This window comes from Bos mutus, chromosome 22 (genome assembly GCF_027580195.1).
Source record: "Bos mutus isolate GX-2022 chromosome 22, NWIPB_WYAK_1.1, whole genome shotgun sequence".
NCBI classification, from domain to species: domain Eukaryota; kingdom Metazoa; phylum Chordata; class Mammalia; order Artiodactyla; family Bovidae; genus Bos; species Bos mutus.
Window position 1 is genome coordinate 296,041 of NC_091638.1, and position 72,089 is coordinate 368,129.

The window sequence follows — 72,089 nt, forward strand, 5'->3', positions numbered from 1 at the left end:
AGCACAGGTCTTACTGCCTTTTAGTTCACTACTGAAGAGCAGGTTTCCAAAGTCCAATCAAAAGTAACCAGGTTACCAGATTCATCCTTCCTCTTGGGAGACCATGGAACCTCTGTCCCTTTGAGCCTGCCCACACTGCAGCAAAAGGATGAAGACCTCTAAACCTTGGGTAGCCTGTCTGACTTCACTCTCTCCCTGCGTCCTGACTCAGTGGTTACTGACTTACTAGGTCTCTGATGCACCTTGGCGGTATCTTGCCACATTCTCTAGTTGCTTTGAGTGGATGAAATGGCCCAAATTACTTACCCATCCATATCACACAAACAAAATCATCTTTTAAACAAAGGTCATGAACCAATAAACCACAACATAAATTACAAATGGTTCAGTTCAATTCAGTTCAGTTCAGTCACTCAGTCGTGTCCGACTCTTTGCGACCCCATGAATCACCACACGCCAAGACTCCCTGTCCATCACCAACTCCCGGAGTTCACTCAGACTCACGTCCATTGAGTCAGTGATGCCATCCAGCCATCTCATCCTCTGTCGTCCCCTTTTCCTCCTGCCCCCAATCCCTCCCAGCATCAGAGTCTTTTCCAATGAGTCAACTCCTTGCATGAGGTGGCCAAAGTATTAGAGCTTCAGCTTTAGCATCATTCCCTCCAAAGAACACCCAGGGCTGATCTCCTTCAGAATGGACTGGTTGGATCTCCTTGCATTTAAAAGACACTGGGATGACCCAGAGGGATGGTATGGGGAGGGAAGTGGGAGGGGGGGTCAGGATGGGAACACGTGTACAAACCAACACAATATTGTAAAGTAATTAGCCTCTAATTAAAATAAATAAATTTATATTAAAATAAATAAATAAATGGAGATTAAAAAGACATCAGCTTCCTAATTATAAAAACTTTTCCATTAAAAATGATATGATTTCAAATGTTAAGGTACAAAGATGAAATAAACAGATGGAAGTTATTGGGGAAGCTATTTAGAAACTTTTCTGAAAGTTTCTGCTTGACTCTCACTAGTGGTATCTGAGGGGACCGAATAACTTCTATCAGTGTATTTTGGCAATTAATAGAATTTTGGCAGTATTAACAAGAATGGTGTTATTCTCATACATATTGACACATTAACTCCACTTCTAAGTAACTTATTTACTCTAATGAAATAATCTAAAATGTCGACAGGCATTTAACCCAAATATATTTAACTTAGGGTTAATTTTAATGAAGAAGATATTTAAAATTCTCTATAATATGTGTGCTTGTTAGTCGCTCAGTCATGTCCAGTTCTTTGCAATCTCATGGACTGTAGCCCGCCAGGCTCTTCTGTCCATGGGAATTTCCAGGCAAGAATACTGGAGTGGGTTGCCATTTCCTTCTCCAGGACATCCTCAAGATCCAGGGATCAATAATGAAATCATAATATGTCAAAGAAATAAAATGCAATCTTAAAAATTACATTCAATTTAATTTCCCTCTGCAGGGAAAAATGCCTTTAAATACCACTAAGCCAAAGCAAAAATTTAATCATATACAATATGAATTCAATTAGGATAAAAAATGCATAAGGATAGCTCTTGAAAAAATATTCCAGATGTTAAAATTGGTTTCTTGGGCATGGAGTTATAGATATTTTCTTCTCCACATTTTTATAGCTTAAATTGTGTCTCAAATTTTCTACTGAGTGGACAATTCTTTTACAGTCAGAAATAACAAGGGAAAATAAAGAGAAAGTAGCTTCTATATTAGAATTAATAAAAGTAAATTATTTATCCAGAATAAGATAGAGAATGATGATTGATTTAATTTTCAGATAATTAAATATTTATGATATGTCTACTCCAAATAGAGTGTCTTTCAGGAATACATAATAAAATAAATCTAATATCAAAACTGCAAAACAAATCAGCTTTTCTCTTACAATTCATAAGGAACTTCAGCAGTTACACTCTTTGAAGTCACAATTAGGAACCTCGATTGTCATTCCATCAAAGTGTCTTAATCTCTTAAACTGTGTCTTGTTTCCCTAAAGGGGTGCTGGCTTGTTCTTTAAGCCCCCAGCAATTTACATCTGATATTTTCATTAATTTTCTCCACACTTCATTTAAGATAAACATTATTTCATGTGCAAATAAATTAGCACTGTCTTTTGCCAAATACTGCATCAAATCTTAGAGGTGGGACTTAAACACCAGTCTTGCCCCTTGCCCAGGCCGACCCTCTGGCTCCCGGCTGGAAATACTGGGGACCGGTAATTATTTGTTGGTTTTATATAATTTGGACTGATTTGCATTTTCTCTCTTTTTATATTGATCTGTAACCAGCCCTGTCTTCTACCTAGTGGGTATTTGGGCACGAACTGGCCAGTGTCATTTTCCTGTCCTTTCAGGCGGGGTTTTGCCCCCGGGCTTCTCTGGCAGCCGCCTCCGTCGCTATGGTGACCCCATGTCAGCTCTGACATCGAAGCATCAGCAGCTGTGCGGGGTCTCCCTGGCTCAATGCAGAGCTCAGCGCACTTGGCACCGCGGGCGGCAGGGTCTGGGCGGCGCTGCACGGGGCCTCTGTTCCTCCCCAGACAGGAGCCCACTTCCAAAGACAGACAGCCTGGCTACGATCCCAGCCATGAATGCCTTGAACTCAGCCCTGGACTTGATTTCTCCTTTAACCAAGAGAGAGAAACAAAACAAAACAAAACACCCAACAGTACACACTGGTGTAGTGCTGTCTTCTGAATCTTGGAAACATCTCAGCAGAATTTACAATCTTTCATTTCCAGGGTGCAGGCTAGGGGGCCTATTGTGATTAACACCCAGGGAACTTCCCATAACCCCATCAGATCAATATAATATGGAATGCAGCACTGCAGTATATAGTTTTAAAATTATATAAGAACATATAAATAGGAGCTTATAATGTACTGTTAACTTTAAAAACTAAGATGTAAAATCATTTGCAAACTCAAAATACCACTAAATGAAAATACTCATATGCAAGTAAAGATAAAAATATATACCAACAGGATTCATAGAGGCTGGATATTCCATGATAGAAATTGGCAGATACCTTGTTTGGTATTGCACTTAAATTGAATGTAATTTAAAAATATGTCATAACATTTTATCAAACTGCAGTGGGCTCTCTATAGCAAAAGAGAATAACTTTCAATGCAATAAACAAATGAGATAAGAAAAACTTTCATTCTATTGCATTATAAAGCACAAAATCACATTTCAAAAAGAAAGCTACCTTTACATTTTTTCTTTCAAGAAAAGTGTAAGATATGTCCTTTATAGAACATCCTGAAAGAAGCCTTACGGCCAGAGAGTAAATGCTCCCAGCTGAGCTCCCCTCTGCCTCTCATGGGGCAGCTCACAGATGACCCAACCCAGTCCTGGAATATACCAGGTCCTTAATTACAGCTGGTAGTATTACTTCCTTGGGAACACTACTTTTCATTTATTTTATCTTACAAAAAATTCCCGCAGCTAAAAATTTATATCTAATTGCATAGAAAGAATAAGGAAATATCAATATACCTTTATAGAGCATTGACATCTATCTGCTGAGTATCCTCCAATGAGCTTTACAGATAGTCTTTCATTTAATCAGCACAGCAATCCCATAGGGTAGACACTGTTATCCTCATTGTACGGTTGCAGACACTGAGGCCAGAGAGGTTGAGTATCGTGCCCAAGGTCACACAGCTACAGCGGGTTGGGTCCATCCCTTGACAGAACTGGTTTCCTCACCCTCCCTTTCCTCCTCTTCCCTCTTTCTCCTTCCTCACACCTCGATAGGCACAGATAGACAAACAGACACACACACATGAGAGTTTTTTTGTTCTAAATAAATGTGATTATACAATAAATACTTATCATTTTTATTCCTTTTAAGATTTTCTTCTTTTAAATCTTTTTCTTTTTTAAACTTAGGAGGTATACCTGGGCCTAGAAAAACCCTGACTTTATTCAACTGGCCACACAAATCCCCATTTCTCAGCTGATCCTGAGAAAACTGAGGCTTCAAAGCAGCCTTACCCTAGTGACTCTCTTGACCTGAGTGGACCCAGTCATTCAAAGGGGAAAACAGGTTCTACGGTCAAGGAAGAGTTTATCTCTTCCCACACTGGACCATTTTATAATTGAAAGACTTAAAGTGAAGCAAATTCTATGAGCAACAGAATAGAGCAATGAAGGGAACCTGTCACTGATGACACCGTCGAGCCACTGAGTCAACCAGCTAGTGCTTGACTTCTGAACTCCCGCCTTGCCAGATCACAAGTGTCGTTATGATGTAATTCAGTTTGACTTGGTTACTCTTTTACTTTCTGCTGAACTGATCCAACATGGAGAGGGTTTCTACAGGGCTTATTGTTACAAGTAGAATTGTTTGTTCAAAGGATGTATGCTGTGCTCAGAGAAGGCAATGGCAACCCACGCCAGTACTCTTGCCTGGAAAATCCCATTGACGGAGGAGCCTGGTAGGCTGAAGTCCATGGGGTCATGAAGAGTCAGACACGACTGAGCAACTTCACTTTCACTTTTCACTTTCCTGCATTGGAGAAGGAAATGGCAACCCACTCCATTGTTCTAGCCTGGAGAATCCCATGGACTGGGGAGCCTGGTGGGCTGCCGTCTGTGGGGTTGCACAGAGTTAGACACAGCTGAAACGACTTAGCAGCAGCAGTAGCAGCAGCGGCAGCTAGTAAATACTTGACACATTCATGGAAGTAGAGGTGGGGAGCACAGAAAAGCCTTGAGGGGAAATCCCTCATTTGCAACATTTGTGAATTTCTGTAAGTACTCCCACCACAGCTACCAACATAGCGTCAGTGAAGGCAGTTGGGTAAAGATGTGCACACTTAGCTCTTGGCCTCCTATGACACTTCACTGATTTATCTACCAACTGCCACTATAAGATAGTATCCACTTGAGGTTATCTATCAGGGGTTTCCAAACTCCAGGATCTAATGCCTCATGATCTGAGGTGGAGCTGAGGTAATAATAATAGAAATAAAGTACACAATAAATGTAATACACTTGAATCCCAGAACCATCTGCTACCACCTTCATCAGTGAGAAAATTGTCTTCCATGAAATCAGTCCCAGTGCCAAAAGATTGGGGACCCCTGCTCTCATAACACTGATTTAAAATGTTGCATTTACTGAATATTAAAAATTCTGTATTCACACGGGTATATGCTACTGATCTGTTTTCAATTCTTACATAATCCTGCAGTTTTAGTTCCCTTGGTTGCATTGTATGTTTGATTTCTGGTGGGATAAACTTCAACAGTACATGATTCAAGATCTTCCAAATGGTCAAGCTGGGTTTAGAAAAGGCAGAGGAACCAGAGACTGGTAATGGACAGGGAAGCCTGGCTTGCTGCAGTCCATGGGGTCGGGTTGCAAAGAATCGGACACAACTGAGCGACTGAACTGAACTGAAACTGTGATGAGTGGACATTGCTCCACTGCTAATCTTCTTCAAACTTTCCCTTGACTAATCCTGCACGTGACTATTCCAGATTAACTGCAAAATCAGTTTGTCAATTTCTTTGAAAAGTATCTCAAGATTTTTATTTTACAAGCTGTTCCAGATTAATTGACATGCTTATTATAATAAATCTTCCTTACTGCGAACATGGTTTCTATTTATTTTTATTTTTTTCACAAATTGTATGTTTTTCACACATATCTTATGTAACCCACATTTATTCTAAAAATTTTATAGTTTAAATTGTTATTATAAATTGAATTATTTTGTATTATTTATAATTTTGCATTGTTACTATATAGGAGAACAAGTGATATTATATTTTGATCCTTTCTCTATCTCTTTTTGGTTATGTCTTGGGAATGTCTGCATAAGCACAGCATCTGCCATTTCATTTTTTTAACCTCATGATTTTGCTATTATATTACAAAAGTGAAAGTGAAAGTGAGAGTCTCTCAGTCGTGTCCAACTCTTTGTGACCCCGTGGACTGTATAGTCCATGGAATTCTCCAGGCCAGAATATTGAAGTGGGTAGCCTTTCCTTTCTCCAGGACATCTTCCCAACCCACGGATCGAACCAGGTCTCCCGCATTGCAAGCGGATTCTTTACCAGCTGAGCCACAAGGGAAGCCCTACATTGTCTTAAACCTCCAGAACACAGATGAATAGTAGCATTAAGATTCACATTTTTGTATTCTCTGACTTCACAGAATCAGTTCTAAAGTTTTACCATTAAGAATGATGGTGCAAAAATTAAACAAATTGATGCTCCTGTAATTTTCCAGTAGGTCCATTTGCTTTTTAGGTTATGGATTTTCTTTCTATTGAAAAGTTATTTATAATTTTGTTAGAAATGAGTCTTGCAGTTTTATGTACTATTGGCATCTGACAACATATGAACATTTTTTATTCATCTCTTGGCCTAGTATTTTAAAGTTCAGTTTTCAGGGTACCTTATTAATGCAAAGCAATACTCTATATTTTTGTTTCATTTCTTTTAAACTTAATTATTTATTTATGTTAATAAAAATATGTATCTTTAAATTAAACATTTCTTCTCTATTTATTAATTTGCCAAGCAGTGTTCTAAATTTTCCACATATATTTACTCATTTACCCAAACAAAACTTAATGAGGTAGCTGCAACTATAATAACTGCTTTACAAACAAAGACCCAAAAGAGCAGAGAGTTTGAGTAACTTATCCAAGGTCGTAAGGGTAAAACCTGGCAGACCTACGATTCAAACTGAGGCAGTCTGGTTCCAGGGCCCACAAATTAACCATACTATTTAGCCTCTTATTAATATAAATTACACAAATATATTTCTTAGTATTGAGCAATCCTTGCATCCTTGAGATACACTTCTTGGTCTTCAGATACACTTCTTGGTCTTCAGATAGTCCCAAGGATAATTTTTAATAATATATTTGGGATTTTTATATTGCTTATTATTAAAATAAATTATAATTTTTAGTATTATTACTTTCATTGCAATCTTATAGAGTAAATTTAAAAGTTTTCCATTTTTCCTAAATACATGGGTAACTTTAACAATGGTATGGGTTTTTTTGTTTTTTTGTTTTGGTTTTGATAAAAGTCATTCCCAAAACTCCAAAGGCCATGTTACATTTCTGTCTATCTCTGTCTCCCTCTCTCGCTCACTGTAGATTTTCTTCCTTTGGCTATTAGTTTTCTTTGGTTTTCATTGTCCTCAAATGTCATATTAGGAAATTAATATTTATCTAGAAAAATTAATACAAAAATTTGTCTACAGAATCACCTAGATTTTCTTATCTACTGTGTTAAATATTCTTTAATTTTTAATCTCCCTTATATTTATATTTTTTTTATTCCTAATACTTTTGGTAATGTTTTTCTCTAATTTTCCTGATCAAACCTTTCTAATGTTTGATCTTTATGAATAAACTGCTTTTGATTTGATTTATCAGGCTAACTTTTTGAGATTGGTTTATTTGCTATTTATTTTCTCTTTTGTTTAGTTTGATTATGTCATCTTACTTCCTCATGGTTATTTCTGCTATTCCCTTTGTAGCTTGGGAAGATCCCCTGGAGAAGGGAAAGGCTACCCACTCCAGTATTCTGGCCTGGAGAATTCCAGGGACTCTATAGTCCATGGGGTCATAAAGAGTCGGACACAACTGAGCAACTTTCACTTTGTAGCCACTTATTTTCTAACCTATTGTTTTCTAGAAACTGTATATATGGCTATACATTTTCCTCTTAGTACAGTTTAGAACATGTATTACAAGTTTTGGTTATAAAGTTCCAGCTTTGTTTATTCTTAGTTTTCAGTTTCTGTTAGATTTCCTCTTGAGTTATTTAATGCATCATATTTTAATCTTCAGTTAAACAGATTTTTGTTCCTATTCTCTTCTTAGTATATATACACTGTTCAGTTTAGATAATATGGTCTGTATTGTTTATAAATCTTTATCTATATGGATGTTATTTGTAGCCTAATACCAGATCAATATTAAGTGATCCACTGGCATTTGAAAAAGAAAAATACTGTTTTTAGAGAGAGCTAATTTGTTATAACTAGGCTTCCCTGGTGGCTCAGAGGTTAAAGCGTCTGCCTGGAATGCGGGAGACGGGGATTCGATCCCTGGGTTGGGAAGATGCCCTGGAGAAGGAAATGGCAGCCCACTCCAGTACTCTTGCCTGGAGAATCCCATGGAGGGAGGAGCCTGGTAGGCTACTGTCCATGGGGTCGCAAAGAGTCGGACACGACTGAGCAACTTCACTTTTACTTTCAATTTGTTGTAAGTCTATAAAACTTGAGCTTGTTAGTGATGTTGCTTAAATATTTTTTAGAATTTTTTTTTTCTGAATAGTCTGTTTCTGAATTTTTCTCTCTGACTGTGGATTTATTAATAATTCCTTGTGTTATTAATAGTATTTATTTATAATATCATCATAATATAATACTATAATATAATCTTTGACAATATTAATCTTACACTGAGGGCACAAAGATTGATTACTATCATCTCTATGAATTGATTTTTATTTATAAACAACATTCCATTTCTTCACATTTTATGATTTTAGTCTTGGTTCCATTCATCTTGTTAAATTTGACCTTCACTTCATTTCTGTTACACTTTACTTTGTATATCATTCATCATTTCTAGATAGGTCTTTTTGTTTTTTAAATATGCACTCCCTATAAAAAGTTTGTGTTTCTGTCTTTAGCTTCCTTAATTTTTTTCAACTCATTCTTAGAGCCTGTATTTTAGGTTCAGTTCAGTCACTCAGTCATGTTCAACTCTTTGTGACCCCATGGACTGCAGCATACCAGGCTTCTCTGCCCATCACCAGCTCCTGGAGCTTGTTCAAATTCATGGCCATTGAGTCAGTGATGCCATCCAACCATCACATCCTCTGTCATCCCCTTCTCCTCCTGCATTCAATCTTTCCCAGCATCAGGGTCTTTTCAAATGAGTCAGTTCTTTGCATCAGGTGGCCAAAGTATTGGAGCTTCAGCTTCAGCATCAGTCCTTCCAATGAATATTCAGGACTGATTTCCTTTAGGATTGACTGGTTTGATCTCCTTGCAGTCCAAGGGACTCTCAAGAGACTTCTCCAACACAACAATTTATTTATTTATTTTTTTAAATTTTATTTTATTTTTAAACTTTACATAATTGTATTAGTTTTGCCAAACATCAAAATGAACCCACCACAGGTATACATGTGTTCCCCATCCTGAACCCTCCTCCTCCTCCCTCCCCATACCATCCCTCTGGGTCGTCCCAGTGCACTAGCCCCAAGCATCCAGTATCGTGCATCAACCTGGACTGGCAACTCGTTTCTTACATGATATTTTACATGTTACAATGTCATTCTCCCAAATCTTCCCACCCTCTCCCTCTCCCACAGAGTCCATAAGACTGTTCTATACATCAGTGTCTCTTTTGCTGTCTCATACACAGGGTTATTGTTACCATCTTTCTAAATTCCATATATATGCGTTAGAATACTGTATTTATGTTTTTCCTTCTGGCTTACTTCACTCTGTATAATAGGCTCCAGTTTCATCCACCTCATTAGAACTGATTCAAATGTATTCTTTTTAATGGCTGAGTAATACTCCATTGTGTATATGTACCACAGCTTTCTTAGCCATTCATCTGCTGATGGACATCTAGGTTGCTTCCATGTCCTGGCTATTATAAACAGTGCTGCGATGAACATTGGGGTACACGTGTCTCTTTCCCTTCTGGTTTCCTCAGTGTGTATGCCCAGCAGTGGGGTTGCTGGATCATAAGGCAGTTCTATTTCCAGTTTTTTAAGGAATCTCCACACTGTTCTCCATAGTGGCTGTACTAGTTTGCATTCCCACCAACAGTGTAAGAGGGTTCCCTTTTCTCCACACCCTCTCCAGCATTTATTATTTGTAGACTTTTGGATCGCAGCCATTCTGACTGGTGTGAAATGGTACCTCATAGTGGTTTTGATTTGCATTTCTCTGATAATGAGTGATGTTGAGCATCTTTTCATGTGTTTGTTAGCCATCTGTATGTCTTTTTGGAGAAATGTCTATTTAGTTCTTTGGCCCATTTTTGATTGGGTCGTTTATTTTTCTGGAGTTGAGCTGTAGGAGTTGCTTGTATATTTTGAGATTAGTTGTTTGTCGGTTGCTTCATTTGCTATTATTTTCTCCCATTCTGAAGGCTGTCTTTTCACCTTGCTAATAGTTTCCTTTGATGTGCAGAAGCTTTTAAGGTTAATTAGGTCCCATTTGTTTATTTTTGCTTTTATTTCCAATATTCTGGGAGGTGGGTCATAGAGGATCCTGCTGTGATGTATGTCGGAGAGTGTTTTGCCTATGTTCTCCTCTAGGAGTTTTATAGTTTCTGGTCTTACATTTAGATCTTTAATCCATTTTGAGTTTATTTTTCAACACAACAATTTAAAAGCAGCAATTCTTCAGCATTCCCGATATTCAAGCTGGTTTTAGAAAAGGTAGAGGAACCAGAGATCAAATTGCCAACATTCGCTGAATCATCAAAAAAGCAAGAGAGTTCCAGAAAAACATCTATTTCTGCTTTATTGACTATGCCAAAACCTTTGACTGTGTGGATCACAAGAAACTGTGGAAAATTCTGAAAGCGATGGGAATACCAGACCACGTGACCTCCTTCTTGAGAAATCTGTATGCAGGTCAGGAAGCAACAGTTAGAACTGGACATGGAACAACAGACTGGTTCCAAATAGGAAAAGGAGTACGTCAAGGCTGTATATTGTCACCCTGCTTATATAACTTATATGCAGAGTACATCATGAGAAATGCTGAGCTGGAGGAAGCACAAACTGGAATCAAGATTTCTGGGAGAAATATTAATAACCTCAGATATGCAGATGACACCACCCTTATGGCAGAAAGTGAAGAAGAACTAAAGACCCTCTTGATGAAAGTGAAAGAGGAGAGCAAAAAAGTTGGCTTAAAGTTTAACATTCAGAAAACTGAGATCATGGCATCTGGTCCCATCACTTCATGGCAAATAGATGGGGAAACAGTGGAAACTGTGACAAACTTTATTTTTCTGGGGTTCCAAAATCACTGTAGATGGTGATTGCAGCTATGAAATTAAAAGACACTTACTCCTTGGAAAGAAAGTTATGACCAACCTAGACAGCATATTAAAAAGCAGAGACATTCCTTTGTCAACATAAATCCCTCTAGTCAAGGCTATGGTTTTTCCAGTAGTCATGTATGGATGTGAGAGTAGATAATCAAGAAAGCTGAGCTTCAAATAATTGATGCTTTTGAACTGTGGTGTTGGAGAAGACTCTTGAGAGTCCCTTGTACCACAAGGAGATCCAACCAGTCCATCCTAAAGGAGATCAGTCCTGGGTGTTCATTGGAAGGACTCATGCTGAAGCTGAAACTCCAATACTGCTGAAGCTGAAACTCCAATACTTTGGCCGCCTGATGCGAAGACCTGACTCATTGGAAAAAATCCTGATACTGGGAAATACTGAAAGCAGAAGAAGGGGATGACAGAGGATGAGATGGTTGGATGGCATCACCGACTCAATGGATATGAGTTTGGGTGGACTCCGGGAGTTGGTGATGGACAGGGAGGCCTGGCGTGCTGAAGTTCATGGGGTCACAAAGAGTCAGACACGACTGAGTGACTGAACTGAACTGAACAGCTTTCTTTATGGTCCAACTCTCACATCCACACATAACTATTGGAAAAACCAAATCTTTGACTAGACGGACCTTTGCTGGCAAAGTAACGTCAATGCTTTTTAATATGCTGTCTAGTTTCATCATACATTTTCTTCCAAGCAATGAGTGTCTTTTAATTTCATGGCTGCAGTCACCATCTGCAGTGATTTTGGAGCCCAAGAAAATAGTCTTTTACTGTTTCCATTGTCTCCTCATCTGTTTGCCTTGAAGTGATGGGACCAGATGCCATGAACTTAGTTTTTTGAATGTTGAGTTTTAAGTCAGCTTTTTCACTCTCCTCTTTCACTTTCATCAAGAGGTTCTTCAGTTCCTCTTTGCTTTCTGCCATAAGGGTGGTGTTATCTTCATATCTGAGGTTATTGGTATTTCTCCTGGCAATCCAGAGTCCAGTTTGTGTTTCATCCAGCCCACCATTTTGCATGATGTACTCTGCATAAAAGATAAATAAGCAGAGTGACAATATGCAGACTTGATGTACTCCTTTCCCGATTTGAAACCAGTCCATGGTTCCATGTCCGGTTCTAACTGTTGCTTCTTGACCTGCACACAGATGTCCCAGGAAGTAGGTAAGATGGTATGGTATTCCCATATCTTTAAGAATTTCCCACAGTTTGTTGTGATCCACAAAGTCAGAGGCTTTGACATAGTCAGTAAAGAAGAAATAAATGTTTTTTCTGGAACTCTCTTGCTTTTTTGACGATCCAGTGGATGTTGGCAATTTGATCTCTGTTCTTCCTTTTCTAAATCCAGCTTGAACATCTGGAAGTTCTTGGTTCATGTACTGTTGAAGCCTTACTTGGAGAATTTTTAGCATTACTTTACTAGCGTGTGAGATGAGTGCAATTGTGTAGTAGTTTGAACATTCTTTTGCATTGCCTTTCTTCGGGATTGGAATGAAATCTGACCTTTTCCAGTCCTGTGGCCATTGCTGAGTTTTCCAAATTTGCTGGCATATTGAGTGCAGCACTTTAGCAACATTATATTTTAGAATGTGAAATAGCTCAACTGAAATTCCATCACTTCCACTAGCTTTGTTCCTAGTAATTCTTCCTAAGGCCTACTTGACTTCACATTCCAGGATCTCTGGCTCCAGGTGAGTGATCACACCATTGTGGTTTATGGATCATGAAGATCTTTTTTGTATAGTTCTTCTGTGAATTCTTGCCACCTCTTCTTAATCTGCTTCTATTAGGTTCAAACTGTTTCTGTCTTTTATTGAGCCCATCTTTGCATGAAATGTTCCCTTGGTATCTCTAATTTTCTTGAAGACATCTCTAGTCTTTCCCTTTCTATTGTTTTCCTCTAGGAAACTTAATTCATTTGCATGTTATATTTGTTTATGGTTTATTTCAACCGAGTGTCCTTTAAAAAAAAAGTCCTCTTTTATGCTCTTCTCATTGTGAGTTTTTCAAATTTTATAGAATATTTCATACACACAAAAATATTTTTAAAATATTATGATGTAGAACTACACACACCACCTAAACTGAGAAATAAAAAACACTAAAGAAAAAATAAAAATTAACCCCCCTTGCCATCTGTTCAACCCCAAGACTTTCTCTGAACTGCAAAGAACCACTCTCTTGAATTTGGTGATTACCCCTGCCTTTTTGAAAAGCTATGATCCATTGCTCCCAAGACACTACACTTTTTTGGTGTCTTCCTGTCTAGGTAGCTCTGGCACAGCCCTACCACAAATAGTCTGGGTGGGCTTAAACCACAAAAATTTATCTTCTCACAGTTCTGGAGACTGGACATCCAAGATCAAAATGCTTGCAGAAAGCACCTTCTTGCTGTGTCCTCTTCACATGGACTTTCCTCCATGTGTGTGCATGGTGGGATGAAGTGGGGGGAGCAGGAGAGAAAGGAAGAAAAGGAAAGAGGGAAAGACTTTCTTCATTTATAATACCACTAACCCTATCACATTAGGCCATCACACTTCCGTCCTCATTTAACCTTGATTTCCTCCTAAAAGTTGTATCTCCAAACACAGTCGTATTGGGAGTTATAGTTTCAGTATATAAATTTTGGGAGGACACAATTCAATCCATAGCACCTATAGCATTGTCTCTTTAGTTTGTTCTTTGTATATCACTAAATTCCCCAAATTGGGCCCTGTCTTTAAATATGCTTTTTCTCTGCCTTTATTCACAGCCTTCATGATTCTACTTCACATCTTGCCTCTATTACCATCTATGTATTTTGATGTCACTGTACATTTCCAGTCTTCCTGCACAAACCTGACCCACCCACCCCATCTTCTCCATTACAGGCAATGACCATTCGAGTCCTCTGGTTACTCCAGTCAAACATTGGAGTTACTCTGCACTCCTCGCTTTTTAATATTGCATTCTGTTTAATTGACCTATGTGTCTGTTTTTGTGCTATACCATACTGTTTGTGGTATACTCTCTGAAGTCAAGGAGGGTGTAATTCCCTCAGCATTTCTTTCTCAAGATTGTTTTGGCTATTCAGGGTCCTTTGTGTTTCCATACAAATTTTAAAATTGTTCTGGCTCTGTGAAAAGTTTTGCAGGGGTTGCATTGAATCTATAGATTGCATTGGATAGTATGGTCATTTTAACAATATTGATTCTTCAAATCTAAGGAAACAATATATCCTTCTGTTTATATTGTCTTCAATTTCTTTCATCAACATCTTAAACAGTTTTCAGAGTACAGTTCTTGTGCCTCTTAAGTTCAGTTCAGTCACTCAGTCGTGTCTGACTCTTTGCGACCCCATGAATTGCAGCACGCCAAGCCTCCCTGTCCATCACCAACTCCCGGAGTTCACTCAAACTCATGTCCATTGAGTCGGTGATGCCATCCAACCATCTCATCCTCTGTCGTCCCCTTCTCCTCCTGCCCCCAATCCCTCCCAGCATCAGAGTCTTCTCCAATGAGTCAAATCTTCACATGAGGTGGCCAAAGTACTGGAGTTTCAGCTTCAGTATTAGTCCTTCCAAAGAACACCCAGGACTGATCTCCTTTAGGTAGCTTTATTCCTAGGTATTTTTTTTCTTTTTGATATGACGATAAATGGGATTGCTTCCTTAATTTCTCTTTCTAATATTTTATTTTTAGTGCATAGAAATGCAGCAGATTTCTGTATATTAATTTTGTATTTTGCAACTTTATTGAATTCATTGATGAATTCTCTTAGTTTTCTGGTAGCATCTTTAGGATCTTCTATTCATAATATCACGTCAACTCCAAACAGTGACAGTTTAACTTCCTCCTTTCCAATCTGTATTTCCTTTAATTCTTTTTCTTCTCTGATTGCTATAGCTATGACTTCCAAAAAACTATGTTGAATACAAGTGCTGAGAGTGTGCATCATTTTCTTGCTCGTCATCTCAGAGGAAATGCTTTCAACTTTTGGCCATTGAGTATGATGTTAGCTGCGGGTTTGTCATAAATGGCCTGTATTATGTTGACATGTGTTCACTTTATGCCTACTTTATGGAAAGTTGTTTTTGTTTTTTTTTTTCATGAACGGATGTTAAAGTCTATCAAAGTTTTTTCTGCATCTGTTGAAATGATCACATGGTTTTTATTTTTCAATTCATTGATGTAGTTTATCACATTGACTGATTTAAGGATATTGAAAATTCCTCACATCTCTGCAAAAATTTCACTTGATTGTGGTGTATGATCCTTTTAATATATTGTTGAATTCAGTTTGCTAGTATTTTGTTGTGGGTTTTGGCATCTACTGTCCTCAGTGATATTGACCTATAATTTTCTTTTTTGTGTGATATCTTTGCCTGGTTTTGGTATCAGGGTAATCCTGACCTCATAGAATCAGTTTCAGAAAGATAAGCATTGTGCATGCTCAGTGGCTCACAAAGAGTTGTATCCAACTCTCTGTGACATTTTGGACTGTAGCCTGCCAGGCTCCTTTGTCCATGGGATTTTCCATGTAAGTATATTGGAGTGGGTTGCCATTTCCTCTTCAGAGGATCATCCCAACCTAGGAATTGAACCCACATCTCCTGCATCTCCCACATTGCAGGTGGATTCTTTACCTGCTGAGCCATCAGGGCATTGACTCTTCTCTAAATGTTTGGTAGAATTCACCTGTGAAGTCATCTGGTCCTGGACTTTTGCTTGTTGGAAGTTTTTAAATTACTGATTTAATTTTATTACTGGTAATTTATCTGTTCATATTCTATTTCTTCCTGGTTCAGTTTTGGGAGATTGTTCCTTTCCAAGAATTTGTCCATTTCTTCTAGGTAGTCCATTTTATTGATGTGTAGTTGCTTGTCGCACTTTTATGAGGTTTTGTATTTCTGTGGTGTCTGTGTAACTTTTCCTTTTTTATTTCTGATTTATTGATTTGGGCCCTCTCCCTTTTTATCTCAATGAGTCTAGCTATAGGTTTATCAACTTTGGTTATCTTGTCAAAGAATCAGCCTTTAGTTTCATTGAATGTTTCTAATTTTTTTAGTTTATATTTCATTTATTTCTGCTCTGATCTTTATGATTTCCTTTCTTCTATTAACTTTGGGTTTTGTTTTTTCTTATTTCTCTAGTTCCCTTAGGTATAAAGGTCAGGTTATTTATTTGAGATTTTCCTTGTTTCCTGAGATAAGCTTTTATTGCTATAAACTTCCCTCCTAGAAATGCTTTTGCTACATCCCATAGGTTTTGCATCACCATGTTTTTGTTTTCATTTCTGTCTGGGTCTTTTTTCTTTCTTCTTTAATTTCTTAAGTGATCCATTGGTTGTTTAGAAGCATGTTTTTTAGCCTCCGTGTGTTGTGGGGTTTTGCTGCTTTTTCTTTTTCTTTTTCTTTCTTTAATTTCTTAAGTGATCCATTGGTTGTTTAGAAGCATGTTTTTTAGCCTCCGTGTGAGGTGGGGTTTTGCTGCTTTTTTTTTTTTTTTCTTTTTGTAGTTGATTTCTAGTCTTAGAGTGTTGTGGTTGGAAAAGACGTTTGATGTAATTTCAATTTTCTTACAGTTACTGAGGCTTGTTTTGTGGCCCATTGTGTGATATATCCTGGAGAATGTTCCATGTGCACTTGAAAAGAATGTGTGTTCTCCTGTTTTTGGACAGAATGCTCTATATATCAAGCAAGTTCATGTAGTCTAGTGTGCTATGTAAGATCTGTGTTCCCTTACTGATTTTCTCTCTGATGAAAGAGGGGTGTTAAAATACTCTACTATTATTGAGTTACTATTGATTTCTCCTTTTATGTCTGTTAATATGTGCATTCTATATTGAGGTGCTCTTATGTTGGATGCATGTATATTCTAATTGCTGTAACTTCTTGGACTGATCCCTTGATCACTATGTAATGAATGCCCTTTTTGCCTCTTGTAAAGCCTTTATTTTAAAATATATCTTCTCTGATATAAATATTGCTGCTCTGGTTTCCTTTTCATTTCCATTTGCATGGAGTATGTTTTTCTAATCCCTCACTTTTAGTCTGTATGTGTCTCTAAATCTGAAGTTAGTGTCTTGTAGGCAACTTGTACACAGGTCTTATTTTTTTAAATCCATTCAGACACTTTCCATCTTTTAGTTGGAGCATTTAGTCCATTTACATTTTAGGTAATTATCAATATATATGTTCTTATTGCCACTTTGTTAATTATTTTGAATTTGTTTTTGTAGGTCTTTTCTTCCCCTTCTTTTATTCTCTTCTCTCGTTATCTGGTGACTATCTTTAGTGTTATGTGTGGTTTCCTTTTTCCTTTTTATGTGTATGTCTATTATAAATTTTTGGTTTGAAGTTTTTCTATAGCAATCTCTTTCTATATATCTATATGTAGAGAGAAATATGATTGTTTAAGTTACTGATGTCTTAATTATATATAGTTAATATATGTTACACCTATTATATTATTAATGATCTCTTAATTTTATATATATAGTTCAGTAACTATAGATAGATATAAAAATCAATAACATATATATATAGAAAGAGAGAGAGAGAGATGATTATTTTAAGTTACTGATCTCTTAATTTCAAACACGCTTTTAAAACCCTATATTTATACTGTCTTCTCCTAATGATTACTGTTTTTGATGTCAAATACTACATCTAATTGTTTTCTGTATTGCTTAACTGCTTATTGTATATAGAGATGATTTTAGTACTTCTGTCTTTTAACCTCACTACTAGCTTTGTATGTGGATGATTTCCTACCTTTACTGTATTGGGCTTCCCTGGTGGCTCAGAAGGTAAAGTGGCTGCCTGCAATGCAGGAGACCTGGGTTTGATCCCTGGGTGGGGAAGATCTCCTGGAGAAGGAAATGGCAACCCATTCCAGTATTCTTGTCTGGAAAATCCCATGGACAGAGAAGCCTGGTAGGCTACAGTTCATGGGGTCACAGACAGTCAGACACGACTGAGTGACTTCACTTTCACTTTCACTGTATGTTAACCCTTACCAGTGAGCCTTTTCCTTTTGTAAGTTTCTTATTTCTAGTTGTGGCTTTTCCACCTAAAAAAAGTTAACATTCATTGTAAAGGTAGTTTGGTGACACTGACCCTTTTTAGCTTTAGCTTGTCTGTGAAGCTTTTGATTTCTCCATCAAATATGAAAGAGAATATACTTACTTGGCAGAAGAGATTCCATGATCATGAAGGTGTTTTCCTCAGGACAAGGCTTATCCATTGCACTCTGAATGTGCTGATCCTTGCAATTTCCACAAATGTGGGAAACTTGACTATGTAATTTGTGATAGCACTCTCTTAGTATTAAAAAACTCTGAAAAAAAAAAAAAAAGTCTTGCTTGGTAGAGTTTATTCTGCTTTTCAAAAATTTTTAAGTCTTTATTGAATTTATTACAATATAACTTGTTTTATGTTTTGATTTTCTGGCTGCAAAACATGTGAGATCTTAGGCCCCTCACCAGGGATCAACTCACATCCCCCGCACTGGAAGGCAAAGTCCTAACCACTGTACTACCAGGAAAGCCCCCAGACTGTATTCTTGGCTGTAAATTTTTCTCTTTTATCACTTTAAATAAATCGCACCATTCCCTTTTGGTCTGCACAGTTTCCACTGAAAAATCAGTTGACAGCTTAATGGGAGTTCCCTTACACGTTATTTGTTGCTTTTCCCTTGTTGCTTTTAATATTCTCCCTTTAACTTAAGTTTTCGTCATTTTAATTGCGACATATCTCGGTTTGTTCCTCTTTGTGTTTGATCTGTATGGGACTCCCTGTACTTCATGAACTTGGGTGACAGTTTTCTTTCTCAAGTTAGTGAAGTTTTCGTCTGTTATATCTACAAATGTTTTCTCAATGCTCTTTCTTTCTCTCTTCTCCTTCTGAGGCCCCTATAGTGAGTGTATTACTGTGCTTGATATTGTCTCAGAGGTCTCTTAAACTGTCCTCATTTCTTTTATTCCTTTTTTTTTTTCTGTTCAGCAGCAGTGACTTCTACTTCTCTGCCTTCCAGCTAGGGTCGGACATGACTGAACGACTTCACTTTCACTTTTCACTTTCATGCATTGGAGAAGGAAATGGCAACCCAGTCCGGTGTTCTTGCCTGGAGAATCCCAGGGACGGGGGGGCCTGGTGGGCTGCCGTCTATGGGGTCGCACAGAGTCGGACACGACTGAAGTGACCTAGCAGCAGTAGCAGCAGCAGCCTTCCAGCTAACTGATCTGTTACTCTGTATCATTTAATTTAGTATTGATTCCTTCTAGTGTATTTTTCATTTCAGTTATTGCATTTTTAAATCTGTTTGGTTGCTCTTTATATTTTCTAACTGTTTGTTAAAAGCTTCTAGCTTCTTACTCTATCCATTCTCCTCTTGAGTTCTCTAGTTATCGTTGTAATCACTACTCTGAACTCTTTCTCAGATAGATTGCCTATCTCTACTTCACAAGTTCCTTTGGGGTTTTATCTTGTTTCTTCAGTTCAGTTCAGTTCAGTCGCTCAATCTTGTCCGACTCTTTGCGACCTCATGAATCGCAGCACGCCAGGCCTCCCTGTCCATCACCAACTCCCGGAGTTCACTCAGACTCACGTCCATCGAGTCAGTGATGCCATTCAGCCATCTCATCCTCTGTCGTCCCCTTCTCCTCCTGCCCCCAACCCTCCCAGCCTTAAACATTTTCCTCTGACATCTAACTTTGTCTAAGTTGCTATTTGTATTCTTATGTATGTGGTAGGTTAATTACATTTCTTGGCCCTGGAGAAATGGCCCTCTGTAGGAGACATCCGGTGCCTCTCAGCAGTGCATTACCTTCACTTAGGCTGTATGCTCCAGGGATTCTCCCTAAGAGGACTGCATGGCTCCTTCTGTTGTGGCGGCCTGACTATGTGGGCAGTCTGCTAGTCCTGGTTGGCTCCTGTTTTGGTTGGTTGCCAGGCCCTGCCTTGTGTGAATGCTGCTGGCTGCTGTTCACTGGGGCCTGGTCACAGGGCAGTTGTTTGTAGAACTGTGGGGGATCCCAGGGCTAGTGCTGGCTTTCTGGTGGGTGGAGTCAGGGTCCCAAAGACCTCAGAGCTGTTGCCCACCCACTGGCAGGTGAGGCAAGGTCCTGGGGTTATTGCCAAACTACTAGCAGGTGCAGATGTTTCCTATAGTCTGGCTGCAGGGCCCAGGAATCCCAGAACTCGTTTCAGATACTTTGGTGGGTGGGGGTGGTTTCTGACACATTTAGATATGGTGCCCATGTTGTCCTGAAATGTGTTCACCTGCTACTGGGCAGAACCAGGGCCCTGCTATTCTCAGGGTAGAGTCTGACTCATTGAGGGCAGGCTGAATCCACAGGCTTTGGGATTGTAATGTTTTTGCTACTAGTGTCTGTTCCCTGGTGAGTGAGGGTAGTCTAAAAGCTAGTGCAGGCTTCCAGGGAAGAAGTGCTGGTACTTGTCCATTGGTGGGTAGAACTGTGTCTCAGCCCTCTAGTGGGCAAGGCCATGTCTAGGGTCATGTCTAGAGGTGGCTGTTGGCTCAGGAAATCCTTAGACAGCCTGTTGGTTGACACTACCTCACCAAGTTAATTGTTTGTCCTGAGGTGTTCCAGCCCTGGTGCCTACAGGCTGTTGGGTGGGGCAAGGTCTTGGTGCTAATATACCAAGAAGGCATCCACCAACAGCAGTGTTCATGTGGTTTAATGCTCCCAAATATGTCTCCACCAGTGTCCATGTCCTCAGGGTGAGCAACAGTCAAACCCTGCCTCTCCAGGAAACTCCAAAATCAGCAAATATGTTTGGCCCAGAATTTTATCAAATCACTGCTTTTACCCTGGGTCCGGGGGCATGTGAGGTTTTTGTGTGCATGCCTTTGAAGACTAAAGTTTCTATTTTCCCCAGTTCTGTGGAGCTCCAGAAATTAAGCCCCACTGGCCCTCAGGGCCAAAAGCTTTGGGGGCTTATCTTCCTACTGCCATACTCCTGGGCTGGGGAGTCTGATGTGGGGCTCAGGACTCTCATTCCTATGGGAGGACCTCTGCAATATTCTCCAGTGTATGGGTCCTCCACCCGGCAGGTATGGGATTTGATTATATCACAAGTTCACCCCTTCTCCCAGTCTCATTGTGGTTCCTCTTTATGTCTTCATCTGCAGAAAGTCTTTTCTGGTAAGTTCTAGCCTTATTCACCCATGGTTGTCCTGCAGATCATTGTGAGTTTGATGTACTCATGAGAGGAGGTGAGTTCAGAATCTATCTGCCATCTCAGCCAGTCTTCCTGGATGACATTCTTAAAGAAACTTCCTTCTGCTTCAAGTTTGAAGCAGTAGGTTTTAGCTTTCAGCTCCCTTGAATTCCCTGCATCCTGATTTCACAAAATTAAGCTTCACAATTTGTATTTAAGGTTGTATTATAGCTAGTTCTTCATTGTATTAAAAAGAAGTGTTTTTTTCCCTGTATTTTCATTCTTTGTAATTTTAATTGGATTTTAGAAATTATATAGAGCAAAAATGCCTTAACCGTATCATATGGTATGTAGTCTTTAGACGTTTCAAAGCTAGAGAGTAATAAAAACAAAATGTAGTGTGGTAGTTGCTTCTGTATGGTGTCAGGGAATGGCACTGAGAAAGAGTATGCAAGTTGATGCAATGAAGTAAATAATACTCTAGCTTTTAAGTTGACAACTGGGTTCCCAGCTTGTCATCTTGTTGTCACGCTTCATTACTTACTTTATTTTGCATTTAATTTTAATCAACTATTATATAATTTAAATTTCCCCCTTCCAGAATAAAGGATTAATTAGATAGGAATTCACTGCTGAATGAAGAGGAGAAGCCCCTACCAGCTGAAGGTGCAGATCTTCCTCAACGTGCAATGGGGTTGTTGGTTGTTGCTGTTTGTCACTAAGTCATTTTCAGTTCCTTTGTGACCCCATGGACTGTAGCCCACCAGGCTCCTCTGTCCATGGGATTTCCCAGGAAAGAATGCTGGAGTGGGTTGCCATTTCTTTCTCCAGGGCATCTTCTTGACCCAGGGATTGAATCCACATCTCCTGTGTTGGCTGCTGATGACAAGTTCAATTCTATTTTGATTCTCAATTATTTTCTTGGAAAGTATTTCTTCTTCAAGTTTTGCTACAATGCACTGTTGCAAACTGGCACACTGGTATTTGGGTGTGCCTTTAGCCTAGACGCTCGGGTCCTTCAGTCCTGAGAAATTTCTTGACTCATTACTTTCATTTTTTCTTTTCTGTTTAATGTTTCTTCCTTTCTCTGGGATTTCTATTCTTCAGCTATTCAATGTCTCAGAAAGTCTTCCCAGGTTCTGCTCTTACATTTCTTTTCTTTGCGTTCTGCTGTCTTGGAGAATTATTTTACTCTGTCTTTCATTCCTTATTTCAATTCTGTTGTCACATTTTTAACTTCTATGAACTCTTTTTGTTCTTTGAATATCTTCTGTCTTTTTCATCTTTATTTTTCAATAGTATCTCTTTATGTGTTTCATGCCTTCATTAACTTTCTTATCTCTCAGAAGACATTAATGGTAACCACTTTTGAAGTTTTGTTCTTTTAACTAGGACAATATGCCTACACATTCATGAAATATAGAGAAATTTCTCTCTCTAGGCTGTTTTGGCCAGGTCACTATCTTAGAGCAGTTGTTATCCAATTTGTTTATATCTCTTTACCCTTGTGAAAATTATTGAGGATTCAATGAGATTTTTGTAAGAATAAGGAGTGGAAGAGAAAAGATAAATTGTTTCATATATGATATTATATGGGGAGGGAGGAGGGAGGGGGGTTTGGGATGGGGAACACGTGTATACCTGTGGCGGATTCATGCTGATGTATGGCAAAACTAATACAATATTGTAAAGTAATTAACCTCCAATTAAAATAAATAAATTTATATTAAAAAAAAGAAAATACAAAATAAAGTCCAAAGTTGCCACAAGCTAAAAAAAAAATTGTTTCAGCACAAGACTAGACTCAAGAGGAGTCCAGCCCAATGCAAGAACAGAAGGTATGGATGAAGTGTAGAGTACAGGTTGAAAATGACAGAAAATTGGAAAGATTGGCACAAACTCCATGTTGCCAGATCCTGCCATATAGTTACAGAACTAAGATCTCAGGAAGAATCATGGAAAAGTTTCATCTGGGGAGCAATATAATTTAAAAATAGCCTTTTTGGAAATCCCTTCTGCTTGCAGTCTGGAAATGGAATAGAAAAGGAACAAGTCTGGAAACAGCAAGATTAGACTGGGAGCTCCTGAAGCAGTCCAAGGAAGGCATAACATGGCCTTGAATGGAGCAACTGACAAGAGGGTTGAAGAGAAGGGAAAAGGTTTGTGAAGTATTTAGAATATGGAATCATCACAAGTGTGTGACAGATTAGGTGGAGGGAGAAGGCAAGTGAGACACTGAGATGAGTCAAGAATATCCCCCATATGTTTGCCTTGAGCAAATGAATAAGTTATAACTTTTCATTGAAACATGGAAATAGCACATTTAAGAGTAGCTATTTATTTGTACACAAATTTGTTCATTATGTGAAAATATCTGAGTCAAATTACTTTGGATTCCAAATCTCAATTATTACTTAATAAAGAATAATAAATATGTATTAAACTCTTATTCAACCTGTTTTATACTCTCTCTGTACACACACACATACACACATATTCATTTATTCCTCATAAAATCCTTATGAATTAAGGACTATTAATATTCTTATTTTATGTTTCTTTAAAAGAGGCACAGACTGGTTAAGTAGACTTCCCAAGGACTCACAGCTTAGTGTTGGTGCAAGGATGAGAAGACTCTGACTCTGGATGGCAGTGATAACCACTAAACTGCACTGTTCAGTAGTGTGTACACATGTGTGTTTGCTTAACAAATCTTATGTGTGTGTGCTAGCTCCCTTCAGTCATGTCCCACTCTATGTGCCAGACTCCTCTGTCCATGGGATTCTCCAGGCAAGAATACTGGAGTGGGTTGCCATGCCATCCTCCAGGGGATCATCCCAACTCAGGGATCGAATCTGCCCCTCTCACATCCATCCTGCATTGGCAGGCATATTCTTTACCACTAGCACTGCCTGGGAAGCCCAAGTCTTGAGTTTGGATGCAGATAAATTATTGGTGGAATCCATTTTCTCCCCTGATAACTTATTTTCTATTCCCATTTATTCAATCTTTTATTTATTGAGTATGCTTGTATTTATCAGCCCTTGAGTTAGATAAAAATTCACATATGGAAAACCTAATTCATGCCCTCAAATTAGTCTAGTGGGGATGGGAGACAGGTGAAAGGACCATGACAATACAGAGTGACAAGGTGGGCTCAGAAGCCGCGAGAGCACAGAGGCAGGAAGCCTAAATCAGACCGGACTGGGGCAGGGGAGTAGATACATGCTGGAGGAGACACACAAGAGCTGCCCTAATGCTAGAATGAGAGTCACACACATGCAGAAAGAGGAAGGAGAAGCTTGAAGTTGGAGCCACCTGTATAAAAAAGTAACTGAGAATCAAGCGGGTTTGAGGATACTGTTTGGACCTTCACAACCTCCTTCATGTCATAACACTCACAAAAACGTGAAGATGCTAATATGGCACCTGAGGATATGAGGCTGCCTGCAGGTTAATAGATACATGGTTGGAGCTCAAGACAACTTCGAGATGCATGATACTCTGGAGCATCATGACTGCTACCTTTCTGAAAGAATCAATATGCATGTTGCCAAGGCTCAGAATGAATGATGGAATTTGGACAAAGAAGTGGAGAAGTAAATAATTATGTGTTTGTATATACAAGTATAAGATGCTTTCATTTAAGGTAAAACTACACCTTTTGGGGCAGGGAAAGAGAAAATAAATAGCTGAAGGGATGATGTAGGAAGAACACTTGTTATGATCTTCTCTTCCATTTTGAATTTTGGTTGGTGGGAAATATGACTTATCCTCATATGTAAACACAAAATTCACACTTTGACAGGTTGGTGGATTATAAAGAGCAGAGGATAACATTCTGTTTAATTATACTACAAACATGGGCTCTTTTGCTATTTTATGTCCTCTGACTGTATGGTCAAGCATAATGGCTTATTCTACACAATTTAAATCAGTCACTTTTAAAACAATTCATCAAAGTGTATAGTAGTTTATTATAATGTTTGTTATGCTCATATTTATATGTTAATTCTAATAATCAAGGCTGAACAACCTCAGAGATTCCACAAATTGGATCACAGTGTGGAAAAACCTTATCATCTAGAAAAAAAATTTTGACATCAACAGTTTTGTTCCAAACTATTTGGCAAAATTTTATAACCAAACCAATACCAGAGAGCTCCACCTGCTTCTCTAGGGAAAAAAGTTCAGCATGGAAGGCAGATTCAAGTGTTAAATGTTAGGGTATAAATGATGCATCCAGAGAGGAAGAAGAAGTTATAGCCTAGAAGCAGGTCTCTGAGGAAATTGCAACATCATCCCATGTCTGGGGTCATCTTGTCCTCAGATCTCAAGGACATTTTTCTCTGAGCTGAATTGAAGTCTAGGCTTCTCAAGGGGATTGAGCATAAAATCATAAAAACTAAAGATGATTTTATTCAGTCTCTTCATTTTACAGCTGCAAGAAAAAAGTGCTCAAGGAGGATGAATAAATAGCCTGAACCAGTTGCAAGGCTAGAGTAGAATGCAGGTCTGCATTCAATCTTACTTTATGAACTTGTCATGGAACAGAGTAGATAGGAAGGGTGATGTCACAGGATGATTCAAATATCTATGATTCCAGGGTCTAATATTCCAGGACATTTGATCCACAAGTTTAAATAATGGTCCTTAAGAAAAAGATTCTATTGTCAAATAAGTCTGATAATTGAATGAATTAACCAGAGCCAAACAGACTTTTGTGTTATGTTGGTAAGTAGGTTAGTTGGTTTTTACTACAGGAGTACTTAGGGCCTTTATATCTGAATTGATCTTTAAGGGAGCATATTAAAAATAATATGTTTCAAATTAATGTACTATAGAGTATCATTTTCTTGGAACATCTATCATCATCTTACTTCCATGGAGAAATATTAGCTTATAAAGTTCAGATAGCTTCATCATGACTTTCAAGTTTTTTTACAGTAGGAATATAAACAACTTTTAAAGTCTATACATATTTCAGACTCTTCATGAAATTCATGACTTCCTGTATTTATTCACATTGCTCTCTCTTCCATCTCCCCTGTCGAACTTCATAACCCATCTTCACTGAATTATCTCTAATTCTTTCTGTTAGAGTTCACTTACATTTCCTTTTTGTCATTCACCAAGCCTTTCTTTAATTTGATGAACATTTGGAAAGTGCCTACTATGTGCCAGGTACTATTCTGGGAACTGAGGGTACAACTGTGAACAAAATAAAAATCACTGCCCCATGGAGCTTACATTCTTCTGAGATGCAGAGGTGAGGAAAGAGAAATTTTTTTAATTAATAAGCATACCTATAACAACATTTTATCTCTAATAAAGTATTTTTATGATATCTTAGGGTGTTTACACATTTGTCTCCACTTAAAGGACTTGGTGAGGGTTGTGCCATACTAGTCAGCTCGGGCTGTCATAATGAAATACCATAGAGCAGGTGACTTTAATAATAGGAAATTCTTTCTTATAGTTCTGGAGGCCAGAAGTCCAAGATCATGGTGCAGGCAAGGTGGGTTTCACTGTGAGGCCTCCTCTCTGGGCTGGCAGCAGCCACTGTCTGCCTGTGTGCCATTTCCTCATGTGCTCCAGACAGGAGAGAGCTCTTTTCTCTCTCCCTCTTTCTATGAAAACACCAGTCCAATCATGGGGCCCCACTCCAATGGCCCCATCGAAACCTAGTTACCTCCCAAAAGCCCTGCCTCCAAATACCATCACATTGTGTGTGTATGGGGAGGAGGTGGTGGGCTTCAACATACAAAGTGGGGAGGGGGACAAAGACACGCAGTCTACAACTGCAGTGCTTCTTAGTGGTTTTCATATCTTTCAGAGCTCAGCAGGTGCTTTATTAACAGGACTTTAATAAATATGACTGAATTAATGCTTCAGAAAGGACTGTCTTCCAGCATTAGGAGCAGGCATTAGTAGGACTTTCCCAGGGAAGGAGGAACAAGGTTGCCAGGGATCATCTATGCATGTGGCTTTCTTCTGAGGGGAGGGCAGAAGAACATGGCAATCTTCATGGTAGGTTTGCCAGGCATCATGCATGTTTCTCTTTCTTCCTTTATTGACTTCATAGTTGGCTGTTTAGATGCTAGTCACATTTGACACTTTGCGAGCCCATGGACCCTAGCCTGCCAGGCTCCTCTGTCCATGGGATTTCCCAGGCAAGAATACTGGAGTGGGTTGCCATTTCCTTCTCCAGGGGATCTTCCCAACCCAAGGATCAGTCCCTGGTCTCCTGCATTGTAGGCAGATTCTTTACTGTTTGAGCCACCAGGGATGCCCTTTTCATTCAACTTTTGCAAATAAATTACAAAAATTTGCCAGTTAGAGCTGTTTTCCAAATTTAAATGACATCCTGTATTTTTATTTGCTAAATATACAACTTTACCTCTTGGCTATGTAAAAGTGATTGAAATCTTCATTTCTATATTACTTTTTCACATAAGAGCACAAGTCTCAGTGATAGCCAACAAAATCATTGTCTGCTTAGGCCCTTGTATACACACAAACTTGAATGGAAAAGAAGCTGCTTCTCTCCTTCACATAGGAAAAATGGGTACTCTTTGGTTAAATGGGAAGAATACAGATAACATTTACCGCATAACTGGCATACCAACTAGCTGGCATATCATCAACTCAACAGAAGTTTCTTCCCCAACCCTTTAAGAATAGGAAGGGCATCCTCTATAAACCTTGTAAATATAGTATGATCACTCCCTGTTTACTCAATCAGCATCCATTAAGCATGTGTGGCAGGCCTGGCTCTCCTCAGGTGCCAAGAGTGTAGAAATGAGCATGGCATCTGGGATAACCTACTGTTTGTTTATTTTTCCACTTGATTATTTATTCATTTACTTAGTTATGTTTTTCAGACTTGACCCAAAAGTACTTAAAACAACATTTGACATATAGTACTACACATCAGAAAATACATTCAAAAATAAGTGAGGAATATACAACTCTAAAGTCTAATTAGACTGAAAATTTCTAAGAAAGAAAACAAGAATACATGCTAGAAAATGGCAAGGGACTATACATACCTAGATATAATTATATAATTTAAATCTTGTGTGCATTATAAAAATCCACCCACAAAATTAAAAGGGAAATAAAAGGAGAAAACACATGCAATTTTTATACAATACAAACAGTTAATATTCTTTGCAGATAAAAGACTTTCATAAACAGTAAGAAAAAGGTAAATATTCCCATTCAAATGATGCCAAAGGACATAAAGCATACATTAAGACCTCAAAGTAACTTTCCTTCTTTTTCCAGCTTTGTCTCAGACAAAAGTAATGTTATTTCAGAAAATAAAAATCCACAAGAAATAGTAAAAGAAGGGATCATCATGACAAAGGGAAAAGACCTCAAAGAATTTAAGGGCAGAAAATATAGCCAGGCAACTGGAAGTGAAAGGAAGAAAACTTTCTAAGGATCAGGAAAGGGGCAAGCTCTCTCACAAGAGGTCATAGTGTCAGGACCCTCCCAGGCACCCTTCTTAGGGTTGCTGCTGCTGCCATTAAATTTCAAGTCATGAAGACGGATGTCATGGAAAGGCCCAGATTTTAAATCTGAGAAAGTCAGTGGAGCAAACTTGGACACTGGAACCAGGTAAACCTGAATTAGACTCCTGTCCCACAAAGCACCTCAGCTACACTGATGTTAAAAGCTGTCACCTCCTGAGTCTCAGTTACCTCACCTGTAAGGTAAGGGACAGAGAAGCCTGTCTCACTGAGTCACTGCAAGTGCTGCTGCTACTGCTGCTAAGTTGCTTCAGTCGTGTCCGACTCTGCGTGACCCCATAGACGGCAGCCCACCAGGCTCCCCCGTCCCTGGGATTCTCCAGGCAAGAACACTGGAGTGGGTTGCCATTTCCTTCTCCAGTGCATGAAAGTGAAAAGTGAAAGTGAAGTCGCTCAGTCGTGTCCGACTCCTAGCACCTCCATGCACAGCAGCCCACCAGGCTCTCCGTCCATGGGATTTTCCAGGCCAGAGTATTGCAGAATCGCTAAATGCCATTGATGAGAGGAATGATTCTCAAGCAACATCTGTCTCCCTCTTATGTCTGAGTTGATACGTTATAAACAATATGAGGCCAAACAGCAGATTAATTAAAATGGAATATTTGGTTAAACAAAAGTGCATGCTGTGTTTGAACACAGCAGTTCCAAAAGTGAAATATTATTCCTGAAGGAAGTTTCTTGAAAAGGCCATCTTCAGCCAAATAAGTCAGAGAAATGATATGGACTCTTTCCCCACTTACAGATTTGCACCATATTAAAAAGATTTTCACCTATTAAATGTATTTCTGTGTCACATAGTAAAGCAACATGTCCAATTTTGCTTAATCTGGCAACTTCCAGTTCTCCAAATGCTTAATTATGAAATAAGAAGAGAAGCTTTTGTTTTGCTAACTCTTTAAAAAGTCTCATAAAACTAATTTTCAGTAGAATGTATTTTCAGAAAAGCCACACTTCACCGATTCAAGCTTTATACTTATTAGAAAATATAGTTCTTTTTTCCTTTATGAAACATATACAATATTCGCATGATATTAACAGGTCTTATTTAATATTCATTCGTATCCTCAGTGTATACATTTGAGGCATTCACTAAAGTCTGGAAATTGAGGATATAAGATGCAGGTCCTGACCTCACAGAAATGAAAGGCCAGCACTGTTAACAGCTACACTAGTGTTAGGATGAAGATGTACAAAATTCAAGGAGGATGTTCAAAGGATGGAAGGCAAGTCCTAATTCTAAGACCACTAGAAAATTTCAAGATCATTTATTAAGAATAATGTATATTCTATCATTTTAAAAATTTGTTGTGTACTTACATCAGGGCGTATAAAAATACTTCATTTCTTTAAAACTGATCTTTTCAAAGTTCCAAGGTAATAAGGTAGGGGAAAAGGTCAATTTGCATAATAGATTTGGACGGTTTTATTCTATTCTTTTGAAGCCAGCAAGAATTCCTTCAGACTGCATCTTAATCATGCCCACTTCTCACCCATAATAAAGGAATGCAAAGGAGGAGAGGGGAGAGCTCTAATCAATCTCCCTTCAGAGGCATCATTCAAGTATTTATCTCTTTCTCAGAACTTGTGAGTTTTCATGATCCCTCAGCCCACCAGCTAAGCTAAGCTTTTCAGTGTAGAAAAGTGAGGATGTCGGGTAAGGTGTCCTCTGGATAGAGAAGATGGAAAAACTGCAAGAAGTTTAGTGCAAATGTGTTCATTCAGTTCCTTAGCCAATGAGTTATCACAAAACTTCATTTAGTTGATTATCAGTAAACATCCTATTCACCTAGCTGTCAAGACACTAATTTTCAGTGTTAGGGAGATATTCCTGAACTTATTCCATTTCTAATGAATGGGCTACTATCCCCTTGCTCATTGACATAGAATAAGACACTGAAACAGAAATTGCACATCTTCAGAAACTTGGGAAATAAAAGATTTATATGACATGGTCTTGGCTTCCTATCTGTACAAAGTTAAAATGAATTCCACATGCAAAAAAGAAAATAAAATTATCTCATGAGAATTGAGTTCAGGGAAGACTGTCAGAGAATGCAATGATGAACACACAGGGTATTTTGCAACTTTAGTTAATGGCCATTTGTCTTATCATATATAAATGGGACTCTTCTAAATAATTAATTCAAAGTGTTCCATCAGTTTGAATATGCTTCTCCATATAGACATGTCTGTTAATTAGATCAAGTTTTCCCTACTCTACATTCTTTCTATCATCTGTATGACTTTTCCTTTGTAAGAAATTTCTCCTTTGCCTCAGTCTACAAGGGAAAAATATAGATATGGACCAAATTGAAACAAACCTTTATGTGAAAGGAGCTGCGATAGTGAGAAAACAGCCAAAAAAATCTGAAGAGAAAATGAAAGAAAATACAGAGTAGGTCTCTGTTGGGAAGAAATGCATTTAAGCGCTCATAGCTTGATAAAATAAACTAATTTATTATGAAACTAAATCCCCTGTCCAAATTCTGACCTAATTTTCCTTCTATTTTATGCTAACCTATTTTTGCATAGAAAGACTTCATGTTTACAAATAAGAAATCAATGTACTACAATAACAATTTAACAAAATTTTCAATGGAGGAACCAAAACATCCAACTACTACAAGGCTTTGGGGAGTCCAGAAACATCTATTAGGACTTCTCAAATTATCTATTTGGGTATTTGAGAAAGACTCTGGTTTTTAAAGTTATTCTCTTAAATGTATGCTAAGTACAGAAAAGAGTGTGACTGATGTATGCTTGTTTACATGTTTGTGTGTGGTGTGTGTAGTCAGAAAGGTAATAAAGCAAATACTATGCACACCGGACCTAGTTTGAGAATAGAGCATTACCAGCCCCTCAGAAATGCTTCCTGATTTTATCCCACTCCTCTATCCTCTCCAAGGTAACCGCTGTGCTGAATGACTCGCTAATCCCTTCCTTAGTTTTATTTGTAGTTTTTTCATGTACATGTGTATACAGAATAAATACATTATTCAGATGTTTTAAGAGTTGCTCCCTCAGAAAAGGTCAATCTTGCCACTGTTAGAAAAGTTTCCTGGATAATAGAGGCAGGTCTGCATCTTTCCCAGGATCACAGTGTGACTTCAGTTTTCCTGAAACATTACCAAATCCCCATTTGGGAATGTCAGTGGTGGATGAAAAAGTAAAAACTTATAAAAAGGCTCTAGTGCATTCCAACAAGAGTATGTTTTGGGGATAGGATGGGAACGGGGTGTTTTCTTCTAAGCTATACAACATTGCCAATGTCCCACTCTCACGGGTAGCAGAGGAAAACGCTTCCAGGGAGTGAGCAAGTTATCTCAGCTGATTTGGGCAACAAAGTGTGGAAGGCAGAGCAGGAACAACTGGATATCTTTGCTCTCAACTCTGGTTAGAGCTCAAAATCATCTTGGAATTCCCATTGCTTCTCCCTCTGTTGCATCTTCTTTTTCCTCTTTCCTGCTTTCCACTTAACTGGTATTTTCACTTGTTTGGGTGGAAACTACCTTCTAGTAAATTCATAATAGAAAAGGCTGAAAATATATTCACAGTCAGTTCTCCTTATTTGCAGTAGTTATATTTTATGAAGTTGCCAAAAACACTGGATTAGCAAATACTGAACTATTGTTCCTGGGGTTATTCCTACGAACCTGTTCTCAGGTTTGTTTTTCTACCCATCAGTACCTTACAAAGGGATAGACACACAGATCAAAGGAACAAAACACCTCAATATACTAAACTGATTTTTGTCAAAGTTATAAAGGCAATTCATTGGAGAACAAAAAGTCTTTTCAACAAATGGTACTAGAATAATGGGATGTCTTCTGCAAAAGAAATTAATCTTGACCAGGATCTCACATCTTGTATGTGTGTGAATTAGTTGCTCAGGGCGTCTGACTCTTTGTGACCTCATGGACTGTAGACCATCAAGCTCTGCTGTCCATGTGGATTCTCAAGACAAGAATACTGGAGTGGTTGCCATGCCCTCCTTCAGGGGATCTTCCCAACCCAGGGATCAAACCTGTGTCTTTTGTCTCCTGCATTGGCAGGTGGGTTCTTTACCACTAGCACCACCTAGGAATAGCATATCTCAAAATGCAAAATATAAAATTGCAAAAAAAAAAAACAGGAAAAAAAATCTCTGTGACCTTGAGGTAGGCAGAGTTCTTCAAAATGACACCAAAAGCCCTATCCATGGAAAAAAACAAATCGAATTCATATATATTTAAAGCCTTTTGTTATTTAAATGACACTGTTAGGAGAATGAAACCACAAGTCACAGAAATAGATACAATATTTACAAATCACATTCTGACAATGAACTCGTATCCAGAATGCATGTAGAATACTTTAAAACCAGACATTTAGAAAACAATCTACTTTTTTAATGAGCAGAAGACTTACACAAAGGCCTGATAAAGGAAGGCTTGTATAGATGACGAATAAGCATACAAAGAGATTCTGCACATGATTACTCCTTAAGAAATGTAAACTAAAACACAGTGAATACCATTACAAAACTATTAGGATGGCTAAAAACAAACCACAAAAATTAGCAATACCGAGGAGTCATCAAAAGTGTCAAGGTCATTAACAATAAGGAAAAACCAAGGGAAATATCACAGACCAGAGGATAGTAAAAAAACATGACACTAACGGCAATGTGGGATCCTGGAGAGATTTCTGGAACAGAAAATAACATCAATGAAAACTGATGCAATCAGTTTGGAGTTTGATTAATATTCAAGCTCCAATTTCAGAAGAGCTACTGAAAGAGGTCTTGGTGCAGAAGGAATAGGATTCCAATCAGAACCAAAATGCATGAAGACATGAAAGCAAAGGGAAGAATAAATATATCAGTAAATCTAAATGAATATTAGTTTTATAAAATAACAATAATAATATCTTCATGGTGTGAAATACTTGAAAAGTAAAATACATAAAAATATCACAAAAGATGGGAGGTTAAATGTAATAAATGTGTTCTCAAGTTCTTACATTGTCTGAAAAGTGATAAAACTACCTTTTCCTGTTAGGCTCTCATTAGACAAAAGTACATGTTGTAAACTCTAGAGTATCCATTAAAGAATCATAAAAGAAGGTATCACTAAGTATTTAATGGTTAGAGATCTGAAATAATAAAAAGTGCCCAATCAAGCCAAACAAGCAAAAGACAAAAGAAAAGGAAAACAAGTAGAAAGCAATTGTTTTTCAACTCTTTCAATCTATAAGAAAATGGATTTCAACCTAATTATATCTAGAATTACATTCAATGTAAATAAACAATTTCAATTAAAATACAGACTGTTGACCTAGACTAAAATAAATTAACAAATTCCTGACAAAAACATCCATGCATTACATTTTTTAAAAGACATTTTGTTTGTTACTTTTCATTGTTATATATTAATTTCCCATTAAACAATTTCTGTTTTTGTCTATTTCTCTTCATTTTGGGGGAAAAGATTTAACTTGCTGTTCTTTTTATAAGTTTTTGAGATACTACTATAATCATTACTTCTCACAGTGTGTTTTGATAAGAACTAGACAATTTATGGCACCCCACTCCAGTACTCTTGCCTGGAAAACCCCATGGACGGAGGAACCTGGTGGGCTGAAGTCCATGGGGTCGCTAAGAGTCAGACACGACTGAAGCGACTTAGCAGCAGCAGCAGACAGTTAAAAGTTTCCCTAAGTAGCTCAGATGGTAAAGACTCCGCCTGCAATGTTGGAGACCTGGCTTTGATCCCTGGGTAGGGGAAGATTCCCTGGAGAAGGAAATGGCTAACCACTTCAGTGTTCATGGACAGAGTAGCCTGATGGGCTGCAGTTCATGGGGTCGCAAAGAGTCGAACACAACTGAGTGATTAACACTTTAGACAACTTAAAGCATATTCTCTCAAAAGATAAACAAATCAAAAAACAAAAATTTAAAGTAAAGTATGTTCTCTCTTATGCCATGACTATACAGACAAGAATGAATCCTTCTGTAGAACATAGAGAGAGGACCTGTTTCGGCTGAGATGAGTTGCCCTCACACATATGGTGTATGTGCTTAGTCGCTCAGTCACGTCTGACTCTTTGCGACTGCAGGTACTATAGCCTGCCAGACTCCACTGTGTATGGGATTCTCTAGGCAAGAATACTGGAGTAGGTAGCCATTCCCTTCTCCAGGGAATCTTCCCGATCCAGGTATTGAAACCATGTCTCCTGCATTGGCAGGTGAATTCTTTACCACTGAGCCCCCAGGGAATGAAGATCAAGGTTTTACTAGTCTCACAAAATGATTTGAGGATGGACTTTCCTAGCAGTGGACATGACTAGAGAGTAATACTTTCACTTTCAAATTAAGTATGTGTGAATCACATTAAGTGGGCAAAGGTGTAATGTTAAAATGCCAGTAACATGTTCCCAGTTGTAAAGACATCCCAGGTTACCAGTTTTAAAGACAAACTTCTGCCACTGAAAAGCCTTATTATATTAGACTTTAATTTCCACTGTTGAGGTCTTGACGCTAGGAGACCACACATGAGAGTGGTTAAATGTGTTACTTTAGTTGCTGGTATACTAATGATCAAAAATCAGAAGTGGACTTAATGCAAAACAATGCCTTGGAGCCAAGGGCAGGCTAAATGGTATTGCAGCACATTGGGGTAATGAAGGGATAGAATTTGCTAGAGTAGAACAAAGCAGTGAAGAAGTGAGCTAACTCGCAGAGTGGGTCAGTGTAATCAGCCAGAGAAACTCAGCAAGTCAGCACTTTATTGTGCTGATGAAGAATTCAGTCACCGTTGTGCCAGTTTGAAACATGCATTTAGTAGCAGGGATACTAGTTAATAAGCAAGGTTTTTATAAATGGGATTTTTTAAAATTAATAATGCATTTTGAAGTGTATAACTAAGTGAAGGCTTGGATTTAATTGTTAATATAAAATGTCATCTCCCAACTTTGAATTCCAACAAGTATCATCAGTCACTATGAATTAATGTTGCTTTTGATTGTTATGGTATTTGCTTAGTAAATGTGTTTGGTTTTAGAGCTGTGATAAATGATAAATGCAGGAAGTTATGTTGAATACATACAAAAATAATGTAAATAATATATCAACATAGGATATATTGAGCTCCTTTTTTCCTTTAAAAGGAAGTCTTTCTTGAGAAAAACACATCAACATCAACTCTGGAGCTTTGTTAAAAGTAATGAGCATTGCAGCTCAGATCACATAAGTCAGGATTTCCTGGGTGGGATCCTGGGGATGTGGGTGAGTCTGTGACCCAGATACAAAGAGTCGCAAAGAGGTGAACACAACTGAACTACTGAACAGCAACTGGATATCAGACTAAAATGGCTTCATCTGATGCAGAAGAAATATAGTTCCTGAGCCTGACAGGGCACCTGCTCCACGGCCTGAACCGTGGGAAATGCAGACCATCTGGAAGTGGCAAGAGGAGTCTGTGGCAGCTGCCGGAATTTGTGTGTCTCCATTACAATGGCACCCCACTCCAGTACTCTTGCCTGGAAAATCCCATGAACGGAGGAGCCTGGTAGGCTGCAGTCCATGGGGTCACTAAGAGTCAGACACTACTGAGCGACTTCATTTTCACTTCTCACTTTCATGCATTGGAGAAGGAAATGGCAACCCACTCCAGTGTTCTTGCCTGGAGAATCCCAGGGACGGGGGAGCCTGGTGGGCTGCCGTCTATGGGGTCACACAGAGTTGGACACGACTGAAGTGAATTAGCAGCAGCATTGCTATGGAAGTTTCTTTACAATGAGAAAAACGAGGAGAGTTCAGGGCCATTTAACACGTAGTGACATTTAGTGAACTTTCTGACACTAAACCCAGAAATCCAAGTCTGGAAGCTATACTCCTCAACCTAGCAATTCCCACTCTCCTGCAAACCTTCCAACCATATAAGCTGGAAGGGACAAGGAATTGTTGACAACTGTGGGGAGTACGTCAAGGCTGTATATTGTCACCCTGCTTATTTAACTTATATGCAGAGTACATCATGAGAAATGCTGGACTGGAAGAAACACAAGCTGGAATCAAGATTTCCAGGAGAAATATCAATAACCTCAGATATGCAGATGACACCACCCTTATGGCAGAAAGTGAAGAGGAACTCAAAAGCCTCTTGATGAAGGTGAAAGTGGAGAGTGAAAAAGTTGGCTTAAAGCTCAACATTCAGAAAACAAAGATCATGGCATCTGGTCCCATCACTTCATGGGAAATAGATGGGGAAACAGTGTCAGACTTTATTTTTCTGGGCTCCAAAATCACTGCAGATGGTGACTGCAGCCATGAAATTAAAAGACGCTTATTCCTTGGAAGGAAAGTTATGACCAACCTAGATAGCATATTCAAAAGCAGAGACATTACTTTGCCAACGATGGTCCATCTAGTCAAGGCTATGGTTTTTCCTGTGGTCATGTATGGATGTGAGAGTTGGACTGTGAAGAAGGCTGAGTGCTGAAGAATTGATGCTTTTGAACTGTGGTGTTGGAGAAGACTCTTGAGAGTCCCTTGGACTGCAAGGAGATCCAACCAGTCCATTCTGAAGGAGATCAGCCCTGGGATTTCTTTGGAAGGAATGATGCTAAAGCTGAAACTCCAATACTTTGGCCACCTCATGTGAAGAGTTGACTCATTGGAAAAGACTGATGCTGGGAGGGATTGGGGGCAGGAGGAGAAGGGGACGACAGAGGATGAGACGGCTGGATGGCATCACTGACTCGATGGACATGAGTCTGAGTGAACTCCGGGAGTGGATGGACAGGGAGGCCTGGCGTGCTGCGATTCATGGGGTCACAAAGAGTCGGACATGACTGAACGACTGAACTGAATACCAGACCACCTGATCTGCCTCTTGAGAAATTTGTATGCAGGTCAGGAAGCAACAGTTAGAACTGGCCATGGAACAACAGACTGGTTCCAAATAGGAAAAGGAGCTCATCAAGGCTGTATATTGTCACCCTACTTATTTAACTTATATGCAGAGAACATCATGAGAAACGCTGGACTGGAAGAAACACAAGCTGGAATCAAGATTTCCAGGAGAAATATCAATAACCTCAGATATGCAGATGACACCACCCTTATGGCAGAAAGTGAAGAGGAACTCAAAAGCCTCTTGATGAAAGTGAAAGTGGAGAGTGAAAAAGTTGGCTTAAAGCTCAACATTCAGAAAACGAAGATCATGGCATCCGGTCCCATCACTTCATGGGAAATAGATGGGGAAACAGTGTCAGACTTTATTTTTCTGGGCTCCAAAATCACTGCAGATGGTGACTGCAGCCATGAAATTAAAAGATGCTTACTCCTTGGAAGGAAAGTTATGACCAACCTAGATAGCATATTCGAAAGCAGAGACATTACTTTGCCAACAAAGGTCCGGCTAGTCGGGGCTATGGTTTTTCCTGTGGTCATGTATGGATGTGAGAGTTGGACTGTGAAGAAGGCTGAACGCCAAAGAATCGATGCTTTTGAATTGTGGTGTTGGAGAAGACTCTTGAGAGTCCCATGGACTGCAAGGAGATCCAACCAGTCCATTCTGAAGGAGATCAGCCCTGGGATTTCTTTGGGAGGAATGATGCCAAAGCTGAAACTCCAGTACTTCGGCCACCTCATGTGAAGAGGTGACTCACTGGAAAAAATTTTGATATGGGAGGGATTGGGGGCAGGAGGAGAAAGGGACGACAGAGGATGAGATGGCTGGATGGCATCACTGACTTGATGGACGTGCGTCTCAGTGAACTCTGGGAGTTGGTGATGGACAGGGAGGCCTGGCGTGCTGCGATTCATGGGGTTGCAAAGAGTCGGACACGACTGAGCGACTGATCTGATCTGATCTGTGGACATAAAGTCTAAGGAGCCTTTGAAAGGTGGGCTGCTCAGCATCCAGTGTGACCTTCAGCCATGGTGCCAAGTGATGCCCCATGCAGACTTTGATACAGAATAAGCAGCATCAATTGTGCAATACAGTTTAACAAATCAAATGTACAGAGGAAAAACAGCATTGGGTTCATTCTAGGGTAATTGATGTAGAAAGAGTTCAAAGTTAACAAAGGATAATGAAATGGGAGTGATTCTCTGAGCCAAGAGATGAACTGTTGCAAGGACTTTAAATATAACTATTTCATGATGTCAGGAAAGAGCCTACACCTGCCAGATAAAGCTGGAAGTGTCCTTCTTCTTGTGGACAGTTACATTTTTCTGAGTTTGAAGTGTATTTTGACAGTTCAATTTATCAGAAAATTGCTTTTTGTTGAAATTTATTTGCATGCCTGGTGTGTCATATTGTTTTATAACCGTTTCCTACATATATAGATTATTTTCACTTTCACTTTTGAAACATTTGTGTGTTCTTTTATATAGTTACATTTTCTAATTTATGCTATTTTCCAAGTTCCTTCTTATTTTCTAGTGAACTGTCTAGTATAAATATTTTAAGAGCCAACTTTTGTTATCTCTGTTTATTGTTTTCTTTGTTCTAATTTCCAATTTCTGATTTAATATTTCAATACTGTTTTTTTAAGACTGCTGCTTAAAAAAAAAAAAAACTAACAATGTTGCAATACTTTCAGGTGGTCAGCAGAACAACTCAGCCATACATAAATGTATATCCATTCTCCCCTAGACTCCTCTCCCATCCAGGCTGCCGCATAACATTGAGCAGAGTTCCATGTTCTTGTTGGTTATCCATTTTAAGTTAGCAGGGTGAACATGCGCATCCCAAACTCCGTAACTATCCTTCCTTCCAGCACCATAAGTTCGTTCTCTAAGTCTGTGTGTGTCTTTCTGTTTTGTAAGTAAGTTCATTTGTATAATTTCCTTTTAGATTCTACATATAAGGGAGGGCTATTGCTTTTTGTACATTATGACATCTAATGGAATATATTAGTTTCTCTCTTAAGTTGTATCTAGCTGTAAAATTATCAGAGCCTTGAACATATACTTCAAAAAGGAAGATATACAAATGCCTGATAAGGATATGAGAAAGTATCCAGCAGCATTAGTCATCAAGCAAATACCAAATCAGAGGTCACAACCCACCCACCAGAATGGTTAAGATAAAGAGAACGACAGCTCCAACATCACTGGGGGCAGTGAAAATGGAACAGCCACCTTGGAAAAGGCTTTGCTGTTTTTCATCAAACACACACCTACCCTGTGGCCCAACACGTCCACTCCTAGAAGTGAAATCACTTAACCACAGAAAGATCTGTACATGAGTGCCCTTAGCAGTTTTATTCATAATATGCAAAAACGGGAAGCAGTCCAGATGTCCACCAACAGGAAACTGAAGGCAAAGTGCAAGACAGTCATACACCGGGCTCTCACTGCTCAGCATTAACAGAGAAATGAAAATAACAGTAACAGGGATGAGTCTCAGAAATATGTCACTGAATAAAGATGTGTGTGTTACTCACTCAGTTATGTCTGACTCTTTGTGACCTTCATGGAGACTGTAACCCGCCAGGCTCCTCTGTCCTTAGGAATCTCCGGGCAAGAACACTGGAGTGGGTTGCCATCTCCTTCTCCAGGGGATCTTCCCAACCCATGGATTGAACCCAGGTCTCCTGCATTGTGGGCAGATTCTTTACCATCTCACCTCCCAAGGAAGACTTACACAAAAGAGTAATTTCATTTATACAACGTTCTAAAGTAAGAAAAATAATATATGGTAAAAAAAAAAAGTCAGAACCAAGCTTCCCTTTTTGGTGAGGGAGTAAGTAGGGTAGAAATTAATAGGGAAATAGCCCAAAGGAATTTTCTGCATTCTAGCTGTTTTTCTATTTTGTTGATAGAAGTTTGTCAAAATTGCAAATTATACACTTAGCATTTGTGCCTTCCACTGTATGTCAATTTTACCTTAAAAAATTAAGAACCAGAAACAAATGCTGATCAGACAGTTGAAATATTTAGAAGTAAAGCATATTGATATTTGCAACTTACTTTGAAGTACATCAACAAATTAGGAGGATTGATGAATAGATAGACTTACTATATATGTGTGTTAGCTAGAACCCAGGAAATTCCCGTGGGCCACATCCCTATCAATTTCCACACTTCATACTCTTCACTCCAAAAGTAATCATGGTTCTGATTTTTTTTTTTACCATATTATTTTTTTCCACTTTAGAACTTTGTATAAATGGAATCATGCAGTATTTCCCTTTGTAAATTTTACCTAAAAAATTAAGAAACAAATACTGATAAGAATGTTGAAATTTTATAAGTAAAGCATACTGATATTTGCAACTTACTTTGAAGTGTGTCAAAAAATAAGATGGATCAGTGTATGGAGAGATTTATTATATATGTGATAAAATAAAAGTAACAAAATGTTAGCATCATGGGACCTAGGTTGTGGGTATGTGAATATGCATTATTTAGTTATTTCAACTTTTCTGTATAGTTGAAAATTTTAATTGGGTTACATGAATCTTTTTGAAGCAAAATGTGAGGAAAATATCTTCGGGCACACTTGAGCTGTAGCCCAGTGGTGGACCCTTGGATAAAGCCTTGCACCATAAGCAGAGGCTGAATGACCTGGGCTTTAACTGGAATGAACAATTATGAAATATTTAAGAGGGAGGCTATTGTGTGTGTGCTTAGGTTTCCAGTAAGCACTGTTACTAGCCGAGGAACAGGAAGGCTGTTCATGTGAAACTTGTGATTACCCACAAGCAGCCCCATTGCAACCTTGGCCTCATTCCTCTGTCACTTAGTGTTTTAATTTGTGCATCGATTTGCAATTCATGATCCACTATTGTTTTATAATTTGGTTATGAGGAAAATTAAGTACAATGATAGTTTTTAATAACATGATATGACCTTTAATTCTTTAAAAAAAGGATTAGGTCAGAACAGAAATACCTCTCAAAATAGTAAGAAATAATGAGCATGGATGTTTTGGTTAATATTTTGTCTAATGTATAGTTTTTCTAAACACATCTCAAGATACTACAAAATATTCAAAAGACATGATTCATACATGAAATAGTGTAATGTAAATACTTATCTAGAAAGGTCAAAAACACTTTAAAAGAAAGTGTTTTAATACAGTGATTTTAAAAATTCTAGAAAAGTTCAAAAGTATGCTGATAGGAAAAAGGTACATCAAGAATGCAAAAATAGTCTTAACTGGATAAACTAAGTTTTTAATGAAACAGCAACCAAAGTATGATTACTAGTTTTTATTTAAATCTTTGATAGCAATGCCTTTAGAAAACTGGCTAAAATATCTTTGAATTGTTCAGAGATTCAGTTCAGTTCAGTTGCTCAGTAATGTCCGACTCTCTGTGACCCTATTGACTGCAGCACGCCAAGCTTTCCCTGTCCATCACCAACTTCTGGGGCTTGCTCAAACTCATATCCATAGAGTTGGTGACGCCATCCATCACCAGTTGGTGATGGTTGGAGGGTGATCCAGCCATCTCATCTTCTGTTCTCCCCTTCTCCTCTTGCCCTCAATCTTTCCCAGCATCAGGGTCTTTTCAAATGAGTCAGTTCTTCGCATCAGATGGTCAAAGTATTGGAGTTTCAGCTTCAGCATCAGTCCTTCCAATGAATATTCAGGACTGATTTTCTTTACAATTGACTGGTTTGATCTCCTTGCAGTCCAAGGGACCTTCAAGAGTCTTTTCCAACACCACAGTTCAAAAACATCAATTCTTTGGCACTCAGCTTTCTTTATGGTCCAACTCTCACATCCATACATGACTACTGGAAACCATAGCTTTGACTAGATGGACCTTTATTGGCAAAGTAATGTCTTTGCTTTTTAATATTCAGGAGTTAGAAAAATATAAATAAGCATATCTTAAAAAATTTTTTCAAAAGATATTGAAACAATCCTGTTACACATAAAATAAAAATAATAGTATGATGCAATGTCCCAGAACATCTGTCAAAGACCAAATCAAATCCTCTTTCAATCTAGCCTACCAGGATTGCTTAGGATAAAATCATCTTCAACATTAAGTCCATAGTCTAAAATAGCCGACTAAAGGAAGAAAAAAAAAAATGAATGAGAGTCTAAAGCAAGAGAAAACATTAGATTTAGACCAACATTTAAATAATAGAATACTCTAATGAGGAATATAAATGCTGCATAAAGTTTTAAACAATTAAATTGAAAATATAGATAAGAAAGATATTTTTAAAAAACAAAGTTTAATAGATTTAAAATAGTTGAAAGATTTTTGTGAATTTGAATATATATAGCCAGAATTCAGCACATGGAAACAATTAACTAAAAAATATGATACAGAGGTTACAAGGCATGTTGTCTAGAACTAGAAATATGAACATGTATCTAATCAAAATACAGTACTATTTCCATTATCTAAATCTAATCATAAAATTAGAAAAACCCAAATTGAATTATAAAGAATGTCCTGTATTCTCTAAAACCATCAATGGCATGAACACCAAACTATTCCTAGCTAAAATTATACTAATTAGATGTGACTAGCTACAATGCACAATTCTGGACTAGATTCTATACTGGAAATCATTGTTATAAAGGACAAATGATTAAAAAGAGAGACAAAGCTATATGCTGTACCACACTAAGTCACTTCACTTGTGTCTTCACTTGTGTCACTTCACTTGTGACACTATGGAGCCCTCTAGGCTCCTCAGTCCATGGAATTCTCCCGGCAAGAACACTGGAGTGTGCTCCTGTGCCCTCCTTCAGAGGTCTTCCCAACCCAGGGATGGAACCCACATCTCTGACATCGGAAGATTTGTTCTTTACCACTAGTGCCACCTGTGAAGTCCAAACTACAACATGGATTATAGTCTAAAGAACAATATTGCGTAAATAGTAAGTTTCCTGAATTTTATAACTTAACTACAAATATTTAGAAGAATATTATTGTTCTCAGGAAAAGCATGTTGAATTTCTATGCAATGAAGGTACTTAATTTTGTAATTTTTGGAGTCCAGACAAAAACACCACTCAGCTGTGGCTGTGACTGGTGATGGAAGTAAAGTCCAATGCTGTGAACAGCAATATTGAATGGGAACTTAGGACCATGAATCAAGGTAAATTGGAGGTGGTGAAACAGAAGATGCCAAGAGTGAACATCGACATTTTTGGAATCAATGATCGAAAATGGACTGGAATGGGCGAATTTAATTCAGATGAACATTATATCAACCACTGCGGGCAAGAATCCCTTGGAAGAAATGGAGCAGCCCTAATAGACAACAAAAGAGTCTGAAATGCAGTACTTGGGTGCAGTCTCAAAAACAACAGAATGATCTCTGTTTGTTTCCAAGGCAACCATTCAATATCACAGTGATCCAAGTCTATGCCCCAACTGGTAATGCTGAAGAAGCTGAAGTTGAATGGTTCTATGAAAACCTACAAGACCTTCTAAAATTAACACCCAATAAAGATGTCCTTTTCATCATAGGGGACTGGAATGCAAAAGGAGGAAGTCAAGAGATAACCTGGAGTAACAAGTAAATTTGGCCTTGCAGTGCAAAATGAAGCAGCACAAAGGCTAATAGAGTTTTGCTAAGAGAGCACACTAGGCATAACAAACACCCTCTTCCAACAACACAAGAAAAGACTCTATACATGGACATCACCAGACGGTCAATACTGAAATCAGATTGATTATATTCTTTGAAGCCAAAGATGGAGAAGTCTATACAGTCAGCAAAAACAAGACTGGGAGCTGACTGTGGCTCAGATTATGAATTCCTTATTGCTAAATTCAGACTTAAATTGAGAAAGAAGGGAAAACCACTATACCATTCAGTTATGACCTAAATCAAATCCCTTATGCTTATACAGTGGAATGACAAATAAATTCAAGGAACTATATAAGATAGAGAGTGCCTGAAGACTGTAACAGAGGTTAATGACATTCTACAGGATGCAGGGATCTAGACCATTCTCAAGAAAAAGAAATGCAAATAGAAAACCTTAACAGACCCATCACAAGCACGGAAATTGAAACTGTAATCAAAAATCTTCCAGCAAACAAAAGCCCAGGTCCAGACGGCTTCACAGCTGAATTCTACCAAAAATTTAGAGAAGAGCTAACACCTATCCTGCTCAAACTCTTCCAGAAAATTGCAGAGGAAGGTAAACTTCCAAACTCATTCTATGAGGCCACCATCACCCTAATACCAAAACCTGACAAAGATCCCACAAAAAAAGAAAACTACAGGCCAATATCACTGATGAACATGGATGCAAAAATCCTAAACAAAATTCTAGCAATCAGAATCCAACAACACATTAAAAAGATCATACACCATGACCAAGTGGGCTTTATCCCAGGGATGCAAGGATTCTTCAATATCCTCAAATCAATCAATGTAATACACCACATTAACAAATTGAAAACAAAAACCATATGAATATCTCAATAGATGCAGAGAAAGCCTTTGACAAAATTCAACACCCATTTATGATAAAACTCTCCAGAAAGCAGGAATAGAAGGAACATACCTCAACATAATAAGAGCTATATATGACAAACCCACAGCAAACATTATCCTCAATGGGGAAAAATTGAAAGCATTTCCTCTAAAGTCAGGAACAAGACAAGGGTGCCCACTTTCACCATTACTATTCAACATAGTTTTGGAAGTTTTGGCCACAGCAATCAGAGCAGAAAAAGAAATAAAAGGAATCAAATTGGAAAAGAAGAAGTAAAACTCTCACTATTTGCAGATGACATGATCCTCTACATAGAAAACCCTAAAGACTCCACCAGAAAATTACTAGAACTAATCAATGATTATAGTAAAGTTGCAGGATATAAAATCAACACACAGAAATCCCTTGCATTCCTATACACTAATAATGAGAAAACAGAAAGAGAAATTAAGGAAACAATTCCATTCACTATTGCAACGAAAAGAATAAAATACTTAGGAATATATCTACCTAAAGAAACTAAAGACCTATATATAGAAAACTATAAAACACTGGTGAAAGAAATCAAAGAGGACACTAATAGATGGAGAAATATACCATGTTCATGGATTGGAAGAATCAATATAGTGAAAATGAGTATACTACCCAAAGCAATTTATAGATTCAATGCAATCCCTATCAAACTACCAACAGTATTCTTCACAGAGCTAGAACAAATAATTTCACAATTTGTATGGAAATACAAAAAACCTCGAATAGCCAAAGCGATCTTGAGAAAGAAAAATGGAACTGGAGGAATCAACCTACCTGACTTCAGGCTCTACTACAAAGCCACAGTTATCAAGACAGTATGGTACTGGCACAAAGACAGAAATATAGATCAATGGAACAAAATAGAAAGCCCAGAGATAAATCCATGCACATATGGACACCTTATCTTTGACAAAGGAGGCAAGAATATACAATGGATTAAAGACAATCTCTTTAACAAGTGGTGCTGGGAAATCTGGTCAACCACTTGTAAAAGAATGAAACTAGAACACTTTCTAACACCATATACAAAAATAAACTCAAAATGGATTAAAGATCTCAACGTAAGACCAGAAACTATAAAACTCCTAGAGGAGAACATAGGCAGAACACTCTCTGACATACATCACAGCAGGATCCTCTATGACCCACCTCCCAGAATATTGGAAATAAAAGCAAAATAAACAAATGGGACCTAATTAACCTTAAAAGCTTCTGCACATCAAAGGAAACTATTAGCAAGGTGAAAAGACAGCCTTCAGAATGGGAGAAAATAATAGCAAATGAAGCAACCGACAAACAACTAATTTCAAAAATATACAAGCAACTCCTACAGCTCAACTCTAGAAAACTAAATGACCCAATCAAAAAATGGGCCAAAGATCTAAATAGACATTTCTCCAAAGAAGACATACAGATGGCTAACAAACACATGAAAAGATGCTCAACATCACTCATTATCAGAGAAATGCAAATCAAAACCACTATGAGATACCATTTCACACCAGTCAGAATGGCTGCGATCCAAAAGTCTACAAATAATAAATGCTGGAGAGGGTGTGGAGAAAAGGGAACCCTCTTACACTGTTGGTGGGAATGCAAACTAGTACAGCCACTATGGAGAACAGTGTGAAGATTCCTTAAAAAACTGGAAATAGAACTGCCTTATGACCCAGCAATCCCACTGCTGGGCATACACACTGAGGAAACCAGAAGGGAAAGAGACACGTGTACCCCAATGTTCATCGCAGCACTGTTTATAATAGCCAGGACATGGAAGCAACCTAGATGTCCATCAGCAGATGAATGGCTAAGAAAGCTGTGGTACATATACACAATGGAGTATTACTCAGCCATTAAAAAGAATACATTTGAATCAGTTCTAATGAGGTGGATGAAACTGGAGCCTATTATACAGAGTGAAGTAAGCCAGAAGGACAAACACCAATACAGTATACTAACGCATATATATGGAATTTAGAAAGATGGTAACGATAACCCTGTATACGAGACAGCAAAAGAGACACTGATGTATAGAACAGGCTTATGGACTCTGTGGGAGAGGGAGAGGGTGGGAAGATTTGGGAGAATGGCATTGAAACATGTGAAATGTCATGTATGAAACGAGATGCTAGTCCAGGTTCAATGCACGATGCTGGATGCTTGGGGCTGGTGCACTGGGACGACCCAGAGGGATGGTATGGGGAGGGAGGAGGGAGGAGGGTTCAGGATGGGGAAAAAAAAAAAAAAAAAAAATAAAATAAAATAAAATAAAAACAAAAAATGAAAAAAAAAAAAAAAAAATGCAAAAGGGCAGAATGGTTGTCTGAAAAGGCCTTACAAATATCTGAGAAAAGAAGGGAAGTAAAAGGCAAAGGAGAAAAGAAAAGATATACCCATTTGAACACAGAGTTCCAAAGAATAGCAAGGAGAGATAAGAAAGCTTTCCTAAGTGATCAGTGCAAAGAAATAGAGGAAAACAATAGGATGGGAAAGACTAGAGATCTCTTCAAGAAAATTAGAGATAGCAAGGGAATATTTCATGCAAAGATGGGTACAATAAAGGACAGAAATGGTATGAACATAACAGAAGCAGAAGATATTAAGAAGAGATGGCAAGAATACACAGAAGAACTATACCAAAAAGATCTCCATGACCCAGATAACCACGATGGTGTGATCACTCACTTGAGCCAGACATCCTGGAATGCGAAGTCCAGTGCATCTTAGGAAGCATCACTACAAACAAAGCTACTGAAGATAATGGAGTTCCAGTTAAGCTATTTCAAATTCTAAAAGATGATGCTGTGAAAGTGCTGCACTTAATATGCCAGTGAATTTGGAAAACTCGAGAGTGGCCACAGTGCTAGAAAGGGTCAGTTTTCATTCCAATCCCAAAGAAAGGCAATGCCAAGGAATGTTCAAACTACCCCACAGTTGCACTCATTTCACATGCTAGCAAAGTAATGCTCATAATTCTCCAAGTGAGGCTTCAAAAGTATGTGACCCATGAACTTCCATATGTTCAAGCTGGATTTAGAAAAGGCAGACATCAAATTGCCAACATCCATTAGAACATCACAAAAGCAAGAGAGTTTCAGAGAAACATCTACTTCTGCTTTATTGACTACACTAAAGCCTTTGACTGTGTGGATCACAACAAACTGTGGAAAATCTTAACAAGATGGGAATACCAGACCACTTTACCTGCCTCCTGAGAAATCTATATGGAGGTCAAGAAGCAACAGTTAGAACTAGACGTGGAACAACAGATTGGTTCCAAATTGGGAAAGGAGTACATCAAGGCTGTATATTGTCCCCCTGTTTATTTAACATATATGCAGAGTATATCATGCAAAATGCCAGGCTGGATGAAGCACAAGTTAGAACTAAGATTGCTGGGAGAAATATCAATAACCTCAGATCACACAGATGGCATAACCCTTATGACATTAAGGTGAAGAAGAACTAAAGAGCCTCTTGATGAAATTGAGAGACTGAAAAAGTTGGCTTAAAATTCAACATTCAGAAAACTAAGGTCATACAATCTAGTCCTATCACTTCATGGTAAATAGATGGGGAAACAATGGAAACAGTAAGAAACTTTATTTTGGGGGGCTCCAAAATTATTGCAGGTGGTGACTGCAGCCATAAATTAAAAAATGCTTGCCTCTTGGAAGAAAAGCTATGACCAACCGAGACAGCATATTAAAAAGCAGAGACATTATTTTGCCAACAAAGGTCCGTCTAATCAAAGCTATGGTTTTTCCAGTAGTCATGTATGGATGTGAGAGTTGGACTATAAAGAAAGCTGAGCGCTGAAGAATTGATACTTTTGAACTGTGGTGTTGGAGAAGACTCTTGGGAGTCCCTTGGGCTGCAAGGAGATCAAACCAGTGAATCCTAAAGGAAATCAGACCTGAATATTCATTGGAATAGTCATTGGAAAGACTGATGCTGAAGCTTAAACTCCAATACTTTGGCCACCTGATGCGAAGAACTGACTCACTGGAAAAGACACTGATGGTGGGAAAGATTGACAGCAGGAGAAGAAGGGGATGACACAGGATGAGATGGTTGGATGGCATCACTGATATGATGAACATGAGTTTGAGTAGGCTCTGGGGTTTGGTGATGGGCAGGGAAAACTGACGTGCTACATACAGTCCATGGGGTCACAAAGAGTTGGACAAGACTGAGCAATTGAACTGAACTGACCCTATTAAATTAGTTTCCTCTTTCTAGTAAATAGTCCTAGTGGTTTATTCATTTTACTTAACTATCTTCAAATTCTGAATAATACTACAATAAGAGGTTTGTATGTAATCTTGTGTTGATATTGCATATTTGGCAGTAAGACAGAGAGACTGATTCATTCTAAAAGCATATTTTGAGTCCATGGGGTCACAAAGAGTCAGAGATGACTGAGCAACTGAACTGAACTGAACTCTCAAATGGCTGAGAGATGTTTAAGCTACAGTATATGTTTTAGATAAAAGTGATTGCAAAATATGACAAATATTTAAAATTGTCAAGTATGAATTGTGTTGAAGTTCTTTTCATTATTCTTGTAACTTTTTTGCAGTATGGAAATTTTCTATTAGTTTTAAATTATTAAAAATAAAATGATAAAAAGTAAAGATGTAATATGTGATATCTACTAAAAAAAAAGAAATATATCTAACAAAGACACAGAAACTTTGGGAAGAGAATTATAAACATTTATTAAAGACTTTAAATAGAACTTAGAAAATGAAAGGATATACCATGTCCATAAATAGAAAGATGTAATATCATAAAGATAAACAGCATAAGGAGAGAGAACCCTAACAGAATGCAATAGTCTTGCTGAATTGAGAAAACAGATGTTGACTAAAATTTACACATTATACAAGAAAAGAGGGAGAAATGTAGAGAAAGAGCTCCAGAAATCTGAATATAGAGTCTCCTTAAGTCTTTGGCTAAAGAGTAAGCTATGCATTCAGAGAGTATGATTCCATGAGACTAAACAAAAAAACTACTGCGGAAAGAACAACTCCTAGCAAACTAAAGCTGAACAACCACTGGAACTTGCACAGAGAAGACCAGCTGGAGTGTAGAAAGTTCATTAGATGCCAAAGGCATCCAGTATGGCACCCCACTCCAGTACTCTTGCCTGGAAAATCCCATGGATGGAGGAGCCTGGTAGGCTGCAGTCCATGGGGTCGCTGAGGATCGGACACAACCAAGCGACTTCACTTTCCCTTTTCACTTTCATGCATTGGAGAAGGAAATGGCAACCCACTCCAGTGTTGTTGCCTGGAGAATCCCAGGGACGGGGGAGCCTGGTGGGCTGCCGTCTATGGGGTCACACAGAGTCGGACACGACTGAAGTGACGCAGCAGCAGCAGCAGCAGCAGCAGCAGCAGCAGCAGAGATCACAGAAAAGTCAACCTGAATAGTAGAACTAAACTATCCCTAGAGGAGGGTTACTCTAAACCTGTCCTAATGAAGCATTTCAATAAGTTTTAGTAGGATCAAGATGATTTAGAAGAAATGAAACTACCTGTCAAAAAATTTTCGTGTTCTTTTAAAACATAGCAAAATCCAAACATCAACATCATGGTGTTCATTATGCAGCATTTACTTAAGAAGCACCAAACATGTGAAAAGGCAGTGAATACAAACAAATGAGTGAATAAAAACAGATCCAGAATGGACAGCAATGATGGAACTGACACATAAGGACTTTATAACAACTACTGCATCAAGGTTTTAAAGGAAAATGTGAACAAAAGAAATGCAATAGAATGAGAATTAATGTGTACATTTGAATGCACCTGTCAAGGTGCAAATGTCAACATTGGAAATGATAAACATTCATTCTCTAAGTCTGAAGGAAACGGAGACAGGATAGATGATAAGAGGGATAGTGGAGGAATGTGACTGTATCCAACAAATGGTAAGAAAACTCACATCAGATTGCCTTTTAATGAGTATAAGCTTCATAGTAAATTTTTTTAAATCTTCTGGAATTAAGAGGAATACAGTAGATGGACTTGGAAACAAATGACTGCACAAAACAAACAAATATAGGATGATATTAAAGATACAAACTGCCTTTCAGTTCAGTTCAGTTCAGTTGCTCAGTCGTGTCTGACTCTTTGTGACCCCATGAATTGCAGCATGCCAGGCCTCCCTGTCCATCACCAACTCCCAGAATTCACTCCAACTCATATCCATCGAGTCAGTGATGCCATCCAGCCATCTCATCCTCTGTTGCTCCCTTCTCCTCCTGCCCCCAATCCCTCCCAGCATCAGAGTCTTTTCCAATGAGTCAACTCTTTGCATGAGGTGCCAAAGTACTGGAGTTTCAGCTTCTGCATCATTCCTTCCAAGGAACACCCAGGGCTGAGCTCCTTTAGAATGGACTGGTTGGATCTCCTTGCAGTCCAAGGGACTTTCAAGAGTCTTCTCCAACACCACAGTTCAAAAGCATCAATTCTTCAGCACTCAGCTTTCTTCACAGTCCAGCTCTCACATCCATACATGACTACTGGAAAAACCATAGCCTTGACTAGACAGACCTTTGTTGACAAAGTAATGTCTCTGCTTTTGAATGTGCTATCTAGGTTGGTCATAACTTTCCTTCCAAGGAGTAAGCGTCTTTTAATTTCATGGCTGCAATCACCATCTGCAGTGATTTTGGAGCCCAAAAAAATAAAGTCTGACATTGCTTCCACTATTTCCCTATCTATTTTCCATGAAGTGATGGGACCAGATGCCATAACTGCCTTTAGACCTAGTTGCTGCTGCTGCTGCTGCTGCTAAGTCACGTCAGTTGTGTGCGACTCTGTGCAACCCCGTAGATGGCAGCCCACCAGGCTCCCTGTCCCTGGGATTCTCCAGGCAGGAACACTGGAGTGGGTTGCCATTTCCTTCTCCAATGCATGCAAGTGAAAAGTGAAAGTGAAGTCGCTCAGTCGTGTCCGACTCTTAGGGACCCCATGGACTGTAGCTTACCAGGCTCCTCCATCCATGGAATTCTCCAGGCAAGAGTACTGGAGTGGGGTGCCATTGCCTTCTCCTAGTCACTTTCCAGCAGATAATTCTAACATCACATGACCATTTTCATCAGAGTTTTAAAATCAGCAAGGCCAATATGTTACCAGGTCTGTCAATAGAATCAAGGGTGTTAGTTAAGCTAAGCTATGTGGAAAAAACTCAGAATATAAATGGCACAGTGGAATATTAGGAAAAATCAAGCTCTTAGAGATTATAGAAATGGCAAAGTTGATTCAAGAAAATTGGGGGAATAGCAACAGGACAGATGACTGTGTTAAAAGGAGTGGACCCACTTCTTGTAGCATACAGGTTATTGATTAAAACTGACATAAGTTTGGATTAAAGTAAGAAAATAACAGAACTGATTGAAAATTGGGCAGAAGTGTTGAGAAATGCACATGCTAAGGTCTTTGGGGGATTCTTAGAACCTTTCTCTTCATGAACATGTCATAAATTAAGTCACATGTTGCTGCTTTGGAAGGAGGGCAGGGAGAAGGTCCTCACAGAAACATGAGATACACAACCACTCATACTTGCCTGAGAAAGGCTTCTGGGTGTCAGGGTAACAGGAAGAGAATTCTACCCCCTCAATACATTTTTAATGTGCCCAGGCTGTTGCGTTTGCCCACCAAGTTCAGTTCAGTTCAGTCACTCAGTCAGGTCCAGTTCTTTGCGACCACATGGACTGTAGCATGCCTGGCTTCCCTATCCATCACCAACTTCCAGAGTTTGCTAAAATTCATGTCCATCTAGTCAGTGATGCCGTTAAACCATACAAATCCTCCGTTGTCCCCTTTTCTCCTGCCTTCAATCTTTCCCAGCATTATGGTCTCCATCAATGAGAAAGTTCTTCACATCAGGTGGCCAAAAGTATTGGAGCTTCAGTTTCAGCATCAGTCCCTCCAATGAATATTCAGGACTGATTTCCTTTACAATTGACTGGTTTGATCTCCTTGCAGTCTAAGGGACTCTCAAGAGTCTTCTCCAACACCACAGTTCAAAAGCATCAGTTCTTTGGCATTCAGTCTTATTTATGGTAAAACTCTCACGTCCATATGTGACTACTGAAAAAACGATAGCTTTGACTAAATGGACCTTTGTTGGCAAAGTAATGTCTCTGCTTTTTAATATGCTGTTTAGGTTGGTCATAGTTTTTCTTCCAAGGAGTAAATAAATATCTTTTAATTTCATGGCTGCAGTCACCATCTGCAGTGATTTTGGAGCCCAAGAAAATAAAGTCAGTCACTGTTTCCCCACCTATTTGCCATGATGTGAGGAGATTGGACACCACAATCTTAGTTTTCTCAATGTTGGTTTTAAGCCAGCTTTTTCACTTTCCTCTTTCACTTTCATCAAGAGGCTCTTGTTAGTTCCTCTTCACTTTCTGCAATGATGGTGGTGTTATCTGCATATCTGAGGTTATTGATATTTCTCACAGAAATCTTGATTCCAGCTTGTACTTCATCCAGCCCAGTATTTCATGTGACTTTGAAGAGATTCCCCAAGTTAAAGGACAAAGGAGAAGCCCCAGCAAGATGGTAGGAGGGGCAAAATCACATTTAGAATCAAATCCCATACCTTTCAGAGACACTCAGTCAAACCTTGTGCACACCAGGACCCAGAGACCCCACAGAGACTGAGAAAGAAGACTGTTGGAGTGTCTCCTGCAGAGGTATGTGTCAGCAGTTGACTGCTGTAGAGGCAGAGGCTCTGGGTGCAGCAGACCTGAGTATGGCATAAGCCCTCTTGGAGGAGGTCACCATCAACCCCTCCATAGAGCCACAAGAACTTACACAGGACTGGAAAACAGACTCTTGGAGGGCACAAACAGAACCTTGTGTTCACCAGGTCCCAGGAGAGAAGAGCAGTGAACCCACAAGAGATTGACCCACACTTGCCTGTGCGTGTCCAGGAGTCTCTGGCACAGGGAAGGGTCAGGGATGGCCAGCAGCAGGGTTGGGGGCACTGAGTGTAGCTGTGTGTGCATGGGACCTTTTGAAAAAGGTTGCAGTTATCTTCATTACCTCCACCATAGTTTGGCCTCAGGTCAAAAAACAGGGAGGGAATACAGCCCCACCCATCAACAGAAAATTGGATTAAAGATTTACTGAGCATGGCCCCACACATCAGAATAAGACCCAGTTTCCCCCTCAGTCAATCTTTCCCATCAGGAAGCTTCCATAAGCCTCTTATCCTCCTCCATCAGAGGGCATACAGACTGAAAACTATAAACACAGAAAACTAACCAATCTGATCACATGGACCACAGCTTTGTCTAACTCAATGAAACTATGAGCCATGTCTGTAGGGCCACCCAAGACAGACGGGTCATGGTGGACAGTTCTGGCAAAACGTGGTCCACTGGAGAAGGGAATGGCAAATACTGAATGGCACTTCAGTATTCTTGCCTTGAGAACCCCATGGACAGTATGAAAAGGCAAAAAGATAGGGCACTGAAAGATGAACTCCCCAGGGCAGTAGGTGCCCAATATGCTATTGGAGATCAGTGGAGAAATAACTCCAGAAAGAATGAAGAGAAGGAGCCAAAACAGAAACAACACCCACTTCTGCATGTGATTGGTGATGGAAATAAAATCCGATGATGTAAAGAGCAATATTGAGTAGAAACCTAGAATGTTAGGTTCATGACTAGAGGCAAATTGAAAGTGGTCAAACAGGAAATGGCAACAGTGAACATCGACATTTTAGGAATCTGCAAACTAAAATGCATTGAAATGGGTGGATTTAACTCAAATGACCATTATATTTACTACTGTGGAAAAGACTCCATTAGAAGAAAAGGAGTAGCCATCAACAAAACATTCTGAAATGCAGTACTTGGATGTAATCTCAAAAACAACAGAATGATCTCTATTCGTTTCCAAGGCAAATGTTTCCATATCACAGTAATACAAGTCTATGCCCCAACCAGTAATGCTGAAGAAGCTGAAGTTGAGCGATTCTATGAAGACCTACAAGACACTCTAGAATTAAAATCCCAAAAAGATGTTCTTTTCATCATAGGGCACTGGAATGTAAAAGTAAGAAGTCAAGAAATCCATGGAATAATAGGCAAATTCGACACTGGAGTACAGACTGAAGGAGGGGTAAGGCTAATAGAGTTTTGCCAAGAGAATTCACTGGTCATAGCAAGCACCCTCTTCCAACAACACAAGAGAAGACTCTACACATGGACATCACCAGACAGTCAACACAGAAATCAAATTGATTATATTCTTTGCAACCAAAGATGGAGAAGCTCTATATAGTCAGAAAAAACAAGATCGGGAGCTGACTGTGGCTCAGATCATGAACTCCTTATTGCCAAATTCAGGCTTAAATTGAAGAAAGAAGGGGGAAACACTATACCATTCAATTATGATCTAAATCAAACCCCTTATGATTATACAGTTGAAGTGAGAAATAGATTCAAGGGAATATATCTGATAGACCAAGTGACTGAAGAACTATGGAGGGAGGTTTGTGATATTGTACAGGAGGCAGGGATCAAGACCATCTTCAAGAAAAAGAAATGCAAAAACATAATGTGCTTGTCTGAGGAGGTCTTACAAACAGCTGTGAAAAGAAGAGAAGTAAAAGGCAAAGGAGAAAAGGAAAGACATACCCATTTGAATACAGAGTTCCAAAGAATAGCAAGGAGAGATAAGAAAGTCTTACTCTGTGATTAATGAAAAGAAATAGAAGAAAATAATAGAATGGGAAAGACTAGAGATCTCTTCAAGAAAATTAGAAATAGTAAGGGAACATTTCATGCAAAGACGGGCACAATAAAGGACAGAAAGCATATGAACCTAACAGAAGCAGAAGATATTAAGAAAAGTTGGCAAGCACACACAGACAAACTATACAAAAAAGATCTTCATGACCCAGATAACCACGATGGTGTGATCACTCACCTAGAGCCAGACATCCTGGAATACAAAGTCCAGTGCGTCTTAGGAAGCATCACTACAAACAAAGCTAGTGAAGGTGATGGAATTCCAGTTAAGCTATTTCAAATTCTAAAAGATGATGCTGTGAAAGGGCTGCACTTAATATGCCAGCGAATTTGGAAAACTCGAGAGTGGCCACAGTGCCAGAAAGGGTCAGTTTTCATTCCAATCCCAAAGAAAGGCAATGCCAAAGAATTTTCAAACTACTGCTCAATTGCACTCATCTCACATGCTAGAAAAGCAATGCTCAAAATTCTTCACACTAGGTTTCAACAGTATGTGAACCATGAACTTCCAAATGTTCAAGCTGGATTTAGAAAAGGCAGAGGAACAAGAGATCAAATTCCAACATCTGTTGGATGATCAAAAAAGCAATCGAGTTCCAAAGAAACATCTATTTCTGCTTTATTGATGATGACAGAGCTGTTGACTCTGTGGATGACAATAAACTGTGGAAAATTCTGAAAGAGATAGGAATGCCAGATCACCTGACCTGCATCCTGAGAAATCTGTGTGCAGGTCAAGAAGCAACAGTTAGAACTGGGCATAGAACAACAGACTGGTTCCTAATAGGAAAAGAAGTACATCATGGCTGTATATTGTCACCCTGCTTATTTAAGCTATAGGCAGAGTACATCATGAGAAACGCTGGGCTGGATGAAGCACAAGCCATAATCAAGATTGCTGGGAGAAATATCAATAACCTCAGATATGCAGATGACACCACTGTTATGGCAGAAGGCGAAGAAGAACTAAAGAGCCTCTCCTTGAAAGTGAAAGAGGAGAATGAAAAAGTTGGCTTAAAACTCAACATTCAGAAAACTAAGATCATGGCATCTGGTCCTATCACTTCATGGCAAATAGATGGGATACAATGGAATCAGTGAGAGACTTTTGGGGGGCTCCAAAATCACTGCAGATGGTGATTGCAGCCATGAAATTAAAAGACGCTTGCCCCTTGGAAGAAAAGTTATGACCTAGACAGCATATTAAAAACAGAGACATTACTTTGCCAACAAAGGTCCATCTAGTCAAGCTATGGTTTTTCCAGTAGTCATGTATGGATGTGAGAGTTGAACTATAAGGAAATCTGAGTGTCGAAGAATTGATGCTTTTGAACTGTGGTGCTGAAGAAGACTCTTGAGAGTCCCTTGGACTGCAAGGAGATCAAACCAGTCTATTCTAAAGGATATCAGTCCTGAATATTCACTGGAAGGACTGATGCTGAGGCTGAAACTCCAATACTTTGGCCACCTGATGCGAAGAACTGACTCATTGGAAAAGACCCTGATGCTGGGAAAGATTAAAGGCAGGAGGAGAATGAACGACAGAGGATGAGATGTTTGGATGGCATTACCAACTCAATGGACATGAATCTGAGCAAACCCTGGGTGTTGGTGATAGACAGGGAGGCCTGGCGTTCTGCAGTCCATGGGGTGCAAAGAGTCAGACACAATTGAGCGACTTAACTGACTGACTGACTCTGCCTATTAATTAAACAAGCAGGGTTTCAATATACAGCCTTAAGGTACTCCTTTCATAAGTTGGAACCAGTCTGTTGTTCCATGTCCAGTTCTAACTGTTGCTTCTTGACTTCCATTATGGATTTCTCAGGAGGCAGGTAAGGTGGTCTGGTAGTCCCATCTCTTTAAGAATTTTCCACAGTTTTTTTGTGATTCACAGAGTCAAAGGATTTGGTGTAGTCAATAAAGCATAAGTAGATTTTTTTCTGGATATCTCTTGCTTTTTCAATGATCCAACAGATGTTGGCAATTTGATCTTTGCCTTTTCTAAATCCAGCTTGAACATCTGGAAATTCATGGATCACATTCTATTGGAGCCTTGCTTGGAGAATTTTGAACATTAGCTTGCTACCATATGAGGTGAGTGCAATTGTGCAGTAGTTTGAACATTCGTTGGCATTGTCTTTCTTTGGAATTGGAATGAAAACTGACCCTTTCTGGCACTGTGGCCACTCTCGAGTTTTCCAAATTTGCCGGCTATTGAGTGCAGCACTTTCACAGCATCATCTTTTAGAATTTGAAATAGCTTAACTGGAATTCCATCACCTTCACTAGCTTTGTTTGTAGTGATGCTTCCCAAGATTCCCTGGACTTTGCATCCAGCATGTCTGGCTCTAGGTGAGTGATCACACCATCATTGTTATCTGGGTCATGAAGATCTTTTTTGTATAGCTCTTCTGTGTATTCTTGCCACCTCTTCTTAATATCTTCTGCTTCTGTTAGATCCATATCATTTCTGTCCTTTATTTTGCCCATCTTCGCATGAAATATTCCCTTGGCATCTCTAACTTTCTTGAAGAGATCTCTAGTCTTTCCCATTCTATTGTTTTCTTCTATTTCTTTGCAATGATCACTTTGGAAGGCTTTCTTATCTCTTCTTTCTATTCTTTGAAACTGTGCATTCAGATAGGTGTATCTTTCCTTTACTCTTTGCCTTTCACTCCTCTTCTTAGTTATTTGTAAGATCTCCTCAGATAACCATTTTGCCTTTATTGCATTTCTTTTTGTTTTTCCTGCCCACCAAATCTATTAAGAAACATTCGTCCTTTAGCGTAAGGTTTATTTTACTGCTTAAATTTAAAAAGCTTTACCCCAATGTTCATCGCAGCACTGTTTATAATAGCCAGGACATGGAAGCAACCTAGATGTCCATCAGCAGATGAATGGCTAAGAAAGCTGTGGTACATATACACAATGGAGTATTACTCAGCCATTAAAAAGAATACATTTGAATCAGTTCTAATGAGGTGGATGAAACTGGAGCCTATTATACAGAGTGAAGTAAGCCAGAAAGAAAAACACCAATACAGTATACTAACATATATATATAGAATTTAGAAAGATGGTAATGACAACCCTGTATGCGAGACAGCAAAAGAGACACAGATGTATAGAACAGCCTTTTGGACTCTGTGCGGGGGTGGGTGGGGGTGATGATTTGGGAGAATGTCATCAAAGCATGTATAATATCATATAAGAAATGAATTGCCAGTCTGGGTTTGATGCAGGATACAGGAAGCTTGGGGCTGGTGCAGTGAGATGACCCAGAGGGATGGTATGGGGAGGGAGGTGGGAGGGGGGTTCAGGATGGGGAATATGTGTACACCCGTGATGGATGCATGTTGATGTATGGCAAAAACCAATACAATATTGTAAAGTAAAAAAAAATAATAAAATAAAAGCTTTAGACAGGGACATTCATTCAACCTGATCTTTCATCTTTTATGAAGCTGGTGGTTTTCTCAAAATTTTTACTGGAAGCAGTTTTAATAAAAAGGTGAAGCGGTGGGGGACATGGTAGTTAATAGTGAAGTTCCAATGAGAAGAAAAGAATGCAATAAAGAGAAACCTGGGAATGTGTCGTTTATTATTTCAGCTGAGATTGCTTTGCATGCCACACCTTGCTCACACCTGGCCATGCAACTCTGAGATGGGTGTGACACCACTTGTCCCAGGATGAGTTCAGGCAAAGACTCTTCCTGAACCCCTGTCAAATTTACTGCACAAAGTCTTGAGTTAAAGCCAAATCCCCTAAAAGGAAAGTCTTCACTCACTTAATAAGCTCAGTTACCCCACTTTCTCATCAGTTTCCCATAGAAGACTGATTGGGGGGAAAAAAAATCTTGCTGTTGTAATACCTGGGTGTGTCTGGGATGTGGGATGGAAGCTGGGAGCAGAGAGGGAAGGTGAAGAAGAAGGATGCCTGCTATTTGGTTGTCTGTATCCACGGAGTTAATCCCTTTCTTTGAACAAGTCAAAGTGATTTGACAGCTACAATTAAGAAATAGGTTCTGTCTTAGAACTGAAAACCAGATAATAAGTACATTTCCAACTCTCCTGCTTGAACATAAAACATCACTATCTTTCCTTTATTTTCATCTGTATGTGGGTTTCCACAAATGAAGCAAAAAAATTCTCAAAGCTCTCCCTCTTGTCCAGAGTCATATAACAATGGAAGGTAGTAACCAGATCACAGAATAGTTGTGACCTTCAGAGGCCACTCAAGGTTCTAAAGTTCACTTGTACTTATAGGGGTGGGAATGGGCTCCTCAACACAGCCTAAACCTGCATTTTTGCACCCATTCTGTAAAGGTTAGAGGAGGGGTGTGTAAAGATGAGATTAGGTGTGGGGAGTGTGTGGTATGCAGTTTCTAGCTCACAGGTTTTAACAAAACCTTTCAATCATCCACATCAGTTTTGTTCCATTTGCCATTTAATATGTTATTATAATGCTTCAAACAAGGCTTCATAAGCAGAGTTTCTAAAACTATGTGACCTCACACAAATAATAGTTTAATGATGTAGTAATCTGTGACATTCAAGATTTATAATCAAATGTTTATTTTTAAAATAAAAAATAAATTTAGTGAGTGATGTCAGTGAAAATGGCAGAGTAAAGAAACCCAAAAATCCTCTCCTTCATAAAAGCAATGAGAACACTGACAAAAATTGCCAGAATTAATTTTCAGAACTCTGGGCATTAACCAAAATTCTTTCAGCAATCTAGGAAACATTTATTCTTCAAATAACTGCTGACTGCAGATGGTGGTTGCAGCCATGAAATTAAAAGATGCTTACTCCTTGGAAAGAAAGTTATGACCAACCTAGATAGCATATTAAAAAGCAGAGACATCACTTTGCCAACAAAGGTCCATCTAGTCAAGGCTATGGTTTTTCCTATGGTCATGTATGGATGTGAGAATTGGACTGTGAAAAAGATGAGCACTGAAGAATTGGTGCTTTTGAACTGTGGTGTTGGAGAAGACTCTTGAGAGTCCCTTGGACTGCAAGGAGATCCAACTAGTCCATCATAAGGGTGTTCATTGGAAGGGCTGATGCTGAAGCTGAAACTCCAATACTTTGGCCACCTCATGCAAAGAGTTGACTCATTGGAAAAGACCCTCATGCTGGGAGGGTTTGGGGGCAGGAGTAGAAGGGGATGACAGAGGATGAGATGGCTGGATGGCATCACCAACTCGATGGACATGAGTTTGGATAAACTCCGGGAGTTGGTGATGGACAGGGAGGCCTGGCGTGCTGTGATTCATGGGGTCACAAAGAATCGGACATGACTGAGTGACTGAACTGAACTGAACTGCTGACTTTCAGTAAGAACAGCAATATACGTGGCATTTCAATGTGATCCCTCCTATCCCACTTCCCAACTCTACAGTAGCCTGGAAAACAGCCTGTAGTCACTGTGGAAGCCAGCAATCTGGCAGCCACTGGAGGGAGAAGAGCATGGGTGGAGCTCCTTCAGAGCCCCATTTTCAGATTATTGTCAGTATTTGGCCTTCCTAGTGGTTCATTGGAAGATCTTATGTATAAGACTGGCTATTTCACCAAACTTGGAGATTTCCCAGTGCAGAGCCTTTTCTCCAGGGATGTTTGTCAAAAACTGCCAAAGAAAGAGAGAGAAGACTCTAAAAAAAAAAGGGGAGAGAGAGAGAGAGAGAAACAAAAGAGGGGACATCACTACCTAACCTACAGAGGAACAAGAATACTATAAAAATATATGCTAACAAATGAGATAATGTAGATGAAATGGACAGATGCACAGAAAAACACAAATTACTGAAACTGACACTAAAAGAACTAGACAATCTAAGCAGACTTACAGCAAGTAAAGAGATTGAATGAATAATTTTTAAAAGCTACCCACAAAGAAAGGCTCGGGTCCATATAATTTCCCTGTTGAATTGTACCAAGCATTTAAAGAAGAATTAATACTAATTCTTCAAAACTCTTACAAAAAAATAGAAAGGAGTGAATACTTCTCTATTCATCTTGTTGTTGTTCACTTGCTAAGACATGTCTGACTGTTTGCCACCCTATGGACTGTAGCATGTCAGGCTCAATTCATCTTACAATGTCAGTATTATCTTCATACCGAAACCACTCAAAGACATCACAAGGAAATAAAACTCCAGGCCAATATCTCTCATGGATATGGATACAAAATTATTCAACAAAATAGTAGCAAACTATATCCAGCAACATAGGAATGGAATTACACATCATACCAAAGTGCAATTTATGTCAGGTATGCAAGGCTGGTCTGGAAATAAATTAATATAATGCACCATATTAATATTTTTTCAATGACAAGATCATCTGAATAAATGCAAAAAAACTTTTGACAAAATCCAATATCCTTTCATAATAAATGCACTCAACAAACTAGGGACATAAGGTCATATTCTCATCTTGATAAGTGGCATCTATAAACACCCACAGCTGGCATCACGTATCATGATTCAGGACTGGATGCTCTTTATTTAATATCAGGAATAAGACAAAGATGTCATTCTTGCCACTTCCACTCAGCAGTGTCCTAGAGGGATTTGAGACAGTACAATTAGGAAAGAAAAAGAAATAAAAGGCATTCAGACTGAAAAAGAAGAAGCAAAACTATCTCTGTTCACATATAACATGCTCTTGTATTAAATATATAGAAAATCCAATGGAATCCACTAAAGAACAATTAGAACTAATAAATGAGTTCAGCAAGTTTGCAGGATATAAAAATCAATTATATTTCTAGACACTTGTAATAAACAATTTAAAAATAAATAAGGAAAATTTTCAGTTACAATAGCATCAAAAAGAATAAAATACTTAGGAATAAATTTAACAAAACAAGTGCCTGAATGCTTTTACACTGAAAACTACAAAAGAATGTTGAAAGAAATTGAAGAATATCTTAAAAAATGAAAAAAAAATAGCACATATTCATGGATCAGAAAACTTAACATTGTTAAAAGAGTAATGCTATTCAAATTAGTCTGCAGATTCAGTGGGCAATACCTATCAGAATTTCAGTTTATTTTTTTGAAGAAATTGACAAGTTGATTCTAAAATTCATATGGAACTGCAAGTGATCCAGAACATTACCTCATATTTGATGATCGATTCTTAGATACAACACCAAAAGCACAACCAGCAAAAGAAAAGCAGATAAATTGAACTATTAAAATTTTAAACTTTTGTGCATCAAAAATACAATCAAGAAAGTGAAAAGCAACCCAAAGAATAGGGGAACATATCTGCAAATCATGTATCACATAAGGATCTAGTATTCAGAACATAGAAAGAATTCCTACAACCTAACGACAAAAATACAAAGTGCTCAGTTAAAAACCGGATTAAAAAGTTAAATAGATATTTATCCAAAGAAAATATACAAATGGCCAATAAGCACATGAAAAAATAATGATTCACATTAACCATTCAGTTCAGTTCAGTTCATTTCAGTTGCTCAGTCATGTCTGACTCTTTGTGACCCCATGAACCGCAACACGCCAGGCCTCCCTGTCCATCACTAACTCCCGGAGTCCACCCAAACCCATGTCCATTGTGTCAGTGATGCCATCCAACCATCTCATCTTCTGTCATCCCCTTCTCCGCCTGCCCTCAGTCTTTCCCAGCATCAGGGTCTTTTCAAATGAATCAGCTCTGCGCATCCGGTGGCCAAAGTACTGGAGTTTCAGTTTCAACATCAGTCCCTCCAATGAATACCCAGGACTGATCTCCTTTAGGATGGACTGGTTGGATCTCCTCGCAGTCCAAGGGACTCTCAAGAGTCTTCTCCAACACCACAGTTCAAAAGCATCAATTTTTCAACGCTCAGCTTTCTTTATAGTCCAACTCTCACATCCATACATGACTACTGGAAAAACCATAGCCTTGACTAGACATTAACCATTGCTGCTGCTGCTGCTAAGTCACTTCAGTCGTGTCCAGCTCTGTGCAACATCATAGACAGCAGCCCACTAGGCTCCCCCGTCCCCGGGATTCTCCAGGCAAGAACACTGGAGTGCGTTACCATTTCCTTCTCCAATGCATGAAAGTGAAAAGTGAAAATAAAATCTTTCAGTCGTGCCTGACTCTTCGCGACCCCATGGAATGCAGCCTACCAGGCTCCTCCGTCCATGGGATTTTCCAGGCAAGAGTACTGGAGGACATTAACCATTAAGGAACTGCAAACCAAAGCCACAAAGAAATACCACTTCACACCCACTAGGATGACTACAACAAAAACGTTAATGAAAATTAAACATCAGCAAGGATATGTAGAAATTGGACCTCATACATTGCTGGCTGGAGGGTAAAATAATGCAGTCACTTTGCAAAACAGTTTGGCAGTTACTCAAAAGGTTAAACATAAAGCTATCATATGACTCTGCAATTCCATTTCTAAGTATATACCCAGAAGATTTGAAGACATGTGTCTATAGAAAAACTTGTGCATAAAGTTTTTACGCATTTGTGCATTGCACTTTGTTCATAATACTCGCAAACTGAAAACAACTCAAACACCCACCAATAGTTAAAAGAGTAAACCAACTGTGATATAGCCATCAGTTCAGTTCAGTTCAGTTGCTCAGTCGTGTCCGACTCTTTGCGACCCCATGAATCGAAGCACGCCAGGCCTCCCTGTCCATCACCAACTCCCGGAGTTCACCCAGACTCACGTCCATCGAGTCAGTGATGCCATCCAGCCATCTCATCCTCCGTCGTCCCCTTCTCCTCCTGCCCCCAATCCCTCCCAGCATCAGAGTCTTTTCCAGTGAGTCAACTCTTCACATGAGGTGGCCAAAGTACTGGAGTTTCAGCTTTAGCATCATTCCTTCCAAAGAAATCCCAGGGCTGATCTCCTTCAGAATGGACTGGTTGGATCTCCTTGCAGTCCAAGGGACTCTCAAGAGTCTTCTCCAACACCACAGTTCAAAAGCATCGATTCTTCGGCACTCAGCCTTCTTCACAGTCCAACTCTCACATCCATACATGACCACAGGAAAAACCATAGCCTTGAATAGACGAACCTTTGTTGGAAAAGTAATGTCTCTGCTTTCTAATTTGCTGTCTAGGTTGGTCATAACTTTCCTTCCAAGGAGTAAGCGTCTTTTAATTTCATGGCTGCAGTCACCATCTGCAGTGATTTTGGAGCCCAGAAAAATAAAGTCTGACACTGTTTCCACTGTTTCCCCATCTATTTCCCATGAAGTGATGGGACCAGATGCTATGATCTTCATTTTCTGAATGTTGAGCTTTAAGCCAACTTTTTCACTCTCCTCTTTCACTTTCATCAAGAGGCTTTTTAGTTCCTCTTCACTTTCTGCCATAAGGGTGGTGTCATCTGCATATCTGATATAGCCATACAACGGAGATTATTATTCAACCAGGAATAGGAATACTTCATGCAACTATGTGGATGAACTCTGAAAACATTATGCTAAATGAAAGAGATCAGACACAAAGTGCACGTATTATATGATTTCATTCATATGAAATGTCCAGAACAGGCAAATCCATACAGACAGAAAGCTGAATAATGGTTGCTATGGGCTGGGGACAGGAGAGGAATGGGGAGTGACTGCTAACAGAAATCAAGCTTCTTTGGGGGAAAATGAAAATGCTACTCTGAATTAGATAAAGGTGATGGTTGCTCAACTTTGTGAAAATACTAGAAACCACTTTTTTGTTGTTCAGTTAGTCATGTCTGATTCTTTGTGAACCCATGAACTGCAGCATGCCAGGCTTCCCTGTCCTTCACCATCTCCCAGAGCTTGCTCAAACTAATGCCTACTGATTCTCTGACGCCATCCAGTCATCTGATCCTCTGTCATTCCCTTCTCCTCTCGCCTTCAAACTTTGCCAGCATTAGGATCTTTTCAAATGAATCAGTTCTTTACATCAGTTGGCTAAGTATTGCAGCTTCAGCATCAGCATCAATCCTTCCAATGAATATTCAGGACTGATTTCCTTTAGGATGGACTGGTTTGATCTCTTTGCAGTCCAAGAGACTCTCAAGAGTCTTCTCCAACACCACAGTTCAAAAGCATCAATTCTTCAGCATTCAGCCTTCTTTATGGTCCAACACTCACATCCATATATGACTACTGGAAAAACCATAGCTTTGACGAGATGGACCTTTGTTGGCAAAGTGATGTCTGTGCTTTTTAATATGCTGTCTAGGTTGGTCAAAGCTTTTCTTCCAAGGAACAACCGTCTTTTAATTTCATGGCTGAAGTCACCATTTGCAGTAATTTTGGAACACCGAATAATAAAGTCTCCCACTGTTTCCATTGTTTCCCCATCTATTTTCCATGAAGTCATGGGAATAGATGCATGATTTTAGTTTTCTGAATGTTGAGTTTAAAGCCAATGCTTTCACTCTCTTCTTTCACTTTCATCAAGAGGCTCTTTAGTTCCTCTTCACTTTCTGGCATGAGGGTGCTGTTATCTGTGTATCTGAGGTTATTGATATTTCTTTCGGAAATCTTGATTCCAGCTTGGGCTTCATCCATCTTGGCATTTCACATGATGTACTCTGCATATAAGTTAAATAAACAAGATGACAATATACAGCCTTGACATTCTCCTTTCCCAATTTGGAATGAGTCCTCTGTCCCATGTCTGGTTCTAATTGTTGCTTCTTGACCTGCCTACAGGTTTATCAGGAGGCAGATAAGGTAGTCTGGTAGTCCCATCTCTTAAAGAATTTTCTACAGTGTGTTATGATCCACACAGTCAAAAGCTTTAGTGCTTTCAATGAAGGAGAAGTAGATGTTTTTCTGGAACTCTCTTGCTTTTTCAATGATCCAGCAGATGTTGGCAATTTGATCTCTGGTTCCTCTGCCTTTTCTAAAACCAGCTTGAACATCAGGAAGTTCACAGTTCAGGTATTGCTGAAGCCTGGCTTGGAGAAATTTGAGTGTTACTTTACTAGCGTGTGAGATGAGTGCAATTGTGCAGTAGTTTGAGCATTCTTTGGCATTGCCTTTCTCTGGGATTGGAATGAAAACTGACCTTTTCCAGTCCCATGGGCACTGCTGAGTTTTCCAAATTTGCTGGCACATTGAGTGCAGCACTTTCACAGCATCATCTTTCAGGATTTGAAATAGCTCAAGTGGAATTCCATCACCACCACTAGCTTTGTTCATAGTGATGCTTTCTAAGGCCCGCTTGACTTCACATTCCAGGATGTCTGGCTCTAGGTGAGTGATCATACCATCGTGACTATCTTGGTCGTGAAGATCTTTTTTGCACAGTTCTTCTGTGTATCCTTGCCACCTCTTCTTAATATCTTCTGCTTATGTTAGGTCCATACCATTTTTGTCCTTTATTGACCATCTTTGCATGAAATGTTCCCTTGATATGGTACATAGAAAACCCTAAAGATAGTATCAGAAAATTATGAGAGCTAATCAGTGAATTTAGCAAAGTTGCAGGATACACAATCAATACATAGAAATGACTTGCATTTCTATATACTAAAAATGAAAAATCAGAAACAGAAATCAATGAATCAATCTCATTCACCATTGCAACAAAAATAATTAAACATCTAAGAAAAAACTTACCTAAGGAGACACTCTGAAAGACAGAGTGCCTGATGAAGTATAGATGGAAGTTCGTGACATTATACAGGAGACAGGAATCAAGACCATCCCCAAGAAAAACATGCAAAAAAGCTAAATGGTTGTCTGAAGAGGCATTAAAAATAGCTGTGAAAAGAAGGGAAGCGAAAAGCAAAGGAGAAAAGAAAAGATATACCCATTTGAATGCAGATTTCCAAAGAATAGAAAGGGAAAATAAGAAAACCTTCCTCAGCAATCAGTGTAAAGAAATAGAGGAAAACAATAGAATGGGAAAGATTAGAGATCTCTTCAAGAAAATTAGAGATAGCAAAGGAACATTTTGTGCAAAGATGGGAGCAATAAAGGACAGAAATGATATGGACCTAACAGAAGGAGGAGATATTAAGAAGAGGTGGCAAGAATACACAGAAGAACTATACAAAAAAGATCTTCACGACCCAGATCATCACAGTGTTGTGATCACCAACCTAGAGCCAGACATCCTGGAATGTGAAGTCAAGTGGGCTTTAGTAAGTATCACTATGAACAAAGCTAATGGAGGTGATGGAATTCCAGTTGAGCTATTTCAAATCCTGAAAGATGATGCTGTGAAAGTGCTGCACTCAATGTGCCAGCAAATTTGGAAAACTCAGCAGTGGCCACAGGACTGGAAAAGGTCAGTTTTCATTCCAATTCCAAAGAAAGGCGATGCAAAAGAATGCTCAAACTAACACACAATTGCACTCATCTCACGCATTAGTAAAGTAATGCTTAAAATTCTTCAAGCCAGGTTTCAGCAGTATGTGAACCATGAACTTCCAGATGTTCAAGCTGGTTTTAGAAAAGGCAAAGGAACCAGAGATCAAATTGCCAACATCTGCTAGATCATTGAAAAAGCAAGAGAGTTCCAGAAAAATATCTATTTCTGCTTTATTGACTATGCCAAAGTCTTTGACTGTGTGGATCACAATAAACTGCAGAAAATTCTGAAAGAGATGGGAATACCAGACCACCTGACCTGCCTCTTGAGAAACCTGTATGCAGGTAAGGAAGCAACAGTTAGAAGTGGACATGGAACAACAACAGACTGGTTCCAAATAGGAAAAGGAGTACGTCAAGACTGTATATTGTCACTGTGCTTTTTTAACTTATATGCAATGTTCATCATGAGAAACGCTGGGCTCGAGGAAGCACAAGCTGGAATCAAGATTGCCGGGAGAAATATCAATAACCTCAGATATGCAGATGACACCACCCTTATGGCAGAAAGTGAAGAGGAACTAAAAAGCCTCTTGATGAAAGTGAAAGAGGAGAGTGAAAAAGTTGGCTTAAAGCTCAACATTCAGAAAACGAAGATCATGGCATCTGGTCCCATCACTTCATGGGAAATAGATGGGGAAACAGTGGAAACAGTGGTTGACTTTATTTTTCTGGGCTCCAAAATCACTGCAGATGGTGATTGTATCCATGAAATCAAAGGATGCTTACTCCTTGGAAGGAAAGTTATGACCAACCTAGACAGCAAATTAAAAAGCAGAGACATTACTTTGCCATCAAAGGTCCATCTAGTCAAGGCTATGGTTTTTCCAGTGGTTATGTATGGATGTGAGAGTTGGACTATAAAGAAAGCTGAGCACAGAAGAATTGATGCTTTTGAACTGTGGTGTTGGAGAAGACTCTTGAGAGTCCCTTGGACTGCAAGGAGATCCAGCCAGTCTATCCTAAAGGCGATCAGTCCAGGGTGTTCATTGGAAGGACTGATGTTGAAGCTGAAACTCCAATTTTTTGGCCACCTGATGTGAAGAGCTGATTCATTGGAAAAGACCCTGATGCTGGGAAAGATTGAGGGCAGGGGGAGAAGGGGATGACAGAGGGTGAGATAGTTGGATGGGCTCACCGACTCAATATATATGGGTTTGGGTGGACTCCGGGAGGCCTGGCAGTCTGCAGTTCATGGGGTCGCAGTGAGTCAGACATGATTGAGCTACTGAACTGAACTGAACTGAAGGAGACAAAAGGACTGTACACAGAGAATTGTAAGACACTAAAGAAAGAAATGAAAGATGACATAAACATATGGAGGTATATTCCATGTTCTGGTAGGAACAATCAGTATTGTGAAAATGACTATATAACCAAATGCAATCTACAGATACAATGTGATCCCTATCAAATTACCAAAGGCATTTTTCAAAGAACTAGAACAAAAAAAATTCAGAATTCATATGGAAACACAAAAGACCTCAAATAGCCAAAGCAATCTTGAGGAAGAAGAATGGAGCTGGGAGAATCAACCTTCCTGACTTCAGGTTATACTACAAAGCTATGGTCATCAAGACAGTACAGTACTGGCCCCCAAACACAAATATAGACCAATGGAACAAGATAGAAAGACCAGAAATAAACCCGTGCACCTATGGGTACCTTATTTTTGACAAAGGAGGCAAGAATATACAATGGGGCAAAGACAGTCTCTTCAATAAATGGTGCTGGGAAAACTGGACAGCTACATGTAAAAGAATGAAATTAGAACAGTTCCTATTGAATGCTTTTGAACTATGGTGTTGGAGAAGACTCTTGAGAGTTCCTTGGACTGCAAGGAGATCCAATCAGTCCATCCTAAGGGAGATCAGTCCTGGGTGTTCATTGGAAGGGCTGATGCTGAAGCTGAAACTCCAGAACTCTGGCCATCTCATGCGAAGAGTTGACTCATTGGAAAAGACTCTGATGCTGGGAGGGATTGGGGGCAGGAGGAGAAGGGGACGACAGAGGTTGAGATGGCTGGATGGCATCACTGACTTGATGACGTGAGTTTGAGTGAACTCCGGGAGTTGGTGACGGACAGGAGGCCTGGCATGCTCCAATTCATGTGGTCGAAAAGAGTCAGAAACGACTGAGCGACTAAACTGAACACCATACATAAAGATAAACTCAAAATGGATTAAAGACCAGAAACTGTAAAACTCTTAGAGGAAAACATAGGCAGAATACTCGATGACATAAATCAAAGCAAGATCCTTTATGACCCACCTCCTAGATTAAAGGAAATAAAAGCAAAAGTAAACAAATAGGACCTAATTAAACATAAAAGCTTTTGCACAGCAAAGGAAACTATAAGCAAGGTGAAAAGACAACCCTCCGAATGGGAGAAAATAATAGCAAATGAAACAACTAACAAAGGTTTAATTTCCAAAATATACAAACAGCTCATACAACTCAATACCAGAAAAACAAACAAGCCAATCAAAAAGTGGGGGAAAAGACCTAAACAAACATTTCTCCAAAGAAGACATACAGATGGTTAACAAACACTTGAAAAGATGCTCAACATTGCTCATTATTAGAGAAATGCAAATCAAAAATACAATGAGATATCACCTCACACCAGTCAGAATGGCCTTCATCAAAATGTCTAAAAACAATAAATGCTGGAGAGAGTATGGAGAAAAGGGAACACTCTTGCCCTGCTGGTGGGAATGTAAATTGATCCAGGCACTATGGAAGATGGTATGGAGATTCTTTAAGAAACTAGGAATAGAACCACCATATGACCCAGCAATCCCAGTCCTAGGCATATACCCTGAGGAAACCAAAATTGAAAGAGACATGTGTATCCCCTTGTTCATTGCAGCACTATTTACAAGAGCTAGAACATGGAAGCAACCTAGATGTCCATCGACAGATGAATGGATAAAGAAGTTGTGATGTATTACTCAGCCATAAAAAGGAATGCATTTAAGTCAGTTCTGATGAGGTGGATGAACCTAGAACCAATTATACCAAGTGAAGTGAGTCAGAAAGAGAAAGATAAATACTGTATTCTAACACATATATATGAAATCTAGAAAAATGGTACTGAAGAATTTATTTACAGGGCAACAGTGGAGAAACAGACATAGAGAATAGACTTATGGGCATGGGGAAGGGGAGGAGAGGGTGAGATGTATGGAAAGAGTAACACTGAAATGTACATTACCATATGTAAAATAGAAACCTAACAGGAATTTGCTGTATGGCTCAGGAAACTCAAACAGGGGCTCTTTATCAACCTAGAGGGGTGGATGAGGAGGGAGATGGGAGGGAGTTCCTAAAGGGAGGGGGTATATATATACCTATGGCTGATTCATGTTGAGGTTTCACAGAAAACAGCAAAATTCTGTAAAGCAATTTAATTCAATAAAAAATTAATTAATTTTTAAAAAATCACTAGTACCTAAACACAAGTTTCAGAAACCAAAACCCTGGAAATATGTCATTAAACTGCTTCATTATACTGGATGCTTGGGACTAGTGCACTGGGACGACCCAGAGGGATGGTATGGGGAGGGAGGAAGGAAGAGGGTTCAGGATGGGGAACACATGTATACCTGTGGTGGATTCATTTTGATATTTGGCAAAACTAATACAATTATGTAAAGTTTAAAAAT

The 72,089-nt window shown here is 39.0% G+C and overlaps 1 pseudogene; it reads left to right on the forward strand.

Annotated features, from left to right (window-relative positions):
• Nucleotides 1-18,291: 18,291 nt before the first annotated feature.
• Nucleotides 18,292-18,440, forward strand: LOC138984801 (U1 spliceosomal RNA; annotated as a pseudogene).
• Nucleotides 18,441-72,089: the final 53,649 nt, after the last annotated feature.